Below are 71,323 nucleotides of genomic sequence, written 5' to 3' on the forward strand. Positions count from 1 at the left end.
GCTAAATTCCTCTACTGAATATCATTTATCAGTGAAAAAAAAGAGAGAATATGAAAGAGATTTTTTTTGACTTTACATTCATAGTTTATCAAGTGCTTTCATAAAAACATCTAGCTACATAAGTAAATAAAACATTACAGTTTCTGTCAGTTTTGTTGATGAAGGATATTTTACCAGGCTGCCACCTATTTATTTAATTTAAAGTACTTATTAAACAATGACAGAAATATTTAGTTCCCATATATGGAAAATGGACAGCTCTAGAGATTGGTGATGTTACAGAAAAACTGTCAGACATTCTTTTGAAATGTAGGTGAGGCTAGAGCAGGACTGTCACCATCTGATGATGACCTTGCTTGAGCAGGGGGATTGGACTAGATGATCTCCAGAGGTCCCTTCCAACCTTACCGATTTTATGATTTTATGATTCTATGATTCTTTGATGCCCACCTCATACTCAATAGCTGCTATACAGTTTCCACTGAGGTGTCCCTATTTGCATTTCTTACTGTGTTTTTGTTACTTATGAAGATAAGACCAAGAAATGAATGGCCATAGACTGCCTATTTATCCTTAAGTACAAGGCACAGTGGCAAGATTATGTTGGTCGTGTCATACATACAAATAAGAATTAGTAGAATTGAGGTAGAGTAGAAGGCAAGAATGAAAGTCCATCTCATAATTTTCATCTTTTTCTCTTCAAACCTGCCCCAGATTTTGAAAGATCAGATAAAAAATTAAACTGTGGAATACATATATACACATATACATATACATATACATACATATATATATATATATTTTTTTACTATGCTGGACAAATTATTGTAACTGAGATGTAGTGAACATGCGCAACTCCATTGAAATCACTGGGAAGCAGAAGTGCTCAGCCTGCCGTATGACCAGGCCCGAAGCCTTTTTTTTTCTGTAAGTCTGTAATAAGGCATACAAGCAGAATTTTTCTGTATATGTTAATCATCTGAATCTTTGTCATTTAAATGTCAGCTGCATAAATTAATTTTCCTGGATTAATGAAAATGAAAGCCACTCTTTGTATTGGAGAGCATAAACAAAATATGTTTGCTATTATTTTTATTCTGCCTAAATGTAAATCTGTTGAGTATAGAGTAACTAAGGCCTCAGGATGTTAACATCAGCTATTTGTTTTGTGGAATTGGATGGAGGGGGGAGGAGGTGGCCGGTTTTGTCCTTTTATTCATAGGGCTGGATTACTGCGGTACTTGGCTATACTGTACAGTACCACAAACTCATTGAGGTGCTATCTTGTCCTCCAGAGGCTCAGCTTTTGTTTTTCCTTGTTAAAAGATATATCTTTATCTGGAAAGGTTTTGAGAGAACTAAAAGAAACGTGAGCTGAGAGTAACCCTTCTTGGGGTCTCCGTATGGATGTCCTGCCAGCCCACAGCAATAGGGTTGAAAGTCGTGAACGCTCGCTCTCCTTTTTGTGGAATATCGTTCAGATGGCCAGTGGAGATACATAAATACCTCCTTATCTACGTCTGTAAGACTGGCAGAAAGGAGGGCTTGTATTAACAGCTTGCTCTCACGTCTCACATGCCTTATTTTGGCACTATCAGTGGCCAGCAGCCGGGAAACACCTCCGTGCAGATAGCTCGCTCCCTTGAAAGGCAGCTGAGCAGAGCTGTTAGCGTAAGGAAACCCTGCTGAGGGTGAACCCAGCTTGGGAAACCCTGGGGAGCTCAAAGAGCACCCAGGACACCACCTCCAACACCAGTGCCTGTGGCCTACACTGGGCCTCGTCCCCCAGCCCCCGGGGCAGAGCTAAGGGGTCAGTCTCCATGTCCTCTGCATCCCTTGTCCTTGGCAACATCCCTTGACCACGGCAGCCTGTCGGAGCTCGGACAGGAGCCGCTGTGAGATGGTGGTGACCGAGGCGGGGGGGACAGAGCCACCCCGTCCCAGGAGGGCCTCGTGGCCGCTCCGCTGGGGCGGCACCGAGTCCCCTCGGCTTTGGGCACTGCGGGCAGCATTACTCCTCTCGGTAGCTGCCCAGGGACAGGAGCAAGGCACAGGTGGCGAGGGAGGGAAGCCGTGTTTCCGTTCACACCGTGGTGGGGAGCAGGCTGGGCGGGAGAAGAGGACTGTGTGCGTGTGGCTGTCCCACCGCACAGTGCCCTTCCCCCACCCCCTAAAACAGGAAGCGCAACATGCGCTGGCAAAGCATGCTGAGTGTGTCCCTTTCGGCTGCCCTCCTCCGCAGCCCACCGGCGAAAAGACTACAATTCCCAGAGACGCAGCGGGGCAGCGCAGCCGGCCCGGCTCGTTCCGCCCCGCGCCCTCCTCCTACCGCGTTGCTTCACGGTCCTTGTAGTCCTCGAGACACTCCCCGCTCGTTTTCCCAACGTCGCCATCGCGGGGAGGAGGACTACAACTCCCGAGCGCCCGTGCGGTGCCGCGCCTGCGCGTCAGCGTGGAAGTGAGGCCGTTGCGTTGCGGGCAACGGCTAAGGCAGCGAAGAGGCAGTAAGCAGCGGTGCCGGCGGCTTCCGCGTTTGCCGAGGGTGGCCAGCGGGGGAGGGGGCGCGGAGCGGGCGCGGAGCGGGCGAGGGGGGCGCTTGGCGGCCGGCCCCGGCGGCGGCGGCGGCGGCGGCATCTGCCAGGCGGCGGCGTCAGCCGGGGCGAGGGGGATGAGCCTGTGAGGGCGGAGGAGCGCAGGTGGGGGCGAAGCCCGGCCAGAGCGGAGCGATGTCCCAGCCTCAGCAGCAGCCGCCGCCGCCGCCGTCTTCTCAGCAGCAGCCGCAGCCGCCGCCTCCGGCCGCCTCCAAGAAGCGGGACAGGCGCATCTTCTCAGGCACCTGCCCCGACCCCAAATGCCAGGCGCGGCTCTTCTTCCCGGCCCACGGGCCGCAGAGCAGCGGCAGCATCGAGTGCACCGACTGCGGGCAGCGCCACGAGCAGCGGCAGCTGCTGGCCGTGGAGGAGGTGACGGACCCCGACCTGGTGCTGCACAACCTGCTGCGGAGCGCGCTGCTGGGCGTCAGCGGCGCCGGGCCCCCCCGCAGGAACACTGAGCTCGTCAAAGTCATGGGCCTCTCCAACTACCACTGCAAGCTCCTGGCCCCTATCCTGGCCCGCTATGGCATGGATAAGCAAACGGGCAAAGCCAAGCTCCTCACCGAGATGAACCAGGGTGACATCTTTGACTGTTCCCTCTTGGGTGACCGCGCCTTCCTCATTGAGCCAGAGCATGTTGAAACCATTGGATATGGAAAGGACCGCTCTGGCAGCCTCATCTACCTGCATGACACTCTGGAAGACATCAAGAAGGCCAACAACAGTCAGGAGTGCCTCATTCCTGTCCATGTGGATGGAGATGGCCACTGCCTGGTTCATGCAGTCTCACGGGCACTTGTTGGCAGGGAGCTGTTCTGGCATGCTCTGCGAGAGAATCTAAAGAAGCATTTTGAGGAGAATCTGAGTCACTACAAGGCCCTCTTCCATGATTTTATTGATGCAGCAGAGTGGGAGGACATTATCAACGAATGTGACCCTTTGTTTGTTCCTCCAGAAGGTGTGCCAATGGGCCTTAGAAATATTCACATCTTTGGTTTGGCCAATGTGCTTCACCGGCCTATCATCCTGTTAGATTCACTGAGTGGAATGCGAAGCTCTGGAGATTATTCAGCTACATTCCTTCCTGGGCTGATACCCCTCGAAAAATGCATGGGAAAAGATGGCATGCTGAACAAACCCATCTGCATTGCATGGAGTAGCTCAGGACGTAATCATTATATTCCTCTAGTTGGAATAAAAGGTGCTGCTTTACCTAAACTGCCTAGGAAGCTACTCCCTAAAGCTTGGGGAGTTCCTCAGGACCTCATCAAAAAGTACATCAAGTTAGAAGATGATGGTGGTTGTGTTATTGGAGGAGACAGAAGCTTGCAAGATAAATACTTGATGAGGCTTGTTGCTGCAATGGAGGAAGTTTTCATGAGTAAACACGGTATTCATCCTAGTCTTGTAGCCGATGTACATCAATATTTCTACAGAAGGACTGGTGTGATTGGAGTTCAACCTGAAGAAGTAACTGCAGCTGCCAAAAAAGCAGTGGTGGACAACCGCCTCCACAGATGTCTAATCTGTGGGGCCCTTTCAGAGCATCACGTCCCTCCAGAGTGGCTGGCTCCAGGGGGAAAACTATATAATCTGGCAAAAAGTACGCATGGTCAGCTAAGGCCTGACAAAAATTACAGTTTTCCTTTGAACAGTCTGGTGTGCTCGTACAACCCTGTAAAGGATGTGCTGGTACCAGACTATAGCCTAAGTAGTTTGACTGCTTGTAACTGGTGTCATGGTAATTTAGTGCGTCGTGTCAGAGAAGATGGATCTGTTTTATATTTGGATGGAGACAGAACTAATACTAGATCTACAGGTGGCAAATGTGGCTGTGGATTCAAACACTATTGGGAAGGTAAAGAATATGATAATCTCCCTGAAGCTTTTCCTATTACTCTGGAGTGGGGTGGAAGAGTGGTGAGAGAGACAGTCTATTGGTTCCAGTATGAAAGTGATACATCTTTGAACAGCAATGTGTATGATGTTGCAATGAAACTTGTTACCAAACACTTTCCTGGTGAATTTGGTAGTGAAATTCTTGTTCAAAAAGTTGTCAATACAATATTGCATCAAACTGCCAAAAAGAACCCTGATGACTATACCCCTGTAAATATTGACAGTGCTCACGCTCAAAGAACTGATGATATGCAGCAAGGACAAGAATTAGAGTCACAACTTCCAACCAAAATTATTCTGACTGGACAGAAGACAAAAACTTTGCACAAGGAGGAGTTAAATATGAGTAAAACTGAAAGAACTATTCAACAGAACATAGCAGACCAGGCTTCTGTAATGCAGAAACGAAAAAGTGAAAAATTAAAACAAGATCATAAGGGGCAACCTAGGACTGTTTCTCCTGGGGCTATTCGAGATGGGCCATCGTCTGCTCCTGCTACACCAACAAAAACCCCTTATTCTCCAACTTCTACAAAAGAAAAGAAAATTAGGATAACAACAAATGATGGGAGGCAGTCAATGCTTACCCTGAAGTGCACAACCACATACTTGGAACTACAGGAAAGTATAGCTAGAGAATTTAACATTCCTCCATATTTGCAGTGTATTCGCTATGGCTTTCCTCCTAAAGAGCTTCTGCCTCCCAAAGAAGGCATGGAAAATGAACCTGTTCCTTTGCAACATGGTGATAGAATTGCTATAGAAATTCTGAAAGGTAAAGAAGAAGATAGTCAGTCTACTTCAGCACACTCTGCCCATGCTGTGAAACATGAAGATGTTGCTGTGACGAGTAAAATATCATCGAAGGAACTGCAAGAGCAAGTTGACAAGGAGATGTATTCTCTGTGTCTTCTAGCCACACTGATGGGTAAGGATAACTTCATGTTGTATTTTAAAATTGTTTCTTTTAAGTAGAAGATATGATCTTGCAAAATGTAATTATGTTCATCGCTTCTTTTTTTTTCTTTTTTTTTTTTTTTTGCCTTGAACACAGAGAAGGTTAGCTTCTTTGTTCCTCTGTTAGAACAATTAACAGTGATCATCAGTGAATTGTTGCATTTTGTGACTTTTTAAATGTGCATATGAGATCCTTATTCTTTCATTTCTATGAAGTCCTCCTTTTTAACAATTTATGCTCAGGAGCTGTTGCATCAACCTCTCCCGTTTCTGTCTGTTCATTATTTGTTTCTCACATTAAGCACATAGCTGATGTGTGTGTGAGCTACATGCTACCTCTCTTTCTGCATGTCCCTCAAGTTACAGGATGTAAGTTCAGAACAGGCATGAGATGGGAATGAAGACCAGGTCTTTCTAAGACAATATTAGGAGTAGTATTTCAGATACAAGCAGATGACATACTTGAATCCCAAATGTAGGTGTAGCACAGCTATGCTTGTAAATTGTCAGTCATGTAAATCTGAAGTACTGTTAAAAATTCAAGAAGAAAGGACTTTTCTCAGCAGCTTTGTTTTTTTATTGCCTTTGCTTTTTTATTTTCATATTTGGATTCAGGAGACTCAGACTTCTATTTGTACTCCAGTCTCTTTGGATAACTAAATACATTCATCTAGAGACTGACAAAAGAGAGCTTTCCTTATGCTATTTTTTGTTTGCTTTATTCCTAGAATTTATCAGTATGCTACTCTGAAATGGTTTTTCTTAATCTTTGAGTTTCACAATTCTTACTGCTTACTCACAGGAAGTAGGACACTTAATTATGATACGTTTAGCTGTATGAACAAGTAGAATAGTAATACTTTTTTTTTGTGGACGTCTTCTGTTTTGCTTGAGGGATTTGGTATGGATAAAGCATGTGATGTTTTAGAAACATAACAATTAAATAATCACAGAATGATATGGCCGAAGTTCATAATACAGAACTTTGATTTTCAAGCTTGATTGTTTACTCCCATATCTCTTGCAAAATACCATGTTGAAGCACTAGCCACCTCATGATACTGGCATTTATGCTGCAGACCAAAAGTTCAGGAAAAGATTTGGTTTAAAAGCTGCCTTCATTTTAAGGTGAAGCCTAAAAAAGTGGTTTTCCTAAATTTTCCTGGTTTCAGGAATACTCTTGAAAATACAGTTACTGGCTAACAAAAAACCCCCTCTGAAGTGCTTTAAAAATATTTTAGTGGCTTCAGCATTAAAGTTTCTAATTTTCTCGAATATTTGTAAACCTTGAGCTGATCTGATGTTCAAGAATCAATTTTTGTTTTGACTCGTTATTAGACTCTACTTTTGAAGCACAGGTTAGAATAGAATTTACCTCACCCTTCTCTGGCTTTACTTCTATTAGTAATGCAAATAGTTAAAGTGGAAGCAATTGCTAAACGAACCGGTTATAACAAATTATGCAGCTACTGAATAAGATGCTATTTTATGCAGTCATCTTTCTCATCAGAGCTGTATTTTCCTTCAAAGATCCTTGTGGAAAAAATCTGGACAGTTGATGCTTACAGTTGTTGGAGAAACAAATTGTAAGAAACTTAGTAAGTCTTCGCACTTTTGCTGGAGGCTGTTGGAAACTTAAGAATTTTGGGATGACAGTGTGTTGAGGTGGTATGTTCAGCGTTAAAAAAGCTGTGGAGTTTAACTACATTTCTGTACTGCTGAAATACATAGTTGCAAAGTTTTGAGTCTGCCTGTCTCTTATCCTGCACACACTTGGTGTAACTTTGTATATTCTGTTAACAATATTAGAATGTGTGGAGGAAAGATGTTCTCTGAACCAGACAAGATTTCTTTCTTTCTCTTTTTTTTAACGTCTATAGTGGCAGTTTGTTTTGGAAGATCTGTAGCTATTCATTCTGGATACTTGAAAGCTTTTCTTTCATACAGGGCTCCCACAGCCTGAACTTACACTCTTTTCATATCTCAGTTACTAGAATTTCTCTTTTCTGGTGATCTCAGTAAGTTAACTCATTGACATTTTATACCATGTTCTTTAATTTTTATGTATATAACTTAAGCCTTGTGGAATCAGATACTGTAATTTCTGGACTGCTTAATGTATTATGTGTAACTTTCATAAAGTTTTCTCCTTTTTTGCTCAAAAATACAGGATTATATAAGGATTATTTTTAAAAAAATTACATTAACATAGTTAAAACGTTATGTTTCTAAACGGACTTAATTACAGCAATGCAAAACCACTTTAACTTCTTGTAAGGGAAGTTTGAACCTTTTTTGATCAGTTTGTTTTGCATCAGTGAATTTGTCAATGTAAATGAAATCAAAATAGCCAAATTTAAATTAAATGTATTAACTGATACCAGGGCTTGCTTGGATTTAAACAACTTGTTTTTAAGCCACCTGTAGTTCAATGTACCCTGAGTTTTGGTTGAGCTTTTAATTTGTTTTGCACTGCTGTATATCCTTTCTGATTTATGAAGTGATGGTCTTTGGCTTTCAGTGGCATAGGTTAGTCTACACCTGCTCTTTTTCAACAGTGTATGAGACGTGCTTGTGGTAGGACGCTCTTCGCTTCTTGCCATACCTGATACTGCTATGCTGAAGTCTGGTCTGCAGGCACGTGCATTGTGGTGGAAATAGCACAGTGAACATCTTTGATTAAAAATCCCTCAAGGAACTACATATAATCTGACTGAATAATCACATAAATTAGCTTGTGACCTGTAAATGCGTAATTCCTTTCCTAGGAAAACAACACAAACAATAAAACCCAAGTAGGAACAAAAACGTGTAAACCTCAAACACGGTTTAGATGAATCTCATGCACTGGTCACTCCGCTTTGGGAATGTCCAGTTGTAGCTGTTTTTCCTATGGTGTCCCAATCTGAGATCTCTGTATCAAAACACTGTGGTTTGTGTTTCTTTCGGTGGCTGATGCTTTTGTTTTGTAAGCCCTTCTCTCCATACTTTTCTGTTACCATCCAGTCCTTGTTAGTGTTGCATAAAAGGCTGTCTAAACAAAGATGCTTCTCTGGTGCAGGGCTTGAAAAAATCATGCCTGGAGCAAACAGGGTATCCTTCCGTGGAGAATGCCATTAATCTGTAAAACTGCTTTTTTTTTCCTAAAAGCCTGCTGCTCCCCTTGTGGGAGGGAAGAGAACCCCTCAGATATGAACGGACTGTTAAATGCAAGGCTATAGGAGTGGGGAAATAGTAAGCCACTGTGTGGCTGCTAGCTGTGGCTTCCCAAAGCTTCAGCAGCCTGCGGGTTATATTCCCTTAGTCATCCATGTAGTGGTTATTTTGATTCTTGTGGACAATACTAAAACCATCAGAGAGACTTCAGCTTGCTGCTGCTTTGGGGGAACTGAAGAGCAGCAGCAGTGATGCTCTGGAGCCAGTGTGGAGAGAGAGGTGTATTTCAGAACGTACATGCTGGTGACCTCTTAGCAAATAGCAGCTGCCTGCCGAGGGATATTAGCAGCAGCAATTTCCCTCCTTGCATGCAGCTGTCTGAAAAAGAGGAAAGGTTGTGGCAATAGTGAAGAGGAAAATAGAATGATTTTTTTTTTTCAGTGGGGTCAGTGAGAGCTGGAGAGGAGCTTCAGATTTACTAGCAAGTTACTAGACAGAGGTGGTCAGGATGAAGTCAAAAGACTTCCTTCTTCAGTAGATCGTGGAAAATAAGAAAGAATAGCCGGTTTGTTACCTGGCTGTTCTTCCTAGAAAATGAACATTTGTTGACCACAACAGTCTGGCATTTTCGTGCTTGGCCAATTCTGTGAATGCAGTGTGCAAGTGAACCAGAATGCATATGCTTTAATGAGATAACGTTTAAAATGAATCAGATTATGTAGGTCTCCTCTCTTTAGAGTGTCTAAAGGCAAAATAGATTATACGAATACACTGTTCCTTATAGAAAAGAAAAATAAGAGTGAAAAAGACAAGAAAGAAAAAAAAAGTTGAGGTATTTCTGTAAAAATAAAGGTGTGCATTTTTTAACTGTTTCCAAAGTAATGTGCCACTTAGCTCTTTAGTTGTAGCTTTTATAGTCAAAAATACAAGAGAAATGAACTGATATATTTTTCTTTCAGGTGTTCGGATAACTACAGAATAATGAAAATAATTAAATGTAACTTAAAATAATTAAAATAACCTAATTTGCTTAAAGTGTGTAATTGTTAAAATAGTTTTATAGCATTTATCTACTTTAAATTTAAGCTGCAGTAAGGCATGAGGGCAGAAATACATTTCATCTTGATTTAATAACTTCTTACTTGTGCCAGCTGATGGGGAATATTTTCTTTTATGCCCTCCCTTACTATAAATGAACTATACATCTTACAATGTTGATAACACTAATTGTTGACTTGTAGATCTCTGTTAAGATATTTTATTTTACATACAGTCCATGCATTTAAAAATAGTAAAATCCCCCTTATTCTAATAGCCAAGTGCGTATTTTCTGACTCTCTATTAAAAATGGGAAAAGCATAAATTTATAAAAGCCTCCTGATAGTATTATCAACTTAGGCAGGGTTGTGCCCAGTATGTAGGCAGAAGGAAATGAAACTGGTTAGAACTTTTTGAAAAACAAAAGTGAAATCTAGAAGATTTTTCTCACTGATTAAAATGAACTATGATCACTGAGTGGTAAAGAGAGAACGTAAAATGTTGGAATTAGCACAATTTAAAAAATTTATATAAGACATTGATGCACTTTAGGAATATGAAGTGTCTGATTATTTGTGCTTCTTTTTTTTTTTTTTTTTTTGGAAAGGTCAATTGGGAGTTAATGTTAAAGTTTTTAATACTAAGTCTCTTTCTGCCCTCTTGCTTTTCCTTAGCTGATTCAGTTCTCTGCTCTGGATCACTACCCCACCCTGTAACCAGCTGAATGAGTTGTTTGCTCTGTGCAGGTTAAAAAGTGGCGCTTGATGATAGAAACTTCATATGGATTATCCTTTGAATTGTTGAAGTATGGCTTTGTAAGGAGCTAACTGACTATTAGAAAAAATATTCTGATATAAGTCATTTTGTTTGGTGATAGTAAGGCAAAGCTCTAAACTCAGCTTTTTGGCAGTCTTCCGAAGTTTGTGTAATCCTTCCTTTTTTGGGGGAACTGTTTCAGATGTTTGTGGGCAGTTATTCCGAAGAAAACTACAGAAACTGGGTGAAGGTAGTATAAAGAGGAGGGAAATGGAGCCCCTTTCAGTCTTTTTTTCATGTGCATCACTTATCACCTTCACTGTGCCCATTGTATCTGTGGCTCATTATACGTGAGAAAGTACTTGCTGCCATTAATGGCATCTATTGCGGAAGATCTGCTCTGAGTTACTCTCTCCCAGAGAGGCAGAGAGACAGTGTTGGGGAGAATAATGGGAGTGGGAAATGGGAGGCAGAAGATGTCAAAGCAGCTTCGCAGAGATGTGAAGATACCCATGACTTCCAAGGAAGGAGGAGAATGGGGCTTGAATAAGGCCTGCAGCGGACGGACAGAATCCCGCCGGCAGTGGCTGAGGGGGACAGGGAGCGTGCGAAAGCCCTTGTCTGTGGGAAAACTGAAGAGCAGCTTGAAGGCTTTCGAAGCAGAAGGTAGCATACACAAAGCTCACTTGGGGTGGGTGTGATAGAACAGGAGCTGCAGATACATTATGGGATATGCAGCAAAAAGTTGCAAGCAGAGCCTTAGGTGTACAGTATATTCAGTCTGCGGAAGCGATTAAAATTAACTTTTTGCTTTCATTTTGTTCTTACAGGAAGCAAAGAACTATTCATACATTCCAGCTATCTCTATAAGTAGTAAATGTATCCAGTTAACTTATTTTTTTTGGTTGATGATTTACATTCTCCAATTTTTAATAGAAAATTGGGAGAGGTGGCTGTTGAGATTTAATGTCTAAAGAAGGGTACAATTTATATTTAAAGTCTCATAATATTTCCCCTGAATGTTTGATAGAAAGAGTGAAAAACAACTTGTTCAGAGAATTCATATGCCCAATAATTGTTTCCATATCAGAAGATTGGAACTACTAGTACTTTTTGTTCACAGCATTTTGTCAGCTGTGTCACAACTTATTTCTATGAAGCAGGTAAGTGGTTAGCAAAATGAGGAAAAGATAATGAGAAATAAAAGAAAGGATCTTAACTGATTTGGCAGGTGCTCTGTTAGGTCACTTGCCGCCTGTCATTATAACCCAGGGTTTCTGCTGTTCTTTACATAGTCCAGGTTTCTTTTCCCAGTTGACAGCGTTTAAAGATGTCATGTTTTGATGCCATTTCTGACATCTTTGAAAAATGCCAGTTTTACAGGGCTGCCAGAGTCCCGGGGTTGGTGTTTCCTTTCCTACAGACACCGCTCCTCTCTGGCTGCCTGCACGGAGAGCCACATCTCAGCTACAGGCTAAAGGTGCTGTATGGCAGTCGTGTGCTGCAGCCAGTCAGTACCTGTGCAGAGATGGGCTTGTGTAATGACTCGCCTGCATGTTAATACAGTGATTTCTAGTAATTGGCAGCACAGGCAACAATCTGAGTCATGGGCTAACTGTTTTCATAGACATAGTCTCTGAAAATCAACAGTAACTTTCCGCTAGATATAGCAGCTGCTCCTGCATTCCCATGTTGTTCTGTTCACTGTTTTTGCTGTGAGAAAGTGCTCAGTTCGGAGATTTTTGGCTTTCCATTTGGAGCCTGAGCAGGGCCGGAGCAGGTAACACTGGGATGAGTGAAGGCCTGAAATAGACACTCGATTTGTGGGAAGATGTAGGGACATAGAACTGAAAAGTTAATATGCAAGGATGTGTGCTTCAATTTTGGAGGAAGGGCAGTTGTTTCCTAGCTTTAGTATGAAGGTGTGTGATAGGAAAATAGAGATTTGTGTGGATAGCCTGGCAAAGAACCAAGAGCTGCAGCTTGGAGCAAAATCAAACTGGAGAACCTTTGTACTACAATATATAGGATATTTGACTGCAGGCTATGATGTGTTCTCCTGGAAGTTTCTCAAAGGCTTAGGCTCCTATTCTGTTAATTTTCAATATGAATTTAAATTCTCAAGTGCATGTGAGATGGTGAGAATTCAGCTTTTAAATTAAAGAATTATACTTTCAGCCATTGTTTATAACATTGAACTAGGATTGTCTAATAATTGTGTCTGATTTTTACAGGAGAAGATGTTTGGTCTTATGCAAAGGGGCTTCCTCAATTGTTTCAGCAAGGTGGAGTATTCTACAGCATAATGAAGAAGACTACAGGTATTTTTTTCCTCCCTTCATTTCTCTGTTTTTGAATCTTTAAAATTGTAGATTGGTATAGATTGAGTCACTTTTATCACAAGCATAAGTATATAATTTTATTGCCATGATAGATTTTTCATTTTTGTAATGCTGTTCGTCTCCATATGCTTTCCCAGGGCCTCTTCTGAGACAAGTAAATCAGACTAATTGATTAGAACTTAAATCTTTTTTCTGAGATGTTTTCTACAGCTATATATTTCCATTTAAACTTCTGACCTATACAAACAGCTTCAGTAAGTCAAATGAACTTTTTTTACTGAGAAGGTCAAACAAGTTGAACATCATAGGACCTATTCCTGTTGTATATACTTTAAAACACTAAACTGAAGTTCTTGCATCTAGTAGCTATATAATACGAGGATACTGTGTGTTTTAAATTTAAATGATTGGTTAAGTTTGTTTTGATATACCCAAGATTGTCGTTCAAAAGTGGTGCTATCCATTTCTGTCTTGGAGTTTTAATAAATATCTCGTCTCAGACTACCTGACGAATAATCAAGCAAGCAGTAGAAATGTGCTTGATTTTCAGACTGCTTTAAAAATTATCTACAAAGAAATAACAACAGGTTTCTTTAGAGAAGCGATTACTATTCAGCTTTGATTGATGTTTTTGAATTCATAGACTAGCTCTTACAGCTTCATCTGTGATACTTACTCTGTTACTTTCTTACTATTTGATTTATTCGTAGGCAGACTTACCAATTTTAGCTAAACCTTGATATTTCTAGGAATGGATATTTTATCATTTCTGTTCTGTTTGCAATCAAATGTCCTTTTGTAGCATAAATTATAATTATTAAAATATGTGGGATACCCTAACAAACACTACCTCTCTCTGAATTATTGTTTTGGGTAATAGAATTGACATGCAAATAGCAGATGTATTTCCTTTTAGTTTTCTTTCATTTACTATGCTTATACAGTAAAGACTGGTGTATTTTTTGTGGCAAGTGAAATAGCTTAAACAATGCCTGGTGGAAAGGACATTTTGGACTGATTAATGATTAGCTGGAGCTGAGAACCTGAAATAAATCCAAGAGATTTTAGTCCAGCTGGACATTAACTCATAGAAAATGTCTAGCTTAAAAGTGAACTGACAACATAAAACTAAGGTTATGGGAGATGATCTTTAAACATTACTGGATTTCTTTGTGTGCAGGTACTTTACATGATTCATATCTTGGTAGGTAGAATTACAATTTCAGCATTAACATACTTGTATGATTTTAAATTGTATGAGCTACCAAATTTCCATGTCAAGCAATTACAGAGTGCAACAATGTAACTATTCTTTTTTTTTTGTTTATTTAAAGAAGTTCCTTATATATTTGTGTTATTTTAGTTCATATAATAATGTAAATATACTAGCCATGTGGAACAAAGCCTTCTATCAAGGCACTGTTAATCATTTGTAAATAGATGTGGTAAATCTTGTTTGAGATTTCAAGATTCAGGATTGCATTTTCAAAGGTGATATTGGTCTATCATTGAACCTTTTGCAGCTGTTCTTTTTATAAAAGAAATTTGAGTTGATAAATTTTGTAGTTAAAATTAAGTTCTTCAGGACTGATAAGACAGATAAATGTTTAGGGTTAAATTTTGTTCTAAGATATATTTTAGCTGGTTGGTTATCAGTGCCCATGGTTATATAAAGAAAGGAGCTGAATGTCTGAAGTTTTTGTGAAAATAAAGAAAATCTCATCTGCAGATTCTCTGCAGCTGTAGAGGTGTATGAAGAAGAAGCTGTGAAGGATGAATCAGGTCTAGGGAGTCTTAGTTCATAAGTGTAAAAGCTTTTTATAACATTTCAGATTATCTGAATAAGCTCTTTGCTGATGCTCAGAATGTTTGTTTTGATTCACTTTTATTTGATAACATAGAAATAATATTTGGTTGTCATGTATTTTTTCCCTTTGTAATTTCTGATATTTTTTTCCAAAAATTATGAGAGTATATGAAGAAACCCCATGAATTTGCCTGTTCTTGGCACTTTTGTAAAAGTATTTTTGTGTTTTTTGTAACTCTTATTGCATAGCTGCTAAAACTGAAGTGAAAAGAGTTGTTGCAGCCAAGTGTTTATCTGCATATAGCTTTTAACTCACAGAAGGCCGTTATCACTGAAACAATTCCTTACTGCTTATACCACAGCCTGTAGGGGACAGAGTTGAAGGAGTTATTTTGTATTTCACTACAATAAACTGGAAAAATAGATGTCTCTTTTTGACAGAGAACTGTTTCAGAACTTAAATTTGCGTAGCAAACTCTCAATTTTAGAAGATCTGTCAAATCATAAGTGGGACAATGAAACAAACAGCAGATCAAAAATATTATGCATTGTTTGTTTTTGTAAGTTTAATATTTTATACTATTACTATATAGGTTTATGTATAATTTGCTAGGACCGCTAAGCATAATAAGTTTGAAACACTTGTTTTTGCAGCAGCATTTTCTCTCTAAGAAGATAAATAGCAACTTTGAAATTTTGTGAGTTTAATGATGACAGTACACACTAAAATCCTACTACAATTCTAGCCAGTGTGGAAGTGGTTTTAAACAGTACTTTTGCAGATATGTTGTGATCTGAAATGTACTCAGTGGCAGTTCTGTGGGTTGTTTCTTGGCTGGAGCCGGGGGCAGGGTTAGTCTTATTTGACTTAATGCAGGTATATACTGTTTCTTTAACTTCTGTTGTGGTAGACCTGCAAATCCTACCAACATGGATGTTTTACCTAGTAATACTGCAGTCTTGCATGATCCTTAGAATCACTATAGAAAGTAGCATATCTTTAGGTTATACTGAATTTACATCATATAGTATACAAGCCTGAATTGTTTTTTTTTCCTCACACAATAAAAAGTTTTGATGTGTTTGTTTCTACAAATGTGATACTCTACATTTAAAGATAGTAATTATTGTGTATTCTGAGCGTGTCTTGAAATACATTGGCGTTTTGAATAACTTTCTCTGTCTTTATAGGTTTGGCTGATGGCAAGCACTGTACCTTTCCACATCTGCCTGGTAAAAACTTTGTGTACAATGCAGCAGAAGATAGATTAGAGCTGTGTGTGGATGCTGCTGGGCACTTTCCTATTGGTCCTGATGTTGAAGACTTGGTTAAAGAAGCCTTAAGTCAAGTACGAGCAGAAGCTACTTCAAGAAGCAGGGAAACAAGTCCTTCTCATGGAATGCTGAAGCTGGGTAGTGGTGGAGTAGTGAAAAAGAAATCTGAGCAACTACATAACATAACTGCATTTCAAGGAAAGGGCCATTCTCTAGGAACTGCATCTAGTAGTCAACAACACGATCAAAGAGTCAGGGAAACACCACTTTTAAGAAAGCATAGCACAGAAACAGACTTCAGTCCTTCTACTAAAATTGAGCCTTCTATATTCACAACTGCTTCTGGTAACAGTGAGCTTATCCGAATAGCTCCTGGAGTTGTGACAATGAGAGACAGCAGGCAGCTTGACCCTACTTTGATTGAGGCACAGAGAAAAAAGTTGCAGGAAATGGTCTCTTCTATTCAGGCGTCAATGGATAGACACTTGCGGGATCAGAATACAGAGCAGTCAGCATCAGTTGATCTATCTCAAAGAAAAGTAGAGGCAGTGAGTTCCACTGCTAAAACTGGGAGCTTTCAGGCTGGGTTGTCCGAATCGTTTTCTGCACCAGGTGGCACTGAACACTTGAATACCGAATCAACTGATGGTAACATGGTGAATTCTGTGGGAGCAGCATTCTCTGCGAGGTCTAAAGCACAAAAGGGAAATTCTGTTGAGGAGCTTGAGGAGATGGATAGTCAAGATGCAGAAATCACTAATGCAACTGAGCCAATGGATCACTCTTGATAGGTTAAAATCTAATAAGGGTAGAAGTTACTGTTAAAATGTAATGTTTATTGGCTGGGCCACACAAAGTGATTAGTTATTAAATCTTGTATGTATGTCAAAAGATTATATCATCTTATTCAGTGCATGATATGCAAGTGTGTGATTGGCAATAGCTTTCAATATTACCATACTGCTGCCCAGGCTGGCTCTGTTACCTGTAAATTAGTTATTAGGAAATGCACTGAGATGAATATCTGCTGTAACTGTGGGTTATTGAAAGTTCTATGTAATTTGTAATTCCATACAAGTCTTAAGATTAAGCTCATGTGAGGTTCTTGCCATGCTAGTTCAAGGTTACTGGAAAGGTTAGAACAGGCAAAACAACAAACATGACAAAGTTAATCCTGTCCCAGATATTTAATTCCACTCAAAAGTATACTCTACATATGAACGATACATAAATTTCCAAAAGTGACTCAAATTAAACTGTGTGCTAAGTTTTATAATGCAGCATATACAAAACTTTAATTACATTATGCTGGCATTTCCTCCAATTTAAAAACATTTTCATTCATACAATTGTATGCGCTTGTCAGAAATCTTGAAATAAGTGTAACTATAGTAGTAAACTCTCTAATTTCTGCATATTGTCAGTTTAAGCAAGTTAAGAAAAAAAGGCTACTTAGTGTATGATGAAGATAAAGTGAATGTGGTGTGGTTATGCATGGCTGTCTAAGCCAACGCAGCCATTTTGGTGCTCTGTTAGTAAGTGACAGCATGTTTATATTTGCTCCAGAATACTGAGCTGGTCAGATGTTGTGCAACTTTTAATACAACTACAGAAGAGAAGTTGGCAAGTGGAAGAAACAACAGATGTTCAATAGCAAATCCATTTCTTTTTTAATAAGACTTTGATTACTAGCATTGGTCAGAATGGCAGGAGTTAAATAGTAGCTGTCCTTTTCAGAGCAGATTAACAATTTATTGGAAGGAAGTTGCTCTGTAACAGACATTATCCTAAAGGGTTCAGTGATATTTGAGCTTTTGGAAGCTCACTGTTTAACTCCATGGAAACAAGGAATATATTCTGTTTCAATGTCTATAAGACTACCCACTACTATTAGCTTCACTTCAGTTTGTGATGCTGGTTTCCTGCATCAGTCAGTTATAATATAGCTGGTATCCACTTAAGTAGCGTGTTCATCGGACGTGCAGTGCTAGTTTTAAGAGCAGCTGTTGTGCTTGCTCCCTGAAGATGGAATATTTATCTGATATTGCACTTTGCTTCCTACCTTCATAGTCATATTTTAAGTGCACTATTGTTGCTTCCTCTAATGGTAAAATAACATTGAGTGGATGAAAGATGTTAATACAGCTTCAAAGGAATTCAGAGCATTTAAATATTGAAGTCCGTGTTTGTGCACATGTGGATTTTTATCAGTTCACAAATGTTGTTTGTATTGTAAATGTTTGTATTCGGAAAAGTCTCCTCACTTTTTACATTTCTAATCACTTAAACAGTTCTAAGCATTAGTATGATAAAATGTCCCATGAGAGAGGATTTATTTTTGTATGGAAATTTAACTGAAGCCAGTCACTTAAAGAATAGCCCCCATTTTGTCAAAGGAAATTAAAATTCCTCTGTTGGTTCTCTTTTTATGGAGAGGGAATAAATATTTAATGATTGAGTACACTACTTACAGGTAAAACGTAAGAATCACCTTTTCACAAATAAATGAAAAAAAAAAAAAAACATCTCTAATGGCTAACCTGTGAGTTAGCAGTTTGGAAGCTTGGAATGTATGGAGTGATTTGGCACACTAAAACTGACCTTGCTGATGCATTGATTAACTGGCAGCGCTCATTCAGTGAGGAACAGGATGCCCATGCAGCAGCTGGAAGCCTGCCATGACTTCTGAAAACATTTAGTCTCCATCAGTCAGCTGTCTAGCTATCTGAAGGCTACTTCTATACTTAAGTAGAGGTGTGTGCTTAGTCACAGTAGGAAGGATTAGAAAAGTTAGCAGTAACACGTTCCCAGGAAGGAGTTGAAGTGAGCAGAGGCTAAGGGGGGAGAGGAATCGCCTGTGTCTCTTGCATTTTGGACAAGATAGCTATTGCTTAGACATTTTAAAAATTTTCTTTAGCAAAAGGAGAAGACTTTCTCAGCTGAACAAATGTGGGCCGTGTGTATGAGAGAATTTTAAGTTTGAAATGAATTGAAATACTAGCTGCACATCCTCTTTACTCGAGGAGAGGAAACTTACCCCTTTCTTGCCTTTCTGCTGAGACAACAGAAGTTTGCCCGTGCCTTCTACTGTGTAAAGAGGAAGGCTTGGTTTAATTTTGACACACTTCCCATTCTAGCAGTAATTTGATGTTTTCTGCCTTATAGAAATAGATGCAGATAATAACTTTGTTTTTTTGATTCCCCATTAGTATCATATCGGGGTTCCACTCAAATCATGTAGGTCAGGCTGTCAGGCTGAAATAGGAAGAATAAAATGCTGATAAAATTACAAGATCCACTGATGTGAATGCCTCTGGTGTAATGTAGGATTGTGCATATTTCATTGAAGTGTTCTTATTTCACATAGCTTTCTCATGTATTTAAATATTAAAAAAAAATCTTTTTGAGAAAGATGGCTTTTGGTACTCTTACATGAGGCTAAACTGCATCTACATGCCAGAGACGTGTAACTACAGGAGAAGTGAAATAAAGAACACTGAAGTGTTGGTTTGAACGGATGTTTCATTTGGTTGCAAGCAATGGACACGTATGTACGTTGAGGTAGACCTGTGTGCCTGTCTTTTGAGCGCACATGTGCTTGCAAGATTGCCCTGTTGAGTCAGGAAAACCGAAGGTGGTGGGAGGATATGGGTAGGGAGGATCTTGGCTCTTGTTGTGAAGGCAAAGCCCCTGTGACTTCTCAGGTGGTAGGAAGAGTGATCTATACCTTTTTTTTCAAGAAAACCATCTTCTTGCTGCAGAATTGCCTCTGGGGGCTTAGACTGTGGTTCTAACTTCTGAGTGCCTGCTATGGTTACTTTCTTGTCTAGGGCCAGCCACCCTTGATACAGTTCTTGTTACAAGGAAGACTTAAATTACTTGAAAATCATAAACTTCACTATGGCTTAATGCAGGTAACCTTAATGAGAGGTGATTACTCAGTGCAAAGAAAGGAGGAGGAATGGGTGAACAACTAGATTCTCAATAAGTATATGGAAAACCTCAGGAGAAAGATCAAATTTCCAGCCAAATGCAAGCTTTTAACTGCTTAAAACTGCTGCCTGATTAATAAGGCTCTCTGTAGTATCTTTTTGATACTACTTGTTCCCTAAGATTTGTTTCAATTTCAGTGAATGAAAAAAGACTGCAGCTTTACAAATAATATAAAAATTATTTGGGACATTTTCACTTTCATAGGCACAAAACATCAATGTATATTGTTGGTTTGCTGACTCTCTTAAAAGTTACTAGTCTTTTACTAGATACGAAGTATGAATTAGAACATCTTCTGATCTGCTCACTGGGGAAATTAAAGGTGGTCCTCACTTTGTGTTTGTATGGTCGAGCTGTTCTATGGTTTTAAAACTTCCACATATCAAATATTAAATAGATCTTTACAAAGCTGTATTTAGGTAAGGCTGTGTTTATAGAAACACCGTTTAGACATTGCCTCCAAGAGGATACTCTAGCAGCTTCACAGTTAGAGTGCCCCAAAACTATATGCTAACAACCCTGTACAATGGGCGTATTTTCAAGACCAAAGTGCTTAATTTAAAATCTTTCTAGAAGTAGAATATGTTGTCACCGTTACAAGGTTTGCAGAGTTGCTTCTGTTATTATTTTTTTTTCCAATGCGCTGCAAAAGCCAGGCAATAAAATTCATAATATGCTTATAATTGGGAGAGCTATGCTTCACCTGAACTATATTCAAAACGAATGACTAAAGAAGATGCCACTGTTATCTCTACATTTGTTGGGCTCCCATTTTTCAAATAGTGGAATCTACATGTTTCTGTAAAATAATAATACGAAGTTGATTCTTCTGTTAAAAAAACATAACAGTAAGTGGTTTCTTTGTTTTGCTTATGGATATCAGTTTAGCCTCTTAAAATTGAAGAAGTTGCTTAAGATCTGTAGAATGCAGGATTCCCTCTGAGCCCTTATGCCTGTGGTTGAGCAATAAAAGGTTGAAATGTGATTGGTATTTTCAGAATTATTTTACTTTTAATGAGGATTATTGCCAAGAAATGAAAGAGTGCACTTTTAGGAGGGAATGCTATTTAAATTGTATAAATAAGAATTGATAGTGTATATATTTAGAAAACAAATCTTTTTAAACAGTAAGTGCTTTACATGTTGAAATACAAATAAATTAGCATAGAAATTATACCATCCTCGCAGCACTGGCTGTTATCCAGCACAGTTTGGTTTGTTTTATTTGTGATTGCTGTACTAATTATATTTGATTTTTTTTATCTGTAATGTAACAATAGTGTATTATAACAGTATATAGTGTACTATACTACACTTCACTGTACAGTATTTGGAATTTTCTTTGATTGCTATATTAAAACTGTAAGTTAAAACATCTACTTTGGCTTATAAGGTGCAACTTTTATCTAGCCTTTCACACATTAGCTTGGTTAATTAACACTGATTTGGCTACAAAGTGAATGAGTTATAATTGCATTAACTCTTATGTTCTACATAGAAATTGCATTCTGCTTGCATACATGAATACTAGCACAGAAGTGGAAAAACTGGTACAAATACTAGAAAGTTGAACTCTGCTGTCCATTTTACTTTAGTAATATTCTGTTTAAATGAAATTTTTGAATGAAAATTCTTAATGCAAAAGCTTTTTTGAGCTCATACATGTTCTGAATGTGCCATTAAACAAATCACATCTGAAGTTGAGAAACTTTTAGGAATAGATTTTAATACACTTGAGGGCAAAATCTGAGATTTGAACTTTTTTTTGAAGTTGTAACCAAGAAGAAAGTACAGAAAAATGTTGACCAAGTCATACATGACGTTTAAGATGGCTTGCAATCTGTGATATGAAACATTATTGAGAATAGCTTATGTTTCAAAGCAAAAATTCACTGTGTCTATGTAATACATAAATATGAATAGTATAATTTGGAGGAATTAAGACTTGAAGAATTGTCAATGCTTAAGAATGAACATATTGACAACTATTTAAATTATCTCTGTTCTAATTCCACCAGCTGCATGCTTCAAAAATTGGCTGTAATCATAACTTCTGAGCCTACAAAGAAGTCATAAAACCCATCTGTGAAACTATACTTCTTCCTACAGATGAATTTTAATATTTACTGAAAAACTTTAATTCAAAATGAGCTAGCACTAAAACATTTTTAAAATGATGGGTATAAAGATAATGAATTTTGATTGCATGTCGTATTATGAAGAATTAAATATACTCTTTTAAAAATGTGTATTTCAAAGGCTTAAATGCTTAATGTTAAGCTAGAAATTTATGAATCCTTATTAATACTATGTTTATAATCTAAGACAAAACCCATACGGTATATATGAAGTAATCAAGTTAGAAACACTTTCAAAATGCTTTGATTTTTTCTTCTGTTATTAATTGTACAGCCTTAACATCTGTCTCAATTTGTAAGTTTAAATTGGAATTACGGGGCTTGGGTTCCCTTTCTTAGATGTGTACACAGTAAAGCTGTTTTAAAATACCCAGAACCCCCCCGACTTCCCACTAGAACAAACCCCCTCACAACATACTTCTCTCCATAGGGTCGGGATGAGAGCAAATCGTGGATGTTGATTGGGTTGTGTTGCGAGTTGTAGAAGGTGCTTTTGGTATTATGAGGAATCAGTTTAAACACATGTATTTTGATTTTAAAAGGTAATAGAAGCCTATGTTGTTGTTTGGTGAGGAATTAACTTATTGCAGCTGCAATATATTGTCTGCTACTGATTTGTAACGTTTTGAATACTTACTTTTAACAAGAGGTAAAGAAAAGTAGTAATGTCTAGATCTGTAATAGGACTTGATAGCCAAGCTGACATTACAGAAACTTGGTTGCTGTAATGGACATTGAAGGAGTTTATTCTAATTTGAATTACTTAAATCGACATATGTCAGGTGATTCTGAGCATTTATTAATATTGTCAAAGGTTTTAGACTTGACTGTAAGCATTTTCTCTCTCAATAATTTGCAGACATTTTAAGAAGCTTCAAGAAAGACCATTATTCTCTGTTCTGCTGATTAAAGACACAGATGATTGTTCTGGCAGACCTGTATTTGAGGTTTATTGACCTCTGTTTTGGCTACCTAATTTTGTTTCCTACTGGAAATACTACTTCTAGTGGTTTGCCTTGGTGATAGCTGATCTGATTTAATTTCTGAAGTGATCCAGTAGATCTGGACTGGGCCTGTGGTGGTTAGAAACTTGCATTCAATGAGTAAAAAAATAAAAGAAGGGATGGTAGATAAAGAGAAATTTCCAGACATTAGATGAACATTTAGGAGGTACTGTCATTTCTGTTAGCTAACAGCAAGAGGAGCCTGGGTGTGTTCTTTAGGAAAGAAGTGCACAATAGTATCTTTTAAACTTGTGAGCAAGAGTTCAAACAACTTCTTTCAGTCTATTACAAAAGCTGGTTTTTTAATTCTGTCAAGTCAGCACACAAGTTTTTAGTTAAAATGAAGCTTCTTTTCTATTGCTGTCTCATCATTGCATAATTAATTGGAGATACTTCACCTTTTTGCCTGACTGTACCTCCTAATCATAACTACTATCTCCATTTCTGTATACATTTGTGCAGACACTGCACATTTTGAAGAGGTCTGTTCTGATGATGGAAGCCCTTTCTTAAGCTTCCTTTCTGCTAGATCATTTTTGTCATGGAGATTTTTGTATGCTTACTGTCTGTTTATAGTGCTACCAGCAGAGACAGTGAGAATGAAATGAAAACCTTTGCTTGACTTCCTCTGAAATCAGGACAGAAGGGAATGAAGGGAAAGCCAAAGAGAACAGAAGACTTCTGGGTGCTATTTCAGGAGAGGAAGGAAGTATGTAAGGATGATATATCCATGGTTCTAAAAATCACCTAACAGTTCTAGTGTTTTTAGAAGAACAGTTTTAGAAGATGCAATGGCTGTATCTAGATCTGGGGATTTTCTTGTGGACCACCTTTCTTTTCTCTTCTAGTAGCAGAAGCTGCCAAATAAATGCTTTTGCACCCAGTGGGAGAGGAGGGCTGAAGCCCCTCCAGATGTTGCCACATGATGATGTAGGATTTGTGACAGCAAGAAAGAAACAGTAAACACAGAAATGTCAAAGGACTGACTTAAAATTGTGCAGTGTCAGTAACTGCTGTGCCTAGCTATTTGTGTATTTAAATCTCTTTAAGTAGATTAAGTGGCACTCAAGTCCTGTGATTGAGCATTATACATACAGAAATACTACTTTTCCCTGGTCATGTCTGTTTTAAGACCCTTTTGGGCTTGCCCAAGAGAGATGCTGGAAATAGCAGTCATTGCAGGCAGTGTGGAAGTGGGAGGAGGGATAAGGGAAAGAAGAAGGGAAGAGTGCTTTTCTACCTGCTGCTTTCTTTCCTTCTGCCTGCCTACTTGAATCTAGCTCAGGCTGCTGCTGATGCAGTTTCTGCTGCTTGGCTGCTGTTTACCCATAGGAACATTTGTTTGGCTTGTCTAGCTCTGACTATTTCACAAAGCCGTTGCATTAGGATGAACTGTTTATTTGCAATTTTGGCAAAGTCTAAGGATTAAACTGACTTCATAGGCGGTCACGGTGATGACCTTCTAGGGCACAACAGCAGAACAACGTGGGAAAACGGGTGCTGCTAATAATACTTGATTCACACATGACTTCCAAATAATCTCTTAGGTCTCCAAAATTGGTGCGTTTGTGAAGGCACTAAAATTTTAAAAATTTGCAATGGTCAACCAGTGAAATTATTCCTCCCTGGCTTACAAAACAAACAAGTGACATTTGAGAAATTGGTAAGACCTGTTAATTGAGATTAATGTTGTAATCTTATTTGCAGCTATATCATTATTATTTATTGGAAGAGTTGTTGGTGGGATCATAGGTAATGTCTGAGTGTAAATTTGGGAATATGTTTTCTTTCCAGTTTCATTGATTGATGGTTCCTCTGCTTCTAACTCCAGTTTGCCTATATAGTTCTTCATATAAATTAATACCATGATATTGAAACTGTAGGTGAAGTAGTTACCAAACAGAAATTTGTCTCTCTGAAGTGATGTTGTCCATGTAGCTCCCCCTGTACTTGCAAAAGCAGGCAGGGTGTTCAGGACTAGGTTTTGAAGTGGCACTGTCCGTCGGAGCTATGCGTGCAACTGTGCTTCCTCGTGCTCTGTGCGGGAGATCAGTGTGACCGCAGCCCACCCTCGGCTTCTTGTCAAGCTGATGATAGCTGAGGATTGCCAAAAGTAGAGACACTCAGCAGCTCATGAAATCTCAAGTGTAGTGTCATCTCTAAGAACTACAGTCATTCTAAGGTAAGTAGCTGTTGTTCTTCATATATGCATTTGAGTACATCCTAGTGTAGTTCTCAGGCAGGGCTGAGTCCCTTGCATTTGCTTTACTGATCTCCTGGACTTGGGAACTGCTGTTGTTTTGAACCAAACCCAAGGCTTGATTCAAAGGCCACCTCGGAATTCTTAAGAGTAGTAGTCACTAAGGTTAATATACTAGTATTACTCCTAAACACACCCAGATATGCTCAATTATGTTTCTATTTTTTGTGATACTGTAACCTTTAAGACTCTCTGTTCCGACCTCCCTATGCTACCATGTAGTCAGTATAAAAGCAGAATCATGAAATCACAAAATATATACAATTGTTTTTCTTCTCTGTCATGATAAACAGAACACTGGTTAAGCGACTTTGGGAGAAGCATTAGCATTTTCTCCCCTCTCTGAAAGGCTGTATATATAGATTCAATCAAAAGTTCACAAAACTTGCTCACTCTGTGAGTAAAGCAGTAGATCCTGTAAAGCCATCATCTAAGGGAAATGACATAAGAAATGTTTGGAGTGTGTTCCAGGCAACAGTAGACTCTCTAGTGGCCACGAATAGAATATTGTCCTTGAGAAACTTTGATACCGAGAGATGAAAAAAGAAAAAAAAAAGAAAAAAAAAAGAAAAGAAAAAAAAAGAAATTAAATGTGACTCCAAAGGCACGCAGCAACTTGAATTGCTCTGAACTGCAGCTTCACTGAACTGAATGGAAGATGTCTCTTAGGTACCAATGACAGGTTTGCCTCTTCAGTACTGAGACATGGAGCAGATGCAGACAATGCTGTGCTGTCCATATGGAGAACTATTTTAGTTTAAAAGACTATCTGGTAAATATCTTCCTGCTCTTTGTCTGGAATTTCTCCAAAGATGGGGAACAAGCCCAAGCTCCATAGGGATGATGTAATCCAGAAGAGCAACTTCAGAGCTGGGTGAGCAGTGCTGTGACACAGAATCTGGACCACCTCCAGGAACTGGACTGAAGATGCAATGGATTCCTGTAGCTTTGATTGACACACTTGGTGTTTCTGCTAATGCAGAGGTCGGAGAATTATAGTCACTTGGGGGAACTGGTGGTAAGGCACAAAAAGCAAAATATCTGATAAAAAGCCCTAAGCTTATCTACACTCTACAACCAAAATTCTTGACTCTTGGTCTTGATGGCAATGAACACTAAATCTCTCTTTCACTTTATAGCACTTCATTCTATGAGACTACCAGCACTTGCTTTTGAGTTGAGAAACTGTTTACTCAGGAAATAAGCCACTTTTGTGTTTGTAATTCAAAAAACAAATTCCTGAGTTTACCTTGTAAGAATTTTGCTTGATTCAAGGTTTGAAGCTCTTATGCAGCAGGAAGACAATTGTATGCCCTCTTGTTTTTTCTCTGCAATCTTCACAAAGACTCTAGATACCTAGAGTGTGAGCTTTCTGAACAACCTACTGGAACATCATATAGGATAGGCTGATTATTCTAAACTTCATTATATTAATATTAAGCCCTGTGCCTTCTGGAATAGGTTCTTTGTACTGCTTAGTTGTCCAGATAAATGTTTGCCTACCTGAATTCACAATGAGATTTTGATGCTAGCAGAGAATTATCTCCTTCTACATATAATTTTAGATTCTTTTCAACAGCTCTTTGACAATATGAAGTGGAATCACAACTTTTTTTTTCGTTGCAGGTTTTGCTGCAGAATAGATAAAACCATCACAGAATTGGAGCAGTAGTGAATGACCTTGGTAATACACATATAGATTTCACATATGACCTAGTAGTCTGGTACTTTATACCACTGCAGCTGGGTTTGAAATTATTTGAAGTATCAAGATTGCACTGAAAGAGGCCTGTTTCTTGGCAGAAACAGACTTGCTGCTCTGCAGTTGATCATGGGCCTAATGAATGCTTAATGGATTTTTTCCTGCAGTTCAGCAGGAAGTTTAGCAAGAGAGAATGAGTAACAGGGCAAATTACAGGATTGCCACTGTCAGGGTGCTGTGCTTTGCCCTAGCAAATCATCAGTGTAAGGGTGTGTGTGGTGTGTTGTCTCTGCCAGCGAGATGCCCGCTGCTGCTAGCACTTGGTGAGCACTACAGATACCCAAATGCCAATAGCTGGTTCTGGTGATGTTTGGCTTCGATCTGCTGGGAGACCCAGCTAAGCAGTCCTATGGTAAATGGACTTCATCCTGCCGCAGCAGTGTGTCTGCGTCTGGGCTTGCTCTTGGGGGTTAGGCTGGAACCAAGCCCTCCGCTGTACTCTGTGAAAGGGGAATCTCAGGAAGGTATAAAGCAGATCTAACTCATTGGGACACGAATATTGCAGGCTGGTGAGTGTCTGGCCAGGAGTCTGTTCAGGCTGTGCCTGATGAATTCATGCTTGTGGGCTTTCGGCGGATGGGATGGGATGGGATGGGACAGTCCCTGGCATGGAGGCATTTGGGGGAGAAGTTCCATATCCCGCTGCACAGACAGGCTGCCCTTTTGTGTCTCCTTTCTTAGGAATGGTCCTAGATGTATAGCTGGAAAAAATAACTCGTCGTAAAACCTTTGAAGAGAGAAGCAGCTTAATTTCTAGGCTTGATTTTTTGTAAAGTTGTCGAAGTTGAGAGGGGATGGAGAGGGGGATTCTCCCCAATTCCCCCCCCCCTTCAGGAAAAAGCTCAAGAAACTCCAGAACATAAGACCTTGTCACACAGTAAAATAATAAAATAATAAATAAATAATTACAACCTTATATGTGTGAGGTGCATATGTGTTCACTAAGGTACTCTAGAAAGAATATTTACTGCAAGTTTTGTTTGTTTGTTTGTTTGTTTTTGGACAGCAGTCCTGTCAGTATTTACTAATTTAGTAGTTTGATTCCACTAATGCTTTCAGGATCTATTTCCTACAAATTAAGAACATACATATTACTATGGGAATATGAAGGAAGATTAAAAAGCACTTCATATTTCAGGCTCCTTTGATTTTTGACTGAATTAAATATAAATGAACACTAAAAGGTGACATTTTACACTATATGAGGCTGACAGACACAAATCTTGTCTCAGCGTGGTATTCATTCCATAAACGTTTCGATTCCAGCCTTTGTAGTTCAAAGACTCTTGTTATAGCTTTGATGCAAGAAAAACGGTGTCTTGTCATCTCTGGATACTAGAAGAATATTAGAGCGAATGCAGGTTGGTGCTGAAAACCTATACAGTAAACAGGAATCACAGTTAAATTGTATAAAGACTATTTCCACAGCAACTGGTTATTTAATTGTAGGGTTTTTTTGTCTGTGTTAGAAGCAATGGCACTGGTTTACTCTTGTGATAGTAATTTGCAATTTTTTTTTCTTTTCTGCCCCCTGTGGTTGACAGGATGTGCCGATGTGCCAAGAATTGAGGTTCTCACGTGAATGTGCAGGGGGCGCTGCAAGCCAACATTTCTCACGCCCTGGTGTCCATCAGCTTTCCCATTGCGGCTGGGACAGCAGGGCTGGAGCAAGGACATCTAACACGTGTGTGTGTGTATTATCTAACATACGTGTGTGTGTGTATTATATATGTATATATATATGCACATTTCCTCAATTGGAGTGTACGTGGGATGGTTACTGTTCTTGTGGATCCAGTACTATATACAATTTAAGTTAAAACCATATATTTGGGATATGTGTGTGTGTGTGTGTATATATATATATATATATATATATATATATAAATAACATGACATAGTTGAAGGCCTTTATAATATGTTTATATCTTTGTAATTTTGCTTTCTGTGTAGTTTTTGCACCACATCTGACTGTGGTTAGACTAACTAGATTAATTTCACAGCTCATCTATTTCTAGTGTCAAAATATTTTAAAGGAGAATGCCATTTGGTTAAAAACATACAAACACATCTATTATTTCCATTAGCATTCAAAATGACTATCGATAAGCCTGAAAGTAAACAAAATTATCTGCTGTTCAGACTTTGCATTCTGGGGAAGATATTATTAAATATGATGTAAATGGAAACAGATTTCTCAAAGAAATGCATTTACTGCCTGGATTGAGAACACAATGAGCTGCCTGACTGTTTCTATTGTATACAGTTAATGTTTATAAGGTGGAATAAATGTTTCTTTCAATGGGATCACATGCCAGCAGCCATCAAGGTTATCCGCTGTGTTGAGCCATTGTTGAAGCTGCTATTACAAGAGTTACTGTGTTTAAAAACCGTTTTGCAAGAGCTTGGAGGTTGTACCTTGTGGCTTAAGAACTTAAATGCATCCTACAAGAAATGAGAGTGCTGTATGGTGGCGTACAGTATGTTGGAAACTACTGCAGTGAAGAAGTAGGCCTTTCTCCATCACTGAGCTTCACACGCTTGCACTAGGCCCCAGTTTTAATAAACCTCGGTTTTCACGCCTGTGATGTGCTTCTGACAGTGCACCAAATTGCCTAAATCCCTAAAGATCCCTATTTGAATTTTAGGCTTCTGATTAAAATTTAGGCTTTTGAAACAGTTGCATTTTCTCTGTGTTTACAGCTCGGCTCCAAAATTTTGTTCGTATAAGATTTCATGCATACAAATAGTTTGCAGATTGAGAATTTGTGGAGGGGAACATTGAGAAAACACACAGATTATGCTAGAATCCTCTTTGAGTTTTCTGGCAGTTACATGTTCAGGAAGTTATTCTCTCTATTGTGGTGTTTAACAATCTTCTGTAAGTAAATCTGTCTCTGCAGCGAAGACAAAACATATGTTTAAAAGAAGAAACCATATGCTGTTTTGATGTCTCCTTTTGCACCATTCAAGAAGGTCGAAATCACAATAGAGTTACAGAGCGTTTTGCCCTGGGCAGGCACTGCGCTGCACTTCTTAAGTACTTTGTCCCTTAAAGGCAGTCAGAAAACTTAGTACCTGGAAAGGGCCGTCTCTGAGCTGCTCGCCGAAGCCTCTGCTCCCTGCTGGCAATGAATTTCGGAGTCACCAGCCCAAATAGAGATGGTTCCTATATCTTTATGTTAAACGATCGGTTGGTAGTGTACATACGGCCTGGAAGCAGCCTCCTCGCGGGAAGTACCTGCCTGCTACGGACAGGCTCAGCCTCCCTCTTTCTTGCCCTTTTTCCTGTTATTTTCCTCGCTTTTCTCTCTCTCTCTCTCTCTCTCTCTCTCTTTTTTTTTTTTTTTTTTTTTTTTTAAAGGAGGGGTCTTTTCCACAGTCAGGCTTGCACCGGGCAAAGATCTAGAGTGGGTAAGCGCTTAAGGTGAGAAGCACTACTCGCTTAAGCATATCCTCATCTATGATAAAGTTAGTAATTCTGTACATTCACAATCTATTTGTAACCACAATACTGTGTACTCGTCCTCTTTTTCACTTTTGAATTTTCATGGCCTTTTTGCTTACGATGCACGCAGTGGAAAAAAAATGCGTAATTAGACAAAGCCCCACGAAATAAAAATGACATAGAAGTACTTACAGAAAATGTGTAAAAAAAAACCATACACGCATATAAAACTTCCAGCCTGGCTTTTTTTTTCCTTTTTTTTTTTTTTAATGCGGCCGCTTATTAAGTCGCTGTTTTCCAGAAAGCGCAGGAACCGGGAGCGGCTCCGTCTCGGCGGCGCCGCCCGGGCGGGGGGGCGGCGAGGCTGTAGGGCGCGGGGCGGCGGCGGCGGGCAGCTCCCTTCGATAGCTCAGCTGGTAGAGCGGAGGACTGTAGAGGCGCTGCCCGCCCGCGGGGATCCTTAGGTCGCTGGTTCGATTCCGGCTCGAAGGAAGCGAGAGTTTTGTTTTTTTTAGGGGAGGGGGGGAAGCCGCTCTCCGCGTCCCGCCGCGGCTTCGCGCTGCGCCGCCCCCGGGCGCCGCGCCGCGTTACGGGGCGGGCTGGCGCCGAGCCGAGGCGCCGCCGCCGCCCTCCGCGGCGCCGCGCTGTCAACGGCGAGGACTCGCTCCCCCGTCGTGCCTCGCGCGCGCCGCGGGCGCTCCAGGCCGGCGCCGCCCCCGCCCGCGCCGGCGCGTGCGGCGGCGGCAGCCAATGGGGCGGCAGTCCGCCTGCGCAGATTCAAACGGTGGCTCTGGAAGGAGGCTGGGCGCGAGATTCGGCGGCACGAACGAAACCCGCCGCGAGCGCGGCGGAGGCGGCGCAGCCCGGACCGCGGGGCCCGCGGCGGCGGAGGGCCGGGGCGGGCCGGGGCGGCCAGCGCGCCGGGACGAGGCCGGGCGGGGAAGCGGCTCGGGGCGGGAGGGGGCCGCCGGAGCCCGCGGCGGCTCTGACAGGAGCGGGGAGGCGCAGCTGGGCGAGAGCGGGGCCCCTGCGCGTCCCGTCCTCGCGGGCCGGGGCCGGGCCGAGCCATGCCCCCCGCGCCGGGAGCGGGGCCGGGCCGGGGCTGAGGGCGGCCGCCAGCGGGCTCTGGATGCCGCGGAGCTGCGCGGGGAGGGGGGAGCCGTCGGGGGAGCCGCGCCCGCCTGAAGCCACCCTGAGCCGCCCGCCGCCCGCCGCCGCGCCACCCCTCCCGCCGCCCCGGAGCCAGCGGGGCGGCTGCGGGAGGAGGAGCCCGGGCGGGGGCTGCACGCTGCTGCCTTGGCGCCCCCCCCTATGGTGCGCCCCGAGGATGGCGAAGAGACCGCGCAGGTGAGTGGCTCCGCGAGCGCCGCGCCGGCCTCCAGGTGCTGCCCCCGCCGGGCCTCGCGGCCGCCCGTCCTCGGCTGCCGCCGCCGCCCCCTGCGGCGCAAACCTCCCCTCACGCCGGCCCGTGCGTGCTCTCGCCCGGCCGCCCTGTCGCGGCTTACCTAGGCAGCCCCCTCGCTCGTGTTCCCTGCGGTCGCTGTCAGCAGGGCTTTGCCTCCACAGTAACTTCTCCTGCCGCTTGTCTTCCCGCTGCCGGCGTAGTCTTTCTTGCTGTGCTATTTCTGAGCTGTTTTTGTGCAGCCCGGATGTCAGGCGGGAGGCTTGAAACCAGTGCTCAGGCCTGCTGTTTGTTCATGTATCTTAAACGTGCCTGTTTACTACCGTTTGGTGTTTTCCCTGACTGAGGGTGTCATAAGCTAGCCTGAAATCCTTCTAAGTGTGTTTCTTTGTGAAACTTCAACAGCAGCCCCAGATAGCACTTTTATTTCATTTATGTGAAAGCATGCACAACTTTAAGTGGGTCTTGGAGAGCTTTATTGCTATGGTTGTTTTTATCCTGAATAGAAAATGAGATTCTGAAAACTGATTTAAAGAAGTGTTTAAAAAAATTGCGACAGAGAAGGGAAAGGATGTTAAATGAGTAACAGTAATGTGGAAGTTATCTGTGGCCCTCAGGGTTTGCTGTGAACACATATGTCTTGTGGAATTGGGGATGGCTTTAAAGTTTCAGCCACAGAATCTACTAAACCTGCCTGCACTGTATCCCTTCTGAAGAGGAAGGAGTTTGTAAATTAACACTATTTTTCAGCAAAACTGCAAGTTAAACAAGAAAGCAATACTTCTGGGTTCTGATTGTGTAAGAAATAAGGAAAGGCTCAGTAAGAGGCTTTGCTTGTGAAGCTTAGCTGCTGGAGCTGTCTTAATTTACTTGTCTGCAAGACAACAGTGCATAGAGAGTTGCCTGTTGCTCTTAACTTGCATTCTGTAGCTTCAGAAATTCCATCTATGGTATTGCAACAAATAGTTCTCTCTTTGTAAAGCTTTAGCTTGTGTTATCTCGTATGGATATGAAGCGCTTCCATCTCATAATTGAAAACAAAACTGGTTGCAGATACAGAGGAACTTCTGGTTCAAGATCAATAACTTCAAACGAATATCATGTCAGTGTATGATGATGATGCTCCTCCAAACTAAATCATCATAGTTTAAGTTTACATCAAGATGCTTTCAGAATCGCTAATCTAGATGTAGTGTGAGGAGAAAATATAATTGTTTTGTTCCAAATGGTATTAAGTTTAATTTTGTTAAACTATGCTTGGTTTTCCTGTTTGGTTTTCCTGTTTGGAAGCTCATCTTTTTCTTTTAATGATTCCCAACTCAGAGTTGCAAAATAAAGGTAGAGAATCAGGGTAAGTTTTACTTAAACACTTCAAGAATTCTGTGCTAGCCATATGTGTGTATTTTTTTCCTAATGTTCAGAATTTCTTGTTTGATTAAATTAGATGTCCATGTTCCACTTTCATGCGATATTTTACTACAGTTTTGTAACTGAAAAAGGATTGTCAAAGGAACTAACATATTTGACAGTCTTTTCTTCCCCTGAAAGCAAAATCTGAAGCTAATAGTCACAGACCTTCGCATATGTTTTACTTATAACAAACTGGTGCCCAACTCTAAGCGAGACCAAGGAGTGAACAGTTCTTCGCGTGGAGTGGAGGTGCAAGGGGTGAGCTGGCCTTGCCCGGGGAGGTGGGTGCGGGGCCGGCGGGCGGCCGGGCGCGGAACGCGCCGCTCCCTGGAACGTGGGGTGAATCGGCCCCAACTGCCGCGGCCGGCCGGCTGGGCCAGCGCCGCCTCCGCATCCCCGTGCCCCGCATCCTTTCCTCTCTCCACTCTTTCAAAGCTGCTGCCGCTGTTGTTTTAGCTTCTAGCACAGTGTTACTAAAGACAGTCTTTCAAATATGAGCTGAGCATAAGACAATTCATTGCTGTCTTCCTAAATCAGAAGACAGCTTGAAATAAGAGATGTGAATTATTGCCCTCAACAGCAGTGATTCTGAAGCCAGAATTCTATGGGTTATAACCAAAATATTATTTTGATTTAATTATTTTAAGAGAGCTTAAACAACTTAGTACAACTTAGCTGTACTGCAAGCAATGCTCATACTGTTTTGATTTCCAAATGGTTGATTTTATTGCTGGAAAAAGTTGTAATGTACCTTTGTGGAGGTTGGTAAAGCACTGATCTTTGGCATGCTGAAAATGTGAGGTAATAAAAAAATATATTCAACTTCTTAATATTAAACACCTAAGCAATATTCTGACTATAAAACGATTAAAACTTTTTTACCTTGAATGAAACAGAAGAACAAATTCAAGTCAGTTTCTCATGGCAGGTCTAGGAATTTGGGGAAACAAGGGGGCTGTCAGACTGTAGGTTTGATCAGAGTTCAGTGCCTTAGATACAGTTCAAATGCATATACACTGTAATGTTAACTTGGAAAACCAACAGGATTAATCGTATTTTAAGTAGTTTGACCAAGAAACAGCAATATGTAAAGATGATGAGTTAGGAAGTGTTTCTGTATCAGCAAGCGGTTGAGTAGTAATTAAGGCAAGAATGAATTTAAAGTCTTGTCTTTTCATCTGCTTGCAAATCTACAGGTGATCTAAGCATAAGTGTTCCCCCCCTCTTTTTTTTTTTTTTTTTTATCTTGAGTTGTCACTTTCTTTTTTTTAAGTCTTGGTTATTTTAGCCAGTCTTGAATAAAACTTGATCTGTTTTGGAGGTGGTAGTCAAGTGAAAATTATAATATAGTGCCATTCATTTAATTTGGAACAGAATATATGCTGGAACAGCCTTTTACATTTATGTTATCTGATTCAAATGTTGTGGCACTTTTCCCACACCTTGTTCACGTAACTTCAGATCCAGTTTTTGATTTGGTTCATTATGTGGTTGAGTAAGGAGAACATGTTGACAAAGCTTAACCACAAGGCCAAATCTTAGTTATAAGTAAATCATATGGTTTATTTGGGATGGAATAGGATTATTAATCTAAGGCATGTGCCTGAACTTTGGCAAGACTGTGGAATATAGATGAAGAAAAGAAGGGAGAGGGAAAGAAAGGAAAACTTAAGATACCTGTGAGCCTAAATCCTATTTTATTAAGTCCTAAGCCACTTAATCCAAAACTCCTAAAATCATTGCTTTAAAATACCTTTGCAGCTTTTTCTCCTCCCCTCCCCCCTGCATTTCCAAAGTACTGGGAAGACCTTGGTGTTGACCTTTAGAAAACTTATTGTCTTGTATTTCACTGGCTCTTGAAAACTTTAATGTTTGTAGGTGCTTAAGTATTTTTATTGCATCTTAAAGTTAAGTAACGAAAATCCACATGAAAGATGTGTTGGATGCAAAAGTAATGTTAAGAATATTGGATCTGCAAGAGTTGGGCATGTCCTGTCTTTTGGTAATGCCTTCAAGTAAGTAGTGCTCTTTCTAAGTGACTGTACATTCATGTAGGCTGTGGAGAAAATGTTTTGTGTTAGCTGCACATCATGTGAAATAGCAAATATACAAATGTGTGATCAGTGTTATGTGGATAAATTACATGTCCTGGAAAAATTAATTTATTTTGTTTAGAAATTTGCCTTTGAATCAGTTTTTGTGACAGTGGCATTGGTTAACTTTTACTGTCAGGGGATTTATTTACCTTTGATTGGGGGGATGGAAAAAAAAGATAACTTTCAAAACTGAGAACTGAAATATGAATTGATGGTGTTAATATTATTCTTTATATTGATAACAAAGTGTGTGTATGTGGAAATTAAGATTACACTGTGAAACTCCTTTTAAAGTTGTTTATATGGATGTGAGTCCCTTCTATTTGTCTTTGCTATAACTAATACAGAGGACCTGCCCTTCCTGCTGTTAGGCCAGGATTTCCACATTTGTCTGTATTCATGTTGCCTAACATGAATCGTAGGGTAAATTTAAATAACGTTTCCATGAACCGTTTTCCTGTGCCACTTGTTTGTAAGGCTTGGTTTATCAAGGTTGTGAAGAGTGTGTTTCTCCGGTAGATGGAGTGTGATCTGCGTGGAGTTGCAGAGGTTACCTGATTTCTTATCCCTCTGCCTCTCAGGTTAGAGGGCCAGTGCTGATGCAGTCATTCTTTCTGGCTGGAGTATTTCTATCTTCAAAGTTGGAATTTGTATCTAGTTCCTGTAACTTTTTGAAGCAACACTTTTACTCAAGGGGAGAGCCTACTTAAAATCTCAGGTTGACACTAAGTTTTTTTGGCATTAATTTTCTTTTCTGTGGCTCACTACTCCTTGCTCCCCTCAAAATACAACCCCTCTCTCCCAAACAAGAAAACACTCCTGCTTTTCTGTCCGTTGGACTTAAGGAGTCCTCTGGCAGGGATATGTTTCACTTTATATCCTCTTTCCTATGCCATTAAGCATGAGTATTCCTCTGCAGCTCTTCTAGCTGGATTAGATTAGAGTAAGATTGGGTTCAACTGAGTTATGAAGTATTGATTGCTGTTGGCACTGGGTGTTAAACATCACCACAGATTTTAGATTTAACACTGTGACTTTTTTAAAGGCAGGAATTAGGGAACACTGATGGGTTAAAAACAGAATTCAGAAGGTGCTTTCTTTCTTTGTTAGGACCCAACATGATGGACTATGGTCTCTTCATATATTTCTTGAAGTTAAGGTTTAAAAGCAACAATGTTAACTGATTCTGAAGCATAATATTCCAGATGAAAACTGCATAAAGCAAGGTTTACAGTGTGTGCTGTATAAGTTATGGAGGTGGAATATGAATGTTTCTTTTAGACTAGAAAACCCCTTTATCTTATATGCTCTGTTGTCTAAAATAGAGATAGGATTCATAAATGTAGTACAAAAACATGAACTTAACAAGTAGCTTTTGCTTCAGATTTAAGTCTTGACTTAAAATGAATTGTCTGTCTGTATCTTGCATATGCATGATTTTGCAAATCAAACTAATTCTGTTTCTTTGAAATAGTCAATATTGACCACTTCTGGAGACAGATTTTTAAGTTCCTGCAAATTATGTATGTCATTTCAGAATAATGTATGCTGTTGGAGGAAAAAAAAATGTACATCATCAAATATCAGTAATTAGAAAGAAAAAGATAAGTTATTCAACGTTATTTTAAACCTTACTCCTATCTACTTCACACTTCTGCTCTTCTGTGTAGTGAGGAAGATGATGACGACCTTCAGTATGCAGATCATGACTATGAAGTACCACAGCAAAAAGGATTGAAGAAGATGTGTAACCGGGTGAAATGGACACGTGATGAGGTATTATTATTATTATTATTATTTGCTTTAGTTTCATTCCTATGTAATACTGGAAACACACTGAAGTGTGTTATTCTTCGGTGTTATATTGGGATAGCACATAATATATTTATTGGCTAAAATTGTCTTAACAGGATGAAAAGCTGAAGAAGCTGGTAGAGCAAAATGGTACAGATGATTGGGCTTTCATTGCTAGTCATCTACAAGTAAGTGTGAATCTTTTTTTTTCAATTAAGTTTCCTTTTGATGTTTATTTACTTTAGTTACATATCTAATTTGGAAATGAGATGATAGAGCAGTCAGAAACACGTACTAGACAATACTATTTCAAAGGGTGCTGATAACTTGGACTTGAAATCTAGCTCAGACCTTAAAAGGCTCTATCAGGTCAGACTGAGACTCAAAATGAATGATGGTCTGAAATGATCAAAAATAACTAATACTTTATATCCACTTTTTAAATTAATTCTGGAGTATATTACTGCTCTCAGTCAGTTCATCCTTTGTGGTGGCTAGATCTACAACTCAGAGTGAGATTACATCAGAAAATTGCTTGAAAAGTGCAGGATCAATTTTCTAAACACCTTAGGGAGAGTTTTTTGTGTGTTTTTTTGTTAGTTTCTAACAAATGTAGATTTTGCCACTCACTGATATCTTCAGTTACTAAGACTGGAACATTGTTGGGTTTCTTGAAAATGTACTGCTGTTACTTTTAAAATACTCCGTTCCATTCCATTGGTAAGTTTGAACCAAGAATTCCTTTACTCATTCCATCACTAAATGAATCCTCAGCTATGAACAATCATATGAACTAGGCTGGTAGAAAATATGTACAACTGGAATTAATGATGTTTCTTCTGACTAAATGCTACAAAATGCCTCCTATAAAAGCATAGTTAGACTCTAAAAAAGAATGAAATTATTACCTAAAAGTGGTGTATAATGTTTAAATGTTAGAACTCAGATTTAGAAACCTTTGTTCTTAAGATATTGAATGGAATGACACAGTTGCATAAAATACATGTGCAACTAGGTGAAATAGATTTGAATTCTAAAAGTTCAACGAATGCAACTTTTGTTCGTTCCAGTCATGTTTGTGCAATTATGTTGCTTCTGATTATTATTTTTTCCATGAGTAAGTAATAGATATTAAGGAATGAACTCAAGACTCCTAAATTTGAGTGCATAGGCAAATCACTGTTTTGTATATGTACATTAGCCCCTTCCAGACAGTAGAGTGAGCGAATGGCAGGAGAAGGGGAATTGCAAGCTTTTATATTAAGATACTTGTAAAAATAGTGCTTGGTGATACTGACCTACAGGTATAGTTATTAGTTGCATTTAACAAATCTAAACAGTAGAATTTCATAAAGTGCTGTAGCTGAAAACAAATATTTTTGGAGACGAATGGGGAAGGAAGCAGACATGCTGTGACAAAACAGGATGAAAAAAGTTGCCAGTCCCCTGAGCCACTGAACACAAGACAGGACGTTTTCCTTAATTTTGGCCTAAGATGCAATTTATCACTTAAATTTTTTTCTCAATGTTATTTTCTTGAAATTGAGGATAGAGTCAGTTTTAGCTTGTCATGTTTACTCATGGGAATCTTTTGCTTTTCTTAGTTTGGTTTCTATCTAGTTACAAAGGTGGAATTAATCAATGGAAGAAGTGGGAATGGCAACTAGGCTGCCAGGAGGGAGGTAAAAAAAAAACAAAAAACAAAAAACTATTATTCAGCTGTGCCTAGGTGAGGTTGAAAAAAGACTCCCCAGCTATCATGGGAAACATGCACGGAAGATCAGGTTGCCCTTTGCAAAATCAAATAAAGGTGGGTGTAGGTAGCACTTACCTTGTTACTGATACTCTTTTGCTAGGAGAATCAACTGTATTTTGAATATTAGCAAGTAAAGACATTCAGAAACTGACATCTTTTTAAAACTCCATCTTTCTGTTGGACTGGGCACAAATGAGCCTTTCCTCCATCCTACCCTGTAAAGTAAAGTTGGCCTAAAGGTGACTCAGAGAGGGAATGCAGGTTGTTTTCTTTTTCAATTTATCATAGCTAAGGCAGACTTGAAATGATCTTGCTTTATTCTATTGTTTATCTTTCTCTTTTCCTCCAAATATGTCATGATTTCAGAAATGCCTGGAAGGTAAATATTTCAGATCTTCAGTGAAATTGCAGAAAAGTGAAAATCAGAGAATGTTAAAGATCAGAGAAGTCGTGGGTGGGGTCAAAGAGTGTTTTGTTGGTGGTGTTGTCTTTTCCTTTCAAGAAGAATAAGGTCTAAATTTGATTCTCAGGAGCACTGAAGTAAATTAATTAGAACTTTTGGCAAGTTTTGGGGATGGGGGTTGCCTTTTTTTTAGGAAGGGAGAAGAATTTTTGTAGACATATGGAAGAAGAAATCATAAGGGAGAACGTGACCATCATGCTTTAAAAAAAAAAAAGGTCTAAATAAACCTTTTAATTTGAAATAAGCTAATAATCATTGCTAACTAATACTTAACTTTTTGTAACTAAGAGCTTAACAGGTCAACGTGGTCTTCTAAAACTATTTCAGAATCGTTCAGATTTTCAGTGCCAGCATCGATGGCAGAAGGTACTAAACCCTGAACTGATTAAAGGTCCCTGGACTAAAGAAGAAGATCAGAGGGTAATGAAAACTAATTGATACTATACTTTATTGTTGTTATTATTTTTAACTGCAGTATAAGTAACATCTGACTACTAAGAATGTGTAAAGATTTTTCTTGGTCTCATCCCCACACATTGTTTGACACATCTTTTGATGTGGATAATTACATTATGTTATACTGAGTTGAAATGCAGCTGTTCTTAAGTAGATGGAATGTCTGGTCTGCTCAAGTGTTTCATTTCCCTTTGCTCAGATTGCTAACTGAACTGCTGTAGCTCACAAAGTAGAGGATACTTCTTTCTGGCACTAAAGATCTAAGGTGTCATTTGCATGTTTTGTTCCTCAAAACCACCAGACTTAAAGGGTTTGGGAATGGGGGAGGGGGGGGGAAGAGAAATTTGTTCTCTACTGTTAAAATTCCTTTCATCCACTTTTCTTAATGCACACTGCATCTTTTTTCATGCAAAACCAGGATTGCATTTTAGGGAGATAGACATTCAGCTTTCAGATACAGTATTTCAAATAGACTGCTTGTTCCCATTGTTAAAACTAATTTAAGCCCTTTCAAACTAGTATTTGTAAACTTCTGAATATGATTTGCTTAATATGCTGTTTGATAACTCTTATCCGTCTTTTAAGAAAAAGATAAACATAAAAGCATGCATTACACTGAAAAAAAAAATCAAACCAGGCATCTTCACCAGCTTGCTTTTTGGTATTTCTCAGTGTCAAATTATGCAATGGATAATGGAGATCCTGAAGTCTGCAAAAATATATGTTTATCAGTACACACTAATTCCAGATTCACTAACTTCAGAGTATAATTTTTTTGGGTTTCTTGAAAAATAATTCTAAAAAATCCAAGTAACTGCCTGCCTCTATAGGACTAGTTCCTTGTCAAATTGACTGTTATAATCCTGTTCTAAAATGTGAGTTCGTCAGTGCCTTCAGTCTTTGGAAAAATTAGGTCTTAAAATTCTAACATGCCTTCATCTGTTTCAGGTTATTGAATTAGTTCAGAAGTATGGTCCAAAGCGCTGGTCTCTAATTGCAAAACACCTGAAAGGAAGAATAGGCAAGCAATGCAGAGAGAGATGGCATAATCATCTCAATCCTGAGGTAAAAAAATCTTCATGGACAGAAGAAGAGGACAGAATAATCTATGAAGCTCACAAGCGTTTGGGAAACCGATGGGCTGAAATTGCAAAACTTCTTCCTGGAAGGTGCTTTTTAATTTTAATTTTATTAAATATTGTAATATGGAAAGTAGGTATACAAGTCTTTCCAATATACTCTGTTAGTTAAAACACCTGTTGAAGCTTAGTCACTGTATCTAGCAAGATACTGAAACATCTGTCTTGGAAATCTTATGCATTTGCGTCTGTATTCTTAAATCTAGCACATAATCAACAAAAAACCTCAACACCCTGCAAATTCCTTCAAACGCTTAACTTGTAATTTGTCTGATTTCTAATAGCTATAAAAACTGTAGCAGGGCTGAGGAGAACAATATACTAACGGCAAGTAATAGTGGAATAATCTGTTTTACCATGTTATTACTGCTTATTAAAGTGCTTTCATTAATGTGTATTTGAGGTGACTTTATTTTAAAATCAGAAGTCTGGCGGTGAGGGTGTATGTGGACCACTTCATAAAACTGGATGTTTGAAAAGCAGACTATTAATCTTCAGAGCCTAGATTTGGGAGTCATGTATTGCAAAGCTAGTTGGTATATAATCTCTCTAGAGTTAAGAATAAACTATGTGTAATTGTTCTCCTTATGTTTGCTTTAAGAATGACTGCCAACTTATATGCTGTAGAAAATAAAATTTCAGTTTATAAAGATTTTAATGAAACTTTTAGCCTTATCGTGTTAATTGAAATTCAGTGTTAAGCTGATCCTCCTGAATTCTGTTTGTGTGTTCAAGAGGTGACTGTCTACCTCTGCCAAAGGGATGTCAGCCCTTGTTATGTAGGGAGAGTGAGCCCTTTGGGTTGCATGTTTAAAAACTTGACATTTTGGTTAAGTATTGAGTTCATGAATTGCAACAAATCCTTTGGAGGGATAGGAAGGGAATGGATTGTATCTGAATGAGAATGGACAAAGGCATTCCCAATTTATGAACTCAGTGAAAGTAAATCCAGGATGAGTCCTACCTAAAAATTGAATCCTTGATGGAGAGATTTGTAAAGAGTTTGACAATAGGGCAATGAAAAGGGAAAATACCTATTAGAGTTGAACTTAAGTTCAACTTAAAGCCATATACATATGGCTTTAAGCCATTCTTTATTTCTGCATACCTCTTTCTGACATTAGAAGTAATTTTCCTAGTATTTAGACTGTAGTAAATACCTTAATGTTTGTCCGATGTTAAAAGGGATTTCAGCATGTTTGTTGAACTGCAGGCCTTCTCTTTCCAAGGGAGTGGCAATCCATAAATAGGTACTGGTCTTTGCTATGTCTGCTTTCCCACTACAAGATCAGGGGCACCAGGAGATAGTGGGATGTTCCTCCACGAAGCTGCACATGCTACTTTGGGAGCTGGGAATGCAGGCTGTCATTTTAGAAGAGATGTTTTCCAGTGGCAAACATTAGCTGCATCACCCTTATTATGCTGAAAGACAGTAGGGTGAGTGCCTAAGCTTGATGTTCTCTTGCAAGTTTGTAACAGATTCTAAGAGGGTAAAATGATGTAGCAATAAAGAATATATGGCTGTTCTTGAAGTATCCAAGGAAAAAAGATTCTTGCCCATAATAGCAGCCAGAACCAAGGATTTCTCATTTACTTTTAAATTTCCCTCAGGCTTAAAAATCAAAGGAAAAGTTTTGAAAAACAGCAGCTTTCCAGTAATTCTGTCAAGAAACCACTGATAATGGAAACTTCAGTCAAAGCTGCTCAAGCTGTCTGGATTTGTGGTTTTGGATTAACCTAATGAACAAACTGTGTAAACTGTGTGTCATATATTAAGCTTTTGGAGGTATGAAAGCCATGTACACTTTCATTTTAGGACAGATAATTCCATTAAAAATCACTGGAACTCAACAATGCGAAGAAAGGTGGAACAGGAAGGATATCTACAAGATGGTATAAAATCTGAAAGAGCTAGTTCATCTAAACTTCAGCATAAACCTTGTGCAACTATGGAACATTTGCAAACTCAGAGTCAATTTTACATACCTGTTCAGACACATGTAAGTTCTAAATCCATGATAATTAGAATTTCCCAACTTTGAATGATTCATTGGGTTTGGAAATAGAAATGAACATGTAAAAATGTGATCTGCAAAGTATTTTCCTTTATAATGTGGTAACTTAAAATTTCTAAGTTGTAATAAATAAATATATAAAAGTACAATAATCTAGAGATGATTTTATAGACTTTTTCTTTAGAATATGTAAAATGATGTATGTCTCTTAGATTCCAGCATACCAATATGCCTCACCAGAAGGCAGCTGCATAGAACATGCTTCAGCTTCTGCCAATTTAATTCAGGTAAATTGTTGCTGGGTATTGTTTTTGACCAAAATATACTTTGTATTATGATGTATAATGAAAAATTTAAAAAGCTATCTCAAATTTTTATCAATCATTTAAACTTACCTAAGCATTCTTCTGTTTGTAAATAGCTTTTGCTACACAAATAGGAGTTCCAAGTAGGGAAAAAAGGAACTGTCTTCATAGATCTCAGTGCTGCAAGTAGATTTAAGTTCTACTTTTTTCATAAGAGAGCTTTATAAGATGACATGAATACGTGTAACAGTTCTGCTTCTTTCTGAAAAATACAGCTTAAAATACAGTCTACTGATTAAATTTTAAGTTAGAATTATGACTTGCTTGTATTACCAAGCTTCTGTGAGATTTAACAGCAAGATTTTATTTCCTTATATATGCAGTAAATACAACAAATAAATCCATCTGGAAGATTCAGTTTGAATAAGATATTGTGATTATTTACTTTTGTCTTCAGTATGTTTTATACTTTTTCTGATTGATAAGCCTCTGTCATTCACTTAAACCTGCTGTTTTGCAGCACTATAAATATGTAAGTATTGAGGAAAGCAAAAATAGCATTACTAGATATTATTTTTTTTTCTTTTGTTCTTGATACTGGCTCACTTGGAATGAGAATGTCTAAAACTCCAAATTTAGCAGACTGGAAAGAAATCTTGGTTTGTGATGTGACCTTCTGGAAGAATTGTGAATTTGAATTTAGTAAATTTGTTCTTTAGATACAGAGGAGATTTTTTTTTTTTTTTTTTTTTTTTTTTGGTTGAGCTAGATGTGTTAAAGGTATTCGCAGAAGTCTGTACCTTACCTTAAGTTTCACTGTGCAGTTCATCTTTGTTTCATGTACTGAGAAGAGTTCTCACTGGATTTTCACTTTCTCCTTCTCTCTACTGGGAAGAGAATTCGTTAAGCATACAAATCATATAAAAGCCTCATGTAGCTCTGACATTCTGGATTGCCCCTGAAAGGGAAATTTAAGATACTTTCTGCTTGTTGAAGTCCTCAAGTAGAAGGAGTTATAAGAGGGAGTATAACTAGTTTTGAAACTCATGGCATATGTCCTCCCTTTTCATCTTTTAACAATTTCTTTGGCCTATGTAGCAAAATGGGAAAGATACAAGGAGAGAAAAATGCTAGTTTCTTTTCCGATAGTGGTAAGATTGTTTGGGTGCTCTGTTAGCAAAGGTTTGTTTGAAACACTCTCTTGCACACTTGCTAAAGATAATCAAATTCAAAATTCTGGTGAATACATGGAGTGTGTGAAGAATTACCTGAGTGCTTGTACTGTTATGTCTATTAGAGCTGGAACTTAGTAATTTTCAGTTAGTCTGCTATAGTTAGTTTGCTATAGTGTACCGAACATTTGCAGGCCATACTGGAAACCTTTTAGAACAGTATAAGTATTGCTTTAAAATCAAATCAGTCTCTTATAAATTGCTGAAGTTGTTTTGTTTGCGAGTGATTACTGCATTGTATAATCTGATACAACTTGAACAGCTGGTCCCAGTATGTGTGAACTGTTATACCTGAACTATATTTTTAATATAAAACTTCTATTGTGTTGGGGAGGGAAATAATGATTTTTTTCTTAAATATTTCAGCAGTCATTTATTGATGATGACCCTGATAAAGAAAAGAAAATAAAGGAACTTGAATTGCTGCTTATGTCTGCAGAGAATGAAATCAGAAGAAAACGAGCATCATCTGTAAGAACTGTACACTTCTGTAAATATTTGAATTTGCTTTACTGAGATCAATCCTCAGCAGTTTAGTAATGGATGCATGGTTTTTGTATATTTTTATCTGACTCTCTGAAATTATCACACTTAGTATGGAAGTTGGGTTGTAAAACAAAGTCTATATATACATTTGAGGCAAAATATTTTTTAGTGTAATTCTCTAAATTCTGAAAACAGTAATGTGACTCATTATTGGTGATTCATCCCTAATTTAAGATCCAGAATTCTAATCATCTTCAAGAGGTAGCAAATCTTTGTCAATATCACACCTACTCTGTTTTGTAGACCAGTTACATTAATCATCTGATCAACAGAGAAAAGTGAAAAAGACATAGACTTGTGTTTGAAAATGCAAAAATTAGCAGTCATGTTTAGTCTTTCCACATACTTTTCCCACCCCTTCCCCATTCACATCACTGTCTATTTTTTTGATTTCTTAGCTGAATAAGGTTAACGTATTTTTCCATACTTTTTAGCAAGCTGGAAATCTGCCTAGTTGGTCTGGAAGTTTTGTCATGGAAGATGGTGTGTCTAATACCCTAAATAGCCTTGGGGACCAAACAAGCGAATTCTACAGCATGGATGAGACCCAGGGCGCATCTGTTCAGCAGAACTCGCCCACTAAGTATTTGGCTGTGGAAGCAAATGCGGTTTTATCATCTCTACAAAACATTCCAGAATTTGCAGAGACACTAGAACTTATTGAATCTGTAAGTCTGGGTATTTGTTCTTAAAAAAAAAAAAAAAAAAAAAAATTGATTCAATGTGTGTAAGGTATTTTTGAGTTACGTACTTGTAAAAGATACAAGAGGAATTAACTCAGTATATGGCTTCTGGAGGTAGACAGCTCTTAAATTGGCCTTGATGTTGTTTCACAATCTTGGATAACCCTGTTTGTGCTTGTTTTATATCTTACCTCGTAGGATCCTGTAGCTTGGAGTGATGTCACAAGTTTTGACCTTTCAGAAACTGTTGCATCTCCTGTAAAGCCACCTCCAGTAAAACTAATGCGAATTCAACACAATGAAGGGGCTACAGAGTGCCAGTTTAATGTTAGTGTTCTGCTTGATGGCAAGAAACCCAGTGGCATCAGTGAGGAAGAAGCAGTTTTTTCAGCAACCCCAAACCTAACCAAATTCAGCACTCCACCTACTATCCTTAGAAAGAGAAAGAGATTGCGTGTTGGGCAATCACCAGTTAATGAACTGAATGATGGCTTATGTAATGATGCCATCAATGTTGCACTAAAGCACACGCCAGTGAAAACACTACCATTTTCTCCATCACAAGTAAGTTTATTTTTAAATATTACTAAGTTAAAAGCATTGCAGTCGGTGGTTTGTAAATTACAAATGCTTTCTCCTGTGGTAATATGTTGTAGTCTAAACAAATATGTCCAAAAATCTTCTTAAAACATCTGTTTAAGGGTAGACGTATTAAAAAGAAATTCTTAAATAACATACTTCCTCTGTTTTGAAGATTGACTTTTGTAGTTGGGGGGGAGAGTCTTCTGTCTGAGCTCACACATTGTCATGGAGATATTGTTGATAGTTCTAATTTGTCCTTGCGCCTATGACCTAAGCAAATAGTAGGTATTTTAAAAAGCGTGATTTCATCAATATGCTCTAGGGCATTTACCAAGTTTAAGTTTAAAATAGGTATTTTGAGTTTGCCAGTAAAAAAACCTTCAAATAATTTGTCTTTTTTAAATTGTTCAGTACAACTGTAAAGTTTTGCCATTTGATTTAGCTTATTTTTTTTCCCTCTTTTGTCTTTAGTTTTTCAATACTTGCTCTGGAAATGAACAATTTAACCTTGAAAATCCTGCATTTACATCAACTCCAATCTGTGGGCAGAAGGTTCTAATTACAACTCCCCTACACAAGGAAATGACACCAAAAGATCAAAAGGAAAACGCAGGGTAGGATTATTACATTAAGGATCTGAAGGTGGTGTTCAAATAAACGCAAGGTTTTTCTGAACATTGTGGAATTAGTCTACTTTGTATGTATACTATGAATGAGTTCAAAAAACCCTGACATGTAAATACTTGTATGCAAACATAAATTGGCCTTCTCCTTTTGCTTTACAGGAATTGACTTGCATCAGTTAGTGTTTTTTTCTTTTCTTTCTTTCTTTCTTTCTTTCTTTTTTTTTTTTTTTTTTTTTTTTTAACAGGACAAAATGTAATTAAATTTATATATACCTGGGGCCAGTTTATGGTAATTTAATACTTCCTGATCTGTGGTGGTGATATCTTGTGTAGGTATTTAAAAATGTTTGACTAACTTAAATTCATTTTATTACTTCTCTAATGTATCAAAATATTAAAATGCTTATATAAATGTTTTTCTGTGCTTGAATAGTTTTAGAACTCCCACAATTAGAAGATCTCTGTTGGGTTCAACACCAAGGACGCCAACTCCTTTTAAAAATGCTCTGGCTGCTCAGGAAAAAAAGTACGGCCCCCTCAAACTAATGGTATGTAGTGATACAAGTTTATTTTCTTTTTGTTAAAGTAGTCTAAATGCACTCCTGTTTTTGAGATACAAGCCTAAGCATGATCTTAGAAAGCAATCTAATGTTTCAGTATCTTTCAGTATTATCCTAGAGATAGACAGTGGATAAATAATGTTTCAGGTCTCTTATACCGGATGGACTAGTATCCGTCAGTGTAGGATGGAAGCATTGCCTTTTTGGACAGTATTCAGTCCTTCTACTCGTTTGATCCATAGCTGTTTTCTAGAACTACTGACAAGGATAGACTTAACACATTGATTCTCTCTTTGTGAGGTGTTTTAAATAGGGGCAGTCTTGCTAACACTGTATCACCTAGTAGATGGTAACATCATTGTCTGAGAATTTTCTTTTAATACTTCGGTGTTCTGTTTTTCTTCTTTAATAGATTTTTTTTTTTTAAGTGAGAGAGTAAATGAGTGCAACTCCTCCACTGGTAAAAACAAGCTGGTGGAGATGAATGACTGACTTGGTTATTTTAAGCAGATTTCACACTTGTCTTATAAAACTTCATTATCTTTGAAACCTCTGGGCTGTTTAAGAGATGAGTTTTTGTTTTCTGGTTTTGGTGGTTCTACAGTGCTAGGAGTGAAACTAGATGTTTGCTACAGCAGGCTAGTATTCTGAGCAATTTTTTGATGGGAAGATTTTTAGAAGTGTTATCTTTCCTAGGGTTTTCTTCAGTAAAACTTAGATTTTTCTTGATCCTAAAAAATAAATAATATAGCAGTTCATGACTTGTTATGATTCTTATGGCTGTCACAGAAGACTTTTCTGGTTGTGTAATCACTTTTTTTGGAGTGTCAGATTTTTTGCTCCCTTAGCCTTGCTAAGGCATTTTAATGCATAATAACTTTTGGAATCCAGTAGACATGTGCCTTTCAAATTCTGAATAATTTCCAGCCAATATATATTGACTACTACATTTCTGCAAACACAGAAGGTAGCTCAGACTTTGCCACAGGGCTTGGCACCATCTGTGTTACCCTATAGATTCTCAGTCTCTCACTATGCAAATGGAGTGGTTTGACATTCCTGTTTCTGTCCACTATTAACCTCCTGTTCAAAATCAGATTTTGAGGGCTTAAGGGAATTCTTCTCCTGTTGGTACACAAAGGAGCCATCTGTATGGCTTATGTGAAATTCTGTACTGTACTTAGGACTATCAATGTCTTATTCAAAGACTTGTCTTGGAAGATTAATATATGTTCCATTTCCAAACGAATCATACTTTTATAGTAGAGTTTTTCTTATATTGCTGTATATAAAACATTTTTAATCCCTTTTGTCTATGGATTGCTATTGCTAATAAACACAAACAGGTAAGCAGTTTACATGTCTTCAATGCTACTTTGTTCTTATAAGGCAGTGTGTGCATGTATGTTTTAACTAAACATAATAAAAATAATGTGGGGTAATATGAATTATAAAATTGCATAGTCTTGAAGTGTTGATCTATAGTTATTAAATACAATAATTTAAATCCTTAATCTGTTGTTAGATTTTGCAAGATCTTTTGTCTGGCTTAGATCAGGTGAATGTAGAATATGATGAAAAGTAGTAACTAATAGACTACTTTTCTTCTCCAATTCTGATTAATTTAGTCACAACCACTTGCCTTCTTGGAGGAAGATATTAGGGAAGTTCTGAAAGAGGAAACTGGAACAGACATATTTTTCAAAGAGGAAGATGACTCTGCTTATAAAAGCTGCAAGCAAGAGGTAACATTACAATAATCCTTTCAGATAGGAAATAACTGCTTTTAAACAAAATTTTAAAAAACTTCTTCCATAAAACATTGATTGCAGCACAATTCTACTAAGAAAGTCAGAAAATCACTGGTCCTAGATCCATGGGAAAAAGAAGAGCTTGGTGCCCAAGTCTTCACTGAAGACAGTAGTTTGGATGTACAGGTGGGTATTAAACTACTGAATAACATCACTGGCAGCGACATTAATGTAGAATTTAATGTCTTTCACTGTATCAGCTAAAATAAAGATTTTGGATTGAGGCTAGATTTATAAATTTATAAAGTGAAAATCACCTTCCCTTTGAAATACTAGTTTGGATACTTAAGCAATACTTGAATATTGGGTTTCTATGCATGAGTGTTTCCTTTAGCCCCCTAGGGCAGAGAAGCAGGAAGTTTCAATGGGGAAAGTACTGTGGATGCCTGGCAGGTTTGCTGTTACAGTAGAGCTGTTTATCTTTGTTAACTCTACACTTAGCATATGTATCACATTGAAGTTCTTCATAATTCGCCAGGTAGGCAGTCTTGGCCTCTTGTTTTGCATCCTTAACAGTCTGGTAGGCATGTTCTGAGGATTCTTAATTACATATTCGGTGGCATGTTTTTCCTCTTACTACTCTACATATTAGAGGAATACTTTAAAAAATACTAAGCATGAAGAAAACTAGATTTTGTTCCTCTTCTTCCTAAAGGAATTTGAATACTTCTCTCTCAACAACCAGGGCATGAAGAGTTTGGAAGTGGGGCTTTTTTGTCCCTCGTTTCTTTAAAAAGTAGCTCAATATTTTCTAATTGGGTGATTGAATGAACAGATAAATCCCTATTCTTGTAGTTTGTGAGGAAAACTTTGATCTAATCTAATTCTTAAAATAATGGATGTAGCTGTCTAATTCTGAAAGCATAAATGTCTGTGAATCTTGATCAAATACAGAGTTCTGTTCAAGAGATAGATGCCAACGTCCCTGAAATGAAGATGTGTTTAAATCATAACCCTTCCTGACTATTGTTGCTAGCTTTCTAAATTCCTTTCTTAAATGCCTCATTAATGCCCCAGTAAACCTTGGGTGTTGGATGCTCTGCCATCTAGTGGAACTTCCTGGTTCCCTGTGAACATTTCCCTGGCTGCTTCTAAGTAGCATTGCTGAAACCATTCAAAATAAAAACAAAATGCCCAGTATTCTCTTAGTAATACTTTGATATGGCATGATATATTGTGTATCACTGATGTTCAGGTTATTTAGCTAAAAACAAGGGTAACTGAGGCTGTTGATTGTACTTTTACTCCATTTCAATGAGGGATTTTGAGATAATGGAAACATTTCCACTTGGAAAGAGGGAGATGGTGGCAGTACTGACTTAAAAATGAAAAATGTACTGATCCTTAAGGGAAAATTGCTAAATTGCTTGTGCATGGGAAGGTAGGTTAAGGAGTAAGGTCCCAGGTAGAATAAAGGTAGTTTAGACTATTTTAATGAGATATTTTGGTAAGCAAGCTAGACAAGTATACTTGCCAGTTGCTGTCATCTAACTTTGTTCCCTTAACTTGTCATGCACTTGCTTATGGGGGCAGGCTTAGCTCAGCTGGTTAGAGCGTGGTGCTGCTAATGCCAAGGTTGCGGGTTCAATCCTTGTACGGGCCATGCTGAGGGTCGGACTAGACGATCTCCAGAGGTCCCTTCCAACTTTGATTCTACGATTCTGCTTTGTTAAAATAAACCTGGACTGACTTCTTTCTTTCGCCCTCCTTTCACTTCCATAAAAATTACCAGCATGTTAAACTATTTTGTTAAGTGGTCAATTGTTAAGTGGTCAATTGAGTGATTATTTCAATTCTTAAAGCGGTTCTTCCTGCCAGTATTGATATGGTATTCATTTTTAAACTGTAGTCTCCTTGTCCTTTGTTATGCAAGGGTTGTACTAGAACTGAATTATAAGCAGTTTTTCTTAAAACTGTTCTGTATTTACTACTTCGCTTTATCGAGTCTTGTTTTAACAAAATATAGTCCACTGTATCATGTTTTTCTTTTGTATAAAACCAATCTACTCAATGCCCAAATCATGCTAGCAGCTAACAGTTTTATGTTGCTCAGTAATGACTAGTATAGCCTGGCCCAGTTTTATAAATAGTAGTTGTTTTTCCTCTCAAACTTATTCCTAAGAGTCTACCTGTTAAGTAGCTGCTTTGTTTTCATTTTGGCTTCTCTGATCAGAGCAGTTAAGGATTATTTCTATGAAATACTAATTATTATTCCTGTTTCCTACCTTCTTTGTCATTAGACAGAAAATGTATATACCACATCTTTATTAATGATACCATTGTTGGAAATACATGATAACAGATGTAACCTGACATCAGAAAAACAGGATATAAATTCAGCAAACAAAGCAAATGCAGTAATTAAGAAGAAATGGAATGCGTGTACTTCAAAAAATGTCAAAGTGGAGAAATCTCTTCAGGTCTGTATTCAAAATATTTTGTTAGTTACTTTTAGCAGGTTAACTTCTTTTTATCTCGTTCTGATGTCTAGAATTGTTCTGTTCAGGTATTTAGTTTGGATCACTGTTTCCAAGATTTTATTTTTTATTTTTTTTTAAGAAGTTGATCATTTTTCCATGAAATACTATTCCTGTTTAAGTTCTTTAAATACAGTTCTGATGTTTCACTTAGTGGCTTCTTATAAGATTTAAATACATCTATCTGACCCAGAATTATTCCCTCAAACTTGAAAGGGGAGCTTAGTCATACCGTACCAATATTCTTTGAAACATCTTTTTTTCCTCTGAGAAATCCTCCCTCAGTTTACTTGTTTCTCTAATCATGAATCCCTTCCATGAATCAAGTCCTATGAAATTATAGGGGAACTGAAATGGCTTATTTTCTGTGTGTCTATATGCGTAATTGGTTCTGTTGGATCAATTTCTAGCTCAGGTTGTAGGAGGGAGAAGAAACTTGCATTCTGCATGCTACAGTTTTCAACTGTCAAATCCAATTTGGAGATGCCATAAATCAGCTTGAGACTGAAAAATAATGTAAACATGCAGATTTGTCTTTTTTATGGTAGACGTAGGAGTAGCGGCTCGATTATTTTTTCATTCGTTATTTTTGGTCCTATTTCCTCTGCCACTTCTAAAATATCCCTAAAATACATTATTTTTCTCTTACAGCTGCCAATTCTTCTCAAAGTATTTTTTTTTTTTTTTTTTAAAAAAAACTCCCTCTTGTTTCAGCTGCCAAAATTATTTTCATTTTGGATATTTCACTTTAATGGATCATTTAACTTTAACATACTAAGTATTGACAACTGTCCAGAGACACCATGAAAATGATTTACTTCCTTCTTATGTATTAATTCTTGAACTATTCTCTTTTTAAGACACTTTCTTGTTTTATGTCTTAGAACTTAAAACATAACATGGATATTTGCTGGTGAGCTGGATTAAGGGGTGGGAGCTTTGTCATTGATTTTTAGGTATGCAGTATTGTAGAACAGGGTCCCTCTCAGTAAGAATACAGTACAGTATTACTAAAATTTCTCATTAATGAGAATTAATAATGAGAATTATTAAATAATTATAAATAATGAGAATTGCTTAATTTTGAGGAAGAAGTATTTTAGTTACTTAAAAGAAAAATCCCATTAACTGAATTTTATTTTATGCAGTCAAATTGTGAATGGGAAGCAGTTGTTTATGGAAAAACAGAAGACCAGCTTATCATGACTGAACAAGCAAGAAGATATCTGAGCACTTATACAGCTACCAACAGCACTTCAAGGGCTCTGATACTGTGACGATCACTGCAACTGACAACCATCTCTTTCCATTATAAATGACATCTCTTGAGAGAGTCTCCAGCAAAATACTTGTAAATTAAGTCTTTATTTTGAGACAGCCTTCTAAGGGAAACATTAAAGCTTCTTTTCTTTTTTGATAGACAAAGAGCAGATGTGAAGCTTTTGCCTTCTTTATGAAGGGACAGCACAAACAATTCTGCAATGAATTCCTTAAATTAAAAAAAAAACTACTAAAATAATATAAAAAGAATGGTAAAGAGTATTGCAGTACATGTCAACATACAGTTATTAGGTCTATTTTTCATATTTATTCTTTTGATTTGCATTGCTTTTTTCCCTGTTAGTGCAGTTTCAACATGGAGTAGACTTATAGATCCTTACTGTTATCTGAATGAGCAGCATACATGACTGTGCTTCTGCTTATGTAGCATTTTTCTAGTATGTAAAGAAACACAATGGAAAGGAGTATAAAGGAAGGATAGAAAGTTGCACTACTAATTTTTTTGGTATGCTGCAAAAAATGAAATTAACTACAGTGTTAAATATATTTATTTGGGAATGGTACTAGAAATAGCATAGGGGTGAATTAGGTTTTATTGTAAAGCATCAGTATTTTCTTCATAAATCTCAAAATGAGATGATTGAATGTATTGTACAGTTTGTAGGAGCAGGGAAAAATTTGTAAATTGGAAAGGAGTCTGTTTTTATAATTTATTTTCATTTTAAAGCTTAAATGTAGATATTTATGTGTATGCAGGTTGTCTAGAAGCCAACGTTGTTTCCTGTTATAACAGCTAAAGTGGAAAAAGGACAAGTTTAACTTTTACCTTGAAGTATGGAATAGCAGAAGAATTCCAGTTGTGAAGTGTACAAATCTATACTGTATGTTACATCTACATAAAGATTGCACTATAAACCCTTAAATCATGTTGGTCTATGAAATAGTTACAAGGTATACCTATATTATACAGTAACTGTTCCTGTAACTTGCTAAATATATTTAGAAAGCAAGCTTAGGGTCCTATATGTGACCTGGGAGTACTTTGTCCTACATAGGAACTAAAAATTAATGCATTTTATTTTAACTCCTTTTTTCTTTTTCTTTTCTTTTTTTAAAAAGGAACTTGGCACCTTGTTTCTCAAAACAATTGTATCTGCACTTAAGTTTGACCGTTATATATTTACTAAATGTTTGAAGAGCAAAGAGAACGTTCTTTTATTTATGAAAATCTTTTTGTCCTTATTTAAACATATACAGGTCACAACAGTTGCTTTAGTTGCCTATTTTAGGTATTTGCACTTATTTTGTTTTCTTTTTTGAAGGAATGTTTTGGTTTGCTTTTGTTGTAGAGATTTTTATGTAGTTAATTTCTAGCAAATTATAATGGTGTGCTATCAACAAATACTGACAGGTAAATAGAATTGTACACTGTAGTTTTAGCTATTTATAATTCAAACACTCTTCCTCTCCACTCCTGGGTGTGCTGCTATAGATAGTGGCAGAATCTGCTTGCTGCTATGAGAGATGGAAAGAGCGAGCATCATATGCACTGTATGTAAAACTACAAAAATGATGTCAGGTTCTCTAGTTAACTTTGAGATCAACCAGTACTATGCAGGGTGTGGAAAGTATTCCTATCACTTTGATATTAAAGATGGTAGTGATAGTTTTATGATGGAAAACTATAACATGATGGGTGGCACAAGGAAGGTAATTGGTTCTTAAACTTTTTTAAACATCTCAAAGCTTATACAATCCTTATTTTTAGGAGTTTTTTGATATTAAATCTTTGCCTAGCTATGGCAATAGTAGGCATAAAAACATTTTTAGCAATTTTTAATTCATCTGAAAATTTTCAAGGGGGGGGGAATCTAGTAAGCAGGGGGATCACAAAATACCCATTATGCCAGCATTATTCCCCACCTACAAATTTAGAGAGGTGGTGACTGGGATTCTTGGCAGTAGTAGGCTTAGGCGTGTTCAGTTTCAGAATGAATTTAACAACAAAAATGCTGTCTCTAGCACAAAATCAATTCATGAAGGACAAAACATATTGAGAGAGAGTAAGTATGTAGAATCTGGGTAATATTTCAGTAGAAGTGTCATCACCAAAACTGCCTATACCAAGTTTAAGTGTAGATTTATGGTAAGTAGTATTAATTTGTGTTAGTATTGGTTGGATCGTCTAGTTAACTCTACTTTGTTGCTTTAGGAAGAAGGTTTTAATCTTTGATATGTCAGGCATCTTTTATTACTTTTTGAATGTTGTGTGCATTTGTGTTTCTTTCAGTTTATAAGTAGATTGTACATGCAGCTGCCAAACTTGCATGAAAATTAAATACATATTATTCCATTTTTTTTGTTTTAAGGTTTGACATAATGTACAACAAATGCCTTGATTAATCTCAGTTTTTGTTGTACTACAAACTTTTATGTAAGAGAATCTCACGTACAATACAGACCATATTAATGTCAGAAATAAAGCTTCTGTGTACCAGGTTACTGGAAATGCCTCTTATTTGAGAACTTAAACACTCAGTGTGCTCCTGTAACTGTTTATTTCTATGTTTGAGTATAAGAATTATCTGAATGCTTTGCTAATTTCATACTAATTGGTGTCATAGGGGAAAATGTCTCCTTATGATCTGGTAACCAGCTTGTGTTGAAGTTGTGATTTTTTTTTTGTAGTGCATTTTTAGCTTGCCTTTTTGCTGCTTGTAGATATCCTCCTTAGTATTGAAGATCTTTTTAAAAAGATCCTGATCATGTGAAGCAGTGACACAAGACAGCTGATAGTCCTTGTAATCAAGAGCTGTGAGAATGAAATAACACACTTTTTCCAATACCACAGCACATTCCTTGGCAAAGGGGTATTACTAGCTCCTTGCATAACACAGTCTTCTCTCACCTTCAGTGAGAGCACTGCCCCTTTATGGACTTTATAAAACAATATTCCTTTGGCATACACTCTACATTAGCATCACACTTTTAGGCTTCCATTCTAACACATTAGCGCTTTAAAGTGAGTCAATTCGTTTTTCTTTTCCTTCAAAGAGTGCGCCATCCTTCAAATGAGGTAGAACTTGACCAATTTTCTTTTCCCACTTTTTAGATCTGAAGACACTCTGCATATTTGTGTATCTCCTGTCAGTACCAGTAAGCTAGATGGACACATTAGAAGAGCTAGACCTGTGTTGTTCAAAGTTTAGATATTTATGCTGCTTTTTGTACTGCTAAACTACATGGAAAACAGTTATGTGACTTGGGAGAATAAATGAATACAAGATTGCTGTTGTTGGTGTCTTAACAGCAATCCTGCCCATAGTTCCTAGATTAAAAATAGATAATACTTTCAGAGGTCAAATTAAAACTAAACTAAGGCTGTTAGATACTGCTTTGATTAGCATACCTGGCTTTGGACAGACCTTTTCTCTTTAAAAATTTTTTTCATAAGTTTCCTTGTTACTGGATAAGCAACTGTTATAGGCGTAAATGCTTACTTTCATTAGGAAGCTGAGGACTACTGTTTCTGTGCCAGCTGAGCCAAAAGATTGCTCTCTCTCGAAGTTGCAGCATACTGGTGTGTGTGGCTTTCCCTTTAGAAAGCCAGTTTATCCTTTTACAGGTTGGATCCTTGCCCTGTGGCTGAAGAGGAAAAAATAGGATCCTTGTAGTTCTGCTATGAAGATTATTAGAAGAACAGGTAAGCTTTGGGTATTTGTACATACTCTATACAAAATGGTAAGATTCAAAATCTGAATGCTCATACCCACTATATTCTACTTTAGTACTCCAAATTTAAGATACTTTTAAGTGGGGTACTAAACCAAAAGGACTCCTCTAACACGTTGCCTGCTGTTTGACTGCATGTTGCTACTGGTACCACTGCTATTTCAAAGAGAATATGGTCTACTTGCTTTTACAGAAATTCATTTCTTCTATTTGGGTTTCGTTTTAGAGAGTCTTTGAGCTTGTTTACCTGATTTCTGGTTTCTGGGTCTCCATATCTTCTGGCTGTTGGAGAAGAGGGATGTTAAGGGCCTTAGCACAAGCAAGATGGAAAGGGGCTGCATATGGGGTGGCTGTGGTGTAGGTCCTCTGACTGTCCTGTATTTTGATCTGAGGGGAAGGGTGCTTTTATCTTTAGGGGCATTTTAGGCTCAAAATGTTATTAATGTGGCGTTTTACTTAGGCAGCCCTTGGCCAGCTGCTTGATTTCCTAGTTGCAGAAATGAGGTTTGGATGTTGCACAACCATCGCTGCTTTAGACCAGTGTTTGGTGCTAAGTGCCTGCCTTTACGTGTCCTGTCTGACAGGTAAGAGCAGTTTGCTTGGATAGTCTGAGGGCTCTGAGGAGGCAGTAAGCATTAAATAAAAAACAAAATGGGGGGCGGAGAAAAAAGTCCAGCCAACTAGCCAAAACAAACGAACAAAAAAACCCTAGAGAGTATTGGGCATTGGAAGACCATGCTTGCATATAAAGTGCCTAGAAAGCTTTTGCAGGAACGATATGAACAAAATGAGCTACGCATATTCGTTAAAGGAAAAACCAGCTGAAGCTCGAAAAAGCAATCTGGCAGCTACGCTGATTTACAAACCCATGTGCTTGCACGTGCGCTTGCGTACGAATCGGCTGCAGGTGCTCGTATTAGCCGTGGGGCGAACGGAGGCCAGACTCCCCCTTTCTTGCAGCAGCCCGGGGCTGGGGACGCTCCGGCGGCCTGGTGCTGGCTCTCGGGAGCAGGTCAGCAGCACGGAGCCACGGGCCGGGCTGAGCGAAGGAGCCGGCTCCCATTTACAAGCGAGTGAAACCTTCCCCTTGGCCGCAGGAGAAGGAGCAGCTCCGCAGCGTCTGGAGGGCCGGGCTGCGCGGCGTCCCGCGCTGGCGGGCAGCCAGGCTCCGGGCGTGCTCCAGACACCAGATGGGAAGCAATTACGGGTGTGACAAGCAGGTCATCTGGCAGGCGCTCTGCAGACCTGCTGCCGCGTAATTTTTGGCGGGAAGAGAAAAGCAAAAGCTCTTTGCTTTGCTTTTGTTTTTTTTGTTAATGCAATCTCTTTCAACAGATTCTTCAGGGAGTGACCTTGCATGGAGGGACCTGTGTTTGCTGAGTTGACGCTGCCTTTCTCGTGCTCACAAGAGTGCGAGCATTTTTACTTGGCCAGCAGTAAGCGATAGCTACGCTTGTGTCCGCACGGTGTGCAGTTTGCAAATACCAGCTTGCGGCGCTGGCACGGCAAGGGAGAGGGGCAGAGCAGCCTAGCTGCCTCCAGCTGAGAGCCCCTCAGCAGGGATGTGTTGCTTGCTGCGGTGGGCTGATGTGTAAAACATGTTACATGTGCCGTGGCTTTCAGCTGGCTGGTTGGGGTGGTTTGAGGTCAGGTTGTTGCTTTTATCCCCCCCCCCCCCCCCCCCCATTTCTTGTTTTAAATGAATAAGTGATAGCAAAGCGAGAAGAAAAACCTTGCCCTGAACGTGATTAGTGGTCTGAGAGGCAATTTCAAGGGAGCCGCTTCTGCAGCCGCTTCTGCAGCCGCTTCTGCAGCCGCTTCTGCAGCCGCTTCTGCAGCCTCCTGTCCCAGCGTGCCACCGTCGAGGTCCAGCTCTGGCGCTGGGAGAGCCTACAGCAGCTCCAGCTGTGAGCGGCCGTCCTGGCCCACCCCATCCTTCCGGCCTTGGTGCGTTCTCCATTGCTGGAGACCCGCTGGCGCTCCTAGCAAAGGTGGATTTTCCAAAGGTGCTTGAAGCCAGCCCTGATTAAGCAGTCTAATTTTTTTTTTTTAAAAAAAAAAAGTTATATTTTTAAATCCACTGTGACCACAGAAGGTCTGGCTATGGGAGAAAAGGGCAACATTTGATTATTTAAAATCCCTGGCACCAAGCGGGTGAGATGACACCAAAGGGCCAGTGTCACTCTGCGGCTCCAACGTGCCGACAGCAACGAAACTGTGGATCAAGCTCCTCTGCAGAGGTGTCGGGAGGCTTCTGGGGCCAGGCCAGCATGCCCAGACCCCTGCCGTGGGCACGTGCCACCGTCCCTGGCATCTGCCTTTCCTTGGTCCTGCCCTTTATTTTGGGAGCTCTGAGAGGTGCTGGTGCAATTTGGGTTCAATAACCCAAATTCCTGACTTTTTGACCTTAAACACTCTGCGTGGCGTTGGCACGAGTGAAAACCAGCGTTTTAATTCAAAACAGCAGACCCGAGCAAGGAACCGATATGCTGCCAGCGAGGCCAAAGTGGAGTCGAAACCTTCACCCCGGCCGGGTGAAGGACTTGCTGGGGGGCAGCGGCAACGGTGGGTTTTCTTGCTGTGATGGTTTCTTTATTATTATTTTTATTATTTTTCTTAAAAGTGATTTTAAAATGCATTTTAAACGCTCTCACGCTTTCCAGCGTGATTGCACCGAGGGAGGAGGCTGCGTGAAGCCGTGCTTGCTCGGAGCTTCTGTTCGAGGGGGCGAATCGAGGCGCCGTCCGCCGGCGCGTTTCCAGCGGCGGAGCCCGTCTCCCTTACCGATGCGAGTCGGAGCCTCTTCCAAGTAACTTGCCCATCTTGCGCCGTTCTGGGGACCGGTTCGGTTTCCGAGTTCAGGGGTTTGTCCAAGGAGGAAAATGCCGAGAAGATTGCTTGTTTAATCATTCGTTCGTTTATTTAAAGCCGCTGGCGGGACAGCCCACCTCAAGCATGTTTCGATTACTTCGGTTACCTGAACAAGTATCAGGCAGGCTTTGGTATTAGGCGCTGTCTGGAGCGAAAGGACGTCGGAAGAGACGTCGCTGTGTGTCGCCCCGTACCATAGAGCTGAACCTGTCATCTGTGAGTTATTTTTGGGGTCGTCTTCGGCGTTTTAAAAATCTCTAATGAAAGATGTGTGGTGGTTTGACACCCGTGTCGTTTACCTATAGAGCTCGCGCCCCGGTTTGAGCTGGGGTTTCGTCTGAGAAATTGAGCTGTCCCATTTGCATGTGCTTGCCAGCTGTGGGACGGCGACTTCTCTGCACAGGCGAGTCAGAGATGCGAAATCAGTCATAGAAATGGAAATTTTGATAGTTAAGTATTTTTTTTTAAAAAAACCCTTTTGCAGAAGCGTACGCTGCCCCAAACGGATGCGTCTGTGAACAGCTCTTCTGGCAAATGCTCTGCTGCAGGATCTCAGTGCTTTCCTTCCCCTTTTGCATTCACTCTACAGATTTTTTTTGTTTATGCATCAGTAAAAATTATTTTATAGAGCAGCTAGCTTTAAGCTACAGTTTATTTAAATAAAGTGGCATGCAAATAAACAATGGATATTTTAATAAGTAGCTCTATCACCACTTTTTTTTTTTTCCAATGGTGACAAATCAGTCACCGTTAGTCACTGTATGGGGACAGTGCCATGAGGAACGCTCTGAGCAGCACAATTAACTCCTTTTCTGTCTTTGGACAAAATGGTCCAATTCATTTATTTTTTGATCATTATTTCACATTTTTCTGACAGTGTGCTTAAGCTGAGTTAACACTATTTTTCTGTACAGGTTCATCTGGAAAATATATTACATGTCCAAATCCTGTGCCATGCTCATGCTGATATTTTTAACGAATGATTAAAGATTATGTATTCACAGTGGAATTCCTAGCCGAGGCCAGGTGCTTACCCGGTGTCCTGGAAGAAAGTCAGGCTGCGTCCCACGGGATGCACGCTCCCAAGTCGGTCACGGTAGACGCAGGCACCAGAAACATGCCACCTTCTCGTTCAGGTGCGTGGGATGGAGGGCTGAGGCAGGCGGAGGAGGCAGGTCAGCCCCTAGCCCGTTCCTGACCCCGGCTAGTGAAGGAGGCCGCCGCCACCTCCCTGCATGACCACCTCGTGGTGGGTCCCCGCACCTTGCGTGGTTCAGCATGTGGTTCCCAGGGACTGTGCTCTGTTTGAAGTAAGTTAAGTGACATTGTGGTCGGCTGATAGGAATAAGATAGAAGGAACTCGGTTTTATTTGCTACCAAAGCTTTAATTACCCTCTGTCTTGGTGTTCATAACTGGTGGGAGAGAGCTGCCACCACTCACCTCCCAGGGCCTTATGGAGACTAAACACCATGTTTGTACTGTGTCAGTTTAAACCTATGCGTCTAACTCCTAGGGCTTTATCTCTGAGCATCAGATAAATGATGATTATTCCACTAGTAAAATATTCACAACATCATTCACAAACATACACTTCCAGACCCTTCCTATGAGGAGGAAAAAAGCTGGGTCTTCTATTATCAGGTGTACATATTTTTGAAACATCCTAAGACCCGCCTTTATTTTCCATTAAATTCTTCGAAAAACCTTTTAAGTCACAAAGATCCATATATTGCCACATGCTACATCTTTGTTTATTTATTTATTTTACAAATAAGATATATTTTATTTGAATCAATAAAATAGCTGTCTACTACAATGCTGTCTACTACAATGCTGTCTACTACAATGCTGTCTACTACAATGCTGTCTACTACAATGCTGTCTACTACAATGCTGTCTACTACAATGCTGTCTACTACAATGCTGTCTACTACAATGCTGTCTACTACAATGCTGTCTACTACAATGCTGTCTACTACAATGCTGTCTACTACAATGCTGTCTACTACAATGCTGTCTACTACAATGCTGTCTACTATGGTTCCTGGAATACAGAGTAATTATGTTTCTTGAATCTCTGCAGGTCTGAGTTATAAATTAAATAAGTTATAAGAAGAACATAAATACACATTTTAAGATACAGCAATTGTTAGGTAGAAGCATTTATTGTCTCTTCTCCTCCTCCATCCTCACACTGCTTAAAGCTATTAGTTAACAAAATCAAATACTAAAATACAGCTCTCAACAGACAAAACTCTTGCTGCCTTGCATTGTGTGCTGGGTGGTCTGTGGGTCAGGTTAACTAAAAGTTTAGATATCATAAATGTTCACCTTAAATTTCTCCTGAAATTCACCAAATAGATTTTCCACTGATGTCTCTTTTTCTCCTTTTTTACTTTTGGTTTGCTTGGGATTGAGACCAAAAAAAGGGAACTAGTAATAGCTCTTTATTCTCCCTACTCCTTGAGAGTATCTCTTGCTACATAAGAGAGGATCCCTAACAAATTTAGTAAGATTACCTATATGCATAAAAATAGTATGTGTCTGTGTGTCTACTGTGCCGAGGTTCCTGGCAGGATTTCTGTGTGCTGGGAGGGACAGCTGGTGATGCCTGCAAAAGACATTTCAGGAAAAGCTTGGGAATTGCTCCAAGTTTGTTCCTTCACTGCAGAGGACCTCATGTTGGCAGGGTTGCATCACCCAGGCCGTTACACGGCGTTTGGGCACCAGGGGCAGTGTGTCGGGCTCTGATTTAAAGGTGGGGTGAACCTTCATGAGAAAACTGTTTGGGTGCTGTTCAGGTGTGCTGCCTTCCGCAGGCAGCCGAACCGCGCTCCTGCGCCGTGGCTGGAGACGCAGCGTTAGCGCTGGGCTGCTGCCGCCTTTCCTCCCCGCTGTCTCGGCAGCGGGGCCTTGCGGTGCCGTGTGGAGATGCGTGCCTTTTTTTTCTTGCAGGAAAAGCTTGTGACTGAAGCGGCGACATATACCTGAACGTGAAGCAGACAGTGAGATTTTACGAAGCTCTAGATCATCGTTCCTCCTTGATGGAATCTCTGTTGAGAGACTGGCATCAACGTGGGCAACGTGAACAGTCTTGGTATGTTTTTAAACTGAGCGCTTCCATCATCATCTCCAATGCATCAAGCCTACCGTCATCCACTGTTCTCCTTGGAGCCGCTGGGGATGTTGGCTCCATGTGGCTAGATGGACACCAGTCCCCACCAGCTACTGTCACAGCCTGTGTGCCCCAGTTCTTCAGGCAGTTGAGCAGCATGTGCTGCTCCCTCTGCTCCCTTCTCCGGCTAACAGACCTGGTTGCTTCAGCAGCAGCAGCCTTCCCTCCTGCGCAGGCTGCATGCTGGTGCGTTTGGCCAGTGGTCCCTGCCACCACTAACTGGAACTTGAGAGCTCTGTCCTCCCTGGCCACTGCGCTGCGTGAAACATCTTTAATTCATGTAAGAGACAGTGAGAGCTCCTTCCTTTGCTGCCGTTGGTAGATGGGGAAACTAAGCAGCTACACTGTGGTTTAGAATCCTGTTTCTTGATAACCATTTTGGGATCTAAACACACACACAACCCCACCAACCAAGGATATTTTGCTTTAACAAACGTAAATGAGCCCACAAGCATCTTGCTTTTTAGTGCTGACTGGTCCTCATGAAGGAATTATCTGGTAATGTCTTGGTGCTGGGGATGTTATCTGTGGGTAACTGGCCAAATCTATAGCTACATTGAGGAAGCTATATTACATAGCTCTATAAAAGAATCTTGGAATAGTTTTCTTTTCTAAGTCCAGGTTGAAGAAGATCTTAACACAGACAGTAGATGGAGTTGGCAGAAATTACCCTGAATTCAGAAGCTGCCTGTTGCAGTAGTGCAGTTCGGACCATTTGATGCTGTGCATCGTCCTCACGTTGGTACCAGGGCACTGTATGTGACAAGATCTCAGTATACTTTACTATTTTGGCTGCAGGCAAGCAAGTTTCATAGTGGAGCTTCTTTCTTCCATTTCTATCTCTGTGTATGACCTTTATTTTTTCATTAAGGTTTTGGAGCCCTGGCAGTTTGATTAGAAAAGATCATTACTGCTATGAGCTACAGAGCTACATTTTACCCAATTTTATGTGTAAGGTTCTGTATTTAGACAAACTGAATTCTTTTATAATAACTAGGAGAGAACTTACAAGGCAAGTATTATAATAAAATATTGCCTCTAACACTGCTAAAATATTTAGTGTAACTTTTGACAGGTAAAACCAAGGGACTATGATCAGCAATTTCTAAGTTGGAAAAAAGAATATCTATTTTTTCCACAAATTCCATTGAACTCATCAGCTGATAAGCTCAGGTCTTCTATATACAACCATCTTACACACCATTTATGTATCTTCTCTTCCTCCTAGCACCTTGTGTGCTTGGTGAAATACTCTGCCACAAAGGTAGACAGTAAGTTGCTGACAATTAGTTAACATATAAGCAAGTTCTATGGAAGAAAGTGTCTCCTGAATTACTCAATTGCTCATACAGTTTGGCCTGGCAGGACACTTTAAAACACTAATCATGTGTCACATAGCAAGTTTGCAGATACACATTTACCAAATTTTGCTAAGTTCTGACTCATCCATTCTTTTAAAAATTTTTCATCTGTTCACTCCTGTCTTGAAACATCAAAACTGAAGAAAGAGATGTTTAGCATATGTCAGTCAACCGAGCGTATCATAAGATGCAGTTTTTATCTCACACTTCAGAGGAAAGGACATGAGTAGGGGAAAAGACAAGCAGTGTTACGGAATGAATAAACCCCTGAGATTTAATGGCACTCTATAATTGATCTGTTATCTCTCAGAAGTGCACAAACTTCTTGGTAGGTTTCTCGTATTGTGAATCTGAGCTGACTGAGACAGGACGTGTAAAATGGTGAGAATGTGTCAGCAAAAGTTTCGGCATCACTGAGTCAAGACATAAATCTATTGGAGTATTTGGGATTCTAGTACGTCACAACGAAGAAAGGCTAGTGAGTCATATCATACTCGCTGTTTTTTGACCTTAGTCATTCTTTCTCCTATCTTTCTGAGATAATGGCATCCAGTAATAAAAATGATACCATTTCCCTGGATGAGCTGCAGTGCTGGTTCCACATCAATCCTAAAGTGTCTTGTTCTGGCTAAAGGAATTTGTGTCTTTCCAAGTGATGCTGAGACTTATCAGTCTGCCTCAAAGGCACTGTTTGTTGCCCCCAGATACTCCGACTTCTTCTTGTGCTTCATCAACATCTTCCTCAGGAGGCTGGGCGTCCCACACAGGTTGCCTCCTGTCAGAGGTAAAGAAGCTTCTGCTCCTGGTGGTAGGGTCAGGTCGTATTCTGTGGTCTTCCTCAAGCGCTGTCTTTGGCTAGCAAAAAAGCACAGAAGGACATAAAGCATTTACCTCTGTGCTCCTTCTTCTATGTTTATGATAACCAGCTACTGAAAAACTAAGTGCAGTCCATTTGCAAAGCTGTGTTTGTACCTGGCCTCTTCCCAGGACCAACAAGTCGGGAGCGAGCGGGGTCTGTGCTGGGCACCCAGCCTGGAAGCCAGGAGGGCAGATGCAGGCGGGTCGCCCCAGCCCCAGCCCTGCCTCGCGCCCCTCGTTCCCTTGCCGTCAGAGTGAATGTTCAAATGAGCGTCTGGGCTGGGACTGGAGCCTGCTCCTAACCGCGTCCCGTGTAACGTTTGCCACCAGACTGAAAGCCGCGTGGCACAAGAGGAGAGCTCAGCCGTTCCTACGAAGCCCTTCAAAACTGTGAAATCCCTGCAGCCCGGATGGTGTGCGTGGTGAGCTCCATCTGCCTGAGGGCAGCTGTGCTGATTTGCACCAGCTGAAGGTTTATGTCTGTGGGTATGAAGTGCAAGGACACTGCGGTAACAAGCTTATAACTATAATATGTTTATGATGACCGGCCACGGAAAAGCTAAGTGCAACCCATTCGTAAAGGTGTATTTGCAAAAAGTAGCAATGGAGTCATCTCGGATATCACCCGGATCCATTTTTGAGTTAATTGTATATTTATGGAGATGAATTCATACTATGGTTAAAATCATCCTTAACTACACTTTAAAGACAAAGCAGTTCTTTTTGTTATAAAAATATTTAATTACGTTTTCTAAACTGCCTTAGAGCAAATATTACAGACTACTTTTGAGGAAAATATTTAAATTTGGATATAGACATTTTTTTCCTTGTGGTATAACAAAATCATCATGGACACTCGGGCATCTGTATGAACAGCCATAGTCAATGTATAATCAATATACTTTTTAGCCAATTCCTCCCTCCCTTCTGTGAAACAAGCAACGTTTCTTTACCATAAATCACTAAAGTTTTATAACTCTGATTCAGAGGAAATACTCAGATGAGGATTTCTTTTTGTTTCTGGTGAGACGGTGACCTACAACTGAGGTCACCTGTTCCTTGCCCTGACAGACAGCGCCCCAAGCACAGTTTCGTCAGGGTTGGCTGGAGGAATAGGAAGGGACTTACTCTTCCGTAAAGGTGCTGTCATCTGTGGGCAATTCCGTGGCAGCCGCCTGTTTCACTGCGATGTGGGTAACTGATGATGCTGGAAACTGCTGGAGGAAGAAGCATGCCATTAAGAAATAGCACTGATGAACTGGACCCAAGGTTAATCTGAGGAAAGGGGTTGTTTTTGGAAAATGAATGAATACTGCAGATCTCTTAATGGGAGAAAGCAGGCTAAGACAGTGCTGATCTCTTAACCATGCAAATGCTCTTTGCTACTCTGAAGCCTCACTAAGTTCAATAAAGTGAGGCCCTGCTGAGGCTTCATCTCGAGTACTGTGCCTAGTTCTGGGCTCCCCAGGACAAGAGAAACATGGAGCTACTGGAGAGAGTCCAGTGTAGGGCTACAAAGATGATCAGAGGGCTGGAGCACCTGCCCTGTGAGGAACGGCTGTGAGAGCTGGGCCTGTTCAGCCTGGGGAAGAGAAGACTGAGGGGGGATCTCATCAATGTGTACAAGAACCTGAAGGGAGGGTGTCAAGGGGACGGGGACAAACTCTTTTCAGTTGTCCCGTGTGACAGGACAAGAGGCCATGGGCAGAAATTGAAGCACAGGAAGTTCTGCCTGAAGATGAGGGGGAATTTCTTCCCTGTGAGAGTGATGGAGCACTGGACCAGGTTGCCCAGAGAGGTTGTGGAGTCTCCTCTGGAGATCTTCAAAGCCTGCCTGGATGGAACCCTGTCTAACATGCTCGAGGTGACCGTGCTGAGTAGGGAGGTTGGACTAGATGATCTCCAGAGGTCCCTTCCAACCTTACTGATTCTATGAAAGTGCTCATATCAATAAGAATTACTCCTCTGAATGAAGGTGGGATGTTTGCCAACCTTGTTTTTCAGCCTGGCTTCCCAGGGGAATGAGGCTTTTTTACAAACTGAGTGTGTAGCTGCCTCTGGCTGTTCTGCAGAGGTCGCTCCTACAGCTGGATAGGAATTGGCTTCCCCAACCATCTCAGTTTCTTTACCATTTTAAAATGTTTTCCAGGTCTGTGGGGTGCTGTGCCATGGTGCAAGAGGCCCAGGTTCAGACCTCAGTTCTGCCATGTTCCCATAAAAGTGCCTAATTCTCAAGTTCTGACTTCGCTCTTGTCCTCTTGATCATGCATTTCCCATTGGAAGGGAGTTGCTTTGTCTCATGAGCAGGCCACTGAAGCTTGCAAGGGCATCCTTGCAAGAATTTAGATGGTAGCTAAGGTGTGGTTACCCAAAACTAGAAAAAAAGGTAAAAATTGTGACGCAACCCTGTCATTTCAGCAACCACTATTGCTTATTTTACTGTGGATCCTGAAAAATTTGTTCATATTATTTGCACTAATACATGGCAACTCAAGTGTTCTTGAATCAGCTCCCTTATGTCCCATGGGATTAATATAAGACTGGATACTTTTAGGTGCTCTGTAAGTATATCAAGAGGTAAGAGTTAAAAAAAGATGCTCGAAACTGCTTTTTGCAAATATACTTTGAAGATTAACCAGCTTGATTATAGGTAGGTGAGATTTGTTTAATTACACTTAGCACTGCTGGTTTTAAACATCCTCCAATATTGCACAGTCATTTTTCTTGAGCATAGCCCAGCTAGGTAATACATTGTAGCTGTCTAAAAGAGCATCTGAAGCCGTAGACCTTCTGCAGCAGAGTCTGTTTTTAGTCAGAAACTTTTCAAAGGGCTATTTTTCGTTTGAAAATCAAGTTTTTATAAAATGTAATGACTTTAAAATTTGTTTTTTTATAAGAAAAACAGGAGGAAAAGAAAACATTTAAATAAAGCTGAGTCTTCGTTAGCCAAAACATTTTTTTTCTCCATTACAAAATGAAATTTTAATTTTTGAATGATGATTTCCATATTGACTCTTTATTGACATTTTTGATTCATCAGAGGTGATTATTTTTTTCGGGATGACATGCTGGAAAAAGTGGATTATTTTGTTTGTTCTGGTTTAGAAAGATATTTTTCCTAATTTGTGAAATTCTCTGAGAAACACGAGGTTAAGGCCTGCCAAGTCTGGCACAGACCACTTTCCATTCAAGTGGCTGAAGAGCCCGAAAGGGAGGGTGGCTGTTTCCATCTTACAGCGCTGCCCCTGGTCCCTGAGGGGCAGCAGTCCTGTGCCAGTCAGTGGCTCTCAGCTAAGGATTCTTTGCCACACATCATGTCTCAAAGCTTTAAACAACACTGAGAAATTCTCCAAGTACTGCTACAGCCAGACATATCGTTAATGTGGAACATATCAGCAGGCACTAGGATTTAAAATGCACCAAACAGTGGTAGTTAGTCTTACTGTGTTTACTTACAGAAGATTTTCTATCTGATTGGTGATCGCAGGACTTAGATGACTCTTGTTCAGAAATTCCCACTGCAAAGCATAAGAAATGTGGCTTTATCGGTAGCTATCCTACTGGCATAGCTTGTATTAAAAGTATCCTTTCATGCATTTAAGCCAAGATATGAAAAGAGCTAAGGTTCAGATTATAGTCCCACTGCCTTTTATTATAGCCAAAAATGCAAACATTTTCTTCCTTGTGACCATCTACTGTGATGTCAAAGGAAGCGATATATGGAATTGCTTAAGTATTTCTGGAAAAATCAACTTGACTGCTTGAAATCAGACCTAGACTTTGGAAATGATGAGGTGAACTGTCCTAAGCAGGCCAAATGTGAGAGCCTTTACCCACTGCTAACACTTAAGCATGTGTGTAAAAAGAGCAGGCACATCTGCTGCTCCAAGGCAGAGGTTGGGTGACATGGTTTTCATGTGCCTTGGAGACCCAGTGCCAGGGCTGTCCTGTCTGGGAGGAGAGGGGCCATTCCCTTCTCTGCGTTGACTGGAGGAGTCATTCGTAACTGGGGAGCAGCGTGTGCTACGTCCATGCTGTCAAAGGGAGAGATTTGAACCTTTCCATTGGCCTTTCTCTGCTTTCTCCTCAAACCTACAGGTTAGCTTTCAACCACAGGTGAGCACTCTGTTAACTTATCACATTCATGGTTAAATGCTTGCTGACATTCCTGCCCGTTGTGCCAAGGAAATAACTGAATGAGGGTTTCCAGATTTTTTTTCTCATGCAGCCAAATTCTCCCATTCGGCTGTGGAAATGAGGATCTCTTTTCATTTTTTTTCCTCTTCCTGTCCATTTTCAGTTTTCTGCTGTTTTTAAAATGGTATTCAAGTAAGTGAACAGCAAGGATCTGCAGAAATACCAGCATTCACAGAGGTTTAAGAAAGAATATGATTCAGAATGACTGCTGCCTATGCAGTGTAAATAATGGTGGGAAACATCAGAAAAAGCAGAGGTGCTGTTTATAGTACTGTCCCCAATGTGAGTTAGCAGTCAGAATTGTCTGCTCAGTTTGGGGGAGATATTTGACCATAATAAATATCTGATAAATACCTTTCTCTTCCCACCCCAGCTCAGTGATTCCATTAGATACCTAACTGTATCCCTTATGTCAAAGTTTAATTCAATTACTCCCTCTCATCTTGTATCTTAGTGACTAACAGTATTTAGCAGGTGGCTCTGAGCATTAGAGCTCGAGCTAATGTCTGCATTTTTATTTATTCTGTGTTGCTCTTATTTTGTATGATTCTTCCCTTCAGCATGTTCCTTTTCTTGTTAGATATAGAAAATGTTCTGGCAAAGTTTTAGCAAAATATTTAAGCGAAAGTAAGTCCTCACGGCTTTGGGTTTGTAGGTGCTTGTCAGGGCAGTGGTAGCCGATGTCCAAGCATGGGATGGGAGTTACTCCGTACCATTTATTCTGACTTGCCCTATGTCTCCAAGGTGAGAAAACGAAATATTTGTTTCCTGGTTAAAACTGAAGAGTAAGTAAGTAAATACATTTTTTTTAGTTCATCTGTCTGCCCTGTGAAGCAAAGCACCGCTCTTGTGTTTGAGCTCAGCCGGGGATTCCTTGCTCACCCTTGCTGGCCTTCTGCTGCACTTACTCTCCTTCCTGCATGCTGGGATTGACTGTCCTTGTGCCTGATACTGAGCACTGATATTTCTGTTGGGTTTCTAATGCCAGCAATAAGCTTGTTGAAGCTCTCATCTTTGCTCTGGGCCCTGTATTTTTCACTTCCTTTCGAAGTTTAAATGTTAATGCTATTACCCAGATTTCAAGTTGTGGTCCTATTAAATCTGAAATCTCCTTCATATTCAGCAGGGCTCGTCTATGAAGGAAGCATAGAAAACACTACAGATGGATCTGTTCCCAGTGAGGAAGTTGAAGGATGTCTTTTAAGGATGAAAGTTATGTAGTGCTCACATCAGCGCAGAGGTGAATGAGAATAGATTGTGCATACTCTGGGAGAAATATATATATGTACCTCATTTGTACCAGATCACACTGGCTTCCCTTCTGGTTGGGAAACAGCTGGAGAAACCTTTCTGGGCTCTTTCATTGCACCTCGTTCTTTGTCTAGGTATTCATTGGTGCAGTGACTACTGAAACCTGAAGCTGCGGTGCGATATACTAAATGGATCTATCTTTATTTAAATGCAAATATTTATAAACACTTCTGCTCTTCTCCCTGTAAAATATTAAATCTGTAAAGTCAGGCACTCAAAAGTTATGAAACACTAGAACTGAAGCGAGGTTATTTCAGCCCCAGGGATCTAGACATTATGATTCAGTCTCTAATTGTGACCACAAACTATTTTTCCACAGACTTGCTGCTTCATTCAATACACCATATGGATGGTATTCACACAGAGGGTAGTTATTCATCCCTTTTTTTTTTTTTTTTGATGTTGTTCAATACATGGCCCTGTACTTAGTTTCTCCACTCGTAAGCCTTCCTCTGAGGACAGGACTATTAATTTTTTCATGAGCTCTTCTGTATCGACGATCGCTGCAGTCATCGCCTGCACTAACGTTTAAGAGAACAGCTTCATAACGTTCTGGGGAAAAGGAAGTCACACTGGGGAACCAGGAGTCCCTCATCTCTTCCCTGGAGCCTCTGCTGCCCACCGCCCTGCAGCCAGCCACAGCCACCCCTTCTCCGCTCCTCCCTCCGGCCCCTCGGCCATTCGGCTCTTTCTGTGTTCGGCCGGTTCTTGGCTCTCGTCCCAGTTTTAGCTCTTTCCTTATGGTCCCAAGCTC

At 39.7% G+C, this 71,323-nt stretch overlaps 3 protein-coding genes and 1 non-coding gene across 4 annotated transcripts in view; 3 read left to right on the plus strand and 1 right to left on the minus strand.

The window, feature by feature from the left end:
* The first annotated feature begins 2,695 nt into the window (after window positions 1-2,695).
* On the plus strand, window positions 2,696-21,163 carry VCPIP1 (valosin containing protein interacting protein 1). Its single transcript, XM_062570314.1, has 3 exons — window positions 2,696-5,421; window positions 12,635-12,721; window positions 15,741-21,163. Exons 1-3 carry the CDS (start codon window positions 2,727-2,729, stop codon window positions 16,610-16,612), a joined length of 3,654 nt encoding a protein of 1,217 aa, XP_062426298.1. The 5' UTR covers window positions 2,696-2,726; the 3' UTR covers window positions 16,613-21,163.
* A 9,664-nt stretch (window positions 21,164-30,827) lies between these two features.
* On the plus strand, window positions 30,828-30,921 carry TRNAY-GUA (transfer RNA tyrosine (anticodon GUA)). The gene is made up of 2 exons: window positions 30,828-30,864; window positions 30,886-30,921. It is a non-coding gene; the product is annotated as a tRNA-Tyr (tRNA).
* Window positions 30,922-31,660: 739 nt separating this feature from the next.
* MYBL1 (MYB proto-oncogene like 1) lies at window positions 31,661-53,403 on the plus strand. Its single transcript, XM_062568199.1, has 16 exons — window positions 31,661-31,776; window positions 37,008-37,113; window positions 37,248-37,319; window positions 39,678-39,770; window positions 40,755-40,975; window positions 42,762-42,945; window positions 43,173-43,247; window positions 44,864-44,968; window positions 45,478-45,711; window positions 45,925-46,290; window positions 46,780-46,922; window positions 47,368-47,482; window positions 49,123-49,239; window positions 49,327-49,431; window positions 51,546-51,725; window positions 52,931-53,403. The coding sequence occupies exons 1-16, from the start codon at window positions 31,757-31,759 to the stop codon at window positions 53,057-53,059; spliced, it is 2,265 nt and encodes a 754-aa protein (XP_062424183.1). The 5' UTR covers window positions 31,661-31,756; the 3' UTR covers window positions 53,060-53,403.
* An 11,468-nt stretch (window positions 53,404-64,871) lies between these two features.
* The window catches only part of VXN (vexin), an 18,309-nt gene continuing 11,857 nt past the window's right edge, over window positions 64,872-71,323 (minus strand). Inside the window, exons 4-6 of the mRNA XM_062568200.1 lie at window positions 68,518-68,579; window positions 66,190-66,275; window positions 64,872-65,058 (exon numbers count right to left, since the gene is read on the minus strand). Of these exons, the coding sequence (XP_062424184.1) occupies window positions 64,872-65,058; window positions 66,190-66,275; window positions 68,518-68,579 (335 nt within the window). The remainder of the gene's footprint in view (window positions 65,059-66,189; window positions 66,276-68,517; window positions 68,580-71,323) is intronic.

This window comes from Rhea pennata, chromosome 2, assembly GCF_028389875.1.
Source record: "Rhea pennata isolate bPtePen1 chromosome 2, bPtePen1.pri, whole genome shotgun sequence".
NCBI lineage: Eukaryota > Metazoa > Chordata > Aves > Rheiformes > Rheidae > Rhea > Rhea pennata.

Bases quoted from the DNA above. Each gene is read 5' to 3' on its own strand.
- VCPIP1 (XM_062570314.1), top strand. From the start codon at position 2,727: ATGTCCCAGCCTCAGCAGCAGCCGCCGCCGCCGCCGTCTTCTCAGCAG. The intron at 5,422-12,634 runs GTAAGGATAACT...TGATTTTTACAG, and splicing joins TCTTCTAGCCACACTGATGG to GAGAAGATGTTTGGTCTTAT. The intron at 12,722-15,740 runs GTATTTTTTTCC...CTGTCTTTATAG, and splicing joins CATAATGAAGAAGACTACAG to GTTTGGCTGATGGCAAGCAC.
- MYBL1 (XM_062568199.1), top strand. From the start codon at position 31,757: ATGGCGAAGAGACCGCGCAG. The intron at 46,291-46,779 runs GTAAGTTTATTT...TTTTGTCTTTAG, and splicing joins TACCATTTTCTCCATCACAA to TTTTTCAATACTTGCTCTGG. The intron at 47,483-49,122 runs GTATGTAGTGAT...TGATTAATTTAG, and splicing joins ACGGCCCCCTCAAACTAATG to TCACAACCACTTGCCTTCTT.